A 72,089-nucleotide genomic window follows, 5' to 3' on the forward strand; every position below is an offset into this window, starting at 1 on the left:
TTAAGAAGTGGGCAGTAGGAGTTTCATCATGGGTCAATTGCAGGCAAGCATCAATATCTCAATAGCAAATGATAGGTAGGGTGGGAATAGGCCATGAAGGGCCTTGAAAGCACACACAAGCAGCTTATGTTTGATGCTGTAAAGAAGGAGGAGCTGGCAGAGGGATGCAAAGAAAGGGGTGGCACAGTCAAAGCAACAGGGCTAGGAAAATGATCTTCTTACCCACATTCTGAATGGTTATGAGTGGGGCAAGATTGTATTTGACAAGGCCAGATAACATCTGTCTATGATATTTCTAAGATGCCTGTTATCCTGGGATTCTGCTCCCGCACCAGTAGATGAATTTAATTGAGAGTTGTCAGCTGGGAGAATGGGGCTCCTAGTATTTACAGTGTCAACATAGTCACTTGGTATAGGTTCTTGATCCTTGATCGGCTGTGCCTACACTAAATGGTCAGGAAGTGTAGAAGAAGCCATTTTGATTAATTTTCTCACAGGGAATGGCTGTGGTTTTTGCTTTCATTGTGAGACAGGCATTAAAAAATACATTGGAAACATAAGCAGAAAGCAGCTCCATGCCGCTTCCTGTGATGCAATGTGTGTGGAAGAGCAGCTGGCTGGCCCCATATAAAGACCATCTGGGATTTGAGGTTGACAGTAGATATGCTTATTGAAGTCCCCATGTCTGCTGACTCAGATTCACGGGGCTTGGGCCATGGGACTGTAAAGCAGAAGTGTAGAAGTTGGGCTCAGGCTGGAGCCTGGGCTCTGAGACACTGCGGGGGGGGAGGATTCAAGAGCTTGGATCCAGCCTGAGCCTGAAAGTCTCAATTTTATAGCCCCTCGAGCCCAAATCAGCTGACCCAGGCCAGCCACGGGTGTTTTATTGCAGAGTAGATATATCCTGATAGGTCTTGTCTATACTGGGGGTTATAGCCAACTGTGTTGCTGCACCAATGCAAATGCCTAGTGTAGCCAGGCCAAGTTGCTAATTGCCCCAGTGGAGCTCACCCATCTGTGTGGTGGATTATATTGGATTGCCCTGTCCATTCTATGGGTTCTACCAGTGCAGCCATTTGTGGACAAGATTATAGTTGTTATCATATAATGGCTACTTGATGGCTAATTTTTAAATGGGCTAAGGGATCTCATTCTAATGTTTCTAATGGCCAAGTGTGCATGCCACAAAAATTGGCCCCCTTTTTAACAGTCTCACCAGAGAGGTCAAGGACTCACGTGGCATGGATCCTCGGTTACCTCAACCAATGCAAACCCCAGCTTGCTCTTGTCTGCACTTAGGGGCCAACACTGGTGCCACTACAGCAGTTGCTAGCCTCTGATTGTGGCTCAGGGATATTCCAGAGTATAGACAATTACCCTCTTATCCTGAGGGTACGTCTACATTGCAAGTGAAAGTGTGATTGCAATATGGATAGGCATTGCCCTTGTTAGCTTTAGTCTAGCTAGCATGGGTAACAAGAGCAGTGTAGATGTGGTTGCACGGGTTTTAGCATGGACTAGCAATCAAAGTACAAGCCCTCTAGGGAGGCTGGGAACGTATTGTGGTTGCTAGTCTCTGCTGAAGCCCATGCCACCATGTTTACACTAGTGTTGTTACCCAGGCTAGCTAGGGTAAAGCTAGCACAGGTATGCCTACCCATAGTACAGTCACACCTTCACGTTGTGGAGCGGTGGTCCCTGAACCAAAGGATTGTGGCTTATTAGTACGTTAGTGGGGGGCATGCCTGTGCTGTTCCTGTTGAGGATAAACAAAGGGCTTCATTCGGTGGTATGATCAATCCAGCATGTTTCATAAGCACTACCTTTTCTCTTTAAATAACTATGTAGATGAAAAGGTTCTGGGAACTGAGCACTTCAAGCTGGTTATTTATTTGTTTGGGGGAAATAAGGTACATTGCTGTTCCTACTTATATAACTGTTTCGACTGCAACTAAGATATGGAAAATGCTCCTCTGTTAGTAGTGTGTAAAGATGGGACGAGGGAAAAGGAGCTGAGAGTGGGTGGGGAGTCCTAAGTGGGAAAGTGGGTGACCTGACATTTCACAATGCCACATTGCTGAGCTTCACTTGAGCCTTTAGAAATGAGGGACAACAGAACGTGAACACGGAGATTAATCTATGAAATGATCTGGAATGGACGAACTAGGCTAGAAAAGAGCAGAACCCACTTTCTGAATCTCCCTCCCCAAATGCCATTGCACTGAAGAGAATCAAACCTTGGTGCTTTCTTAAACAGAGACATTTTTAACACCTTTATCTAAGAAATGTGTGACCCTTGCTGAATTTCAGAGAGGGCAAAGGAGTGGCTGGGGGTAGGAAGAAGGCAATAATCTGCTTATGCCTGTTAAATAAGGTTTGTTGTTCTGAGGTTAGTTTGCCCCCTCCTCAAATGCCAGGATTTGAGAGTCCCGCTTGTAAACCACAAACATGTTGATGCTAAGTTTCATCTGACACTATTCAATCCTGCTTGTTCCAGTACTAGCTGCATGAAAGAGACATTTTCCAGCACCTGTGTTCTCATTGGTGCCTCCAGCAAAGCCCTGCAGATGAACCATTAGAAATACATGCTGACCTTAACGAAGAAGGAGCCGACATACTTCACTCATAGCACTCAGCGAGCAATCAGACCGCATCCGAGTGACATTCATCACAGCTGCCGGCAACGGCCTTTAATTCATCTGGTATTTAACCAGGGTGAAATGCCCCCTAGCTGTATCATGTTTGTTGGTATTAGATGAACCCAGTTCATCTCCTGCTTACTAAAGTTCAGGATTTAACACCAATCCGTGGTTTGAAGGCAGTTCAGCCTCTGCACAAAACACTTGTCATCTTTTTGTCCTTTATTATATTTTTGTTCTTTGCTGTTTGCTTTTCAAACTGTTCCTCTCTCTCCATGAACATCTAGTTAAATACTTCTGGTATCAGAGCAGAAAAGGTTAAGATTTGGCACGCTAGAGATGCAGCATACTAGTGAAATAATTGGGACTGGTGATTATAGGAAATTACCTGGCTTCTTTCAGTAAAAGTTCAAAAATACCCAGGGTGTGCAAGATGCAATCATATTACTGAGTGTGAATATGCCTGATTCTTCTTTTAAAAAATTATGTGGCTGAGGCACTCTTTAAAAATGATGGGTAGTGGTACTTTACTTGAAAACATAATAGTCTCAGACTTTTTTACACTGTATATTTATTTGTGCAGAATCTTTAAAGAAACACTATTGAATTTACTTGTTTGGGCTTGATCCTGCATCAGGGAAGCCAATGAAAGCTATGCCATTGACTTCAATAGGAGCCTAAGCAAGCCCACAGGGCATGATCCAAAGCTGTTTTAGGACATTGGGAACATCCCCGTTAACATCAATAAGCTTTGGATCAAGCCCAATCTGAAAAACTCGAGAGTTATTATTTTCTGCTAATAAATATAAGTTAGAGAAGTAAAACCTTATGTATGAAATCCTGACTCCAGTGAAGTAAATAGCAAAGCTCCGATTGATTTCATTGGGGTCAGGATTTTACCTGGAACTCTAAATACATGCCACACATCTGGGGTAGTGATAACTTTCAGGAAGATGACGTTTATTGACCACCTTTGACTGCCTCACCTGCACTCTGCCACTAATTCATCTCCTCTGGGCCTTCTTATAACATTCCAAATCTCTAAACAGTTTCAAAGAGCCACCTTAATATTTGAAATTAATCTACCACAAAAATATTTCCTTCTAAAGAATTTACTGTATAAATAATTTTTTCCTTCTTTCTCCAAATGTGCAGTTTCTTCCTGCGGTTATGCTGGTTAAACGCCCAGAAGATAAATACTTCAGTCATGGAAAATGAGATGTCAAACGAAAATTGGGACTTAATATTTTTGATATTTCTGAGGCAAAAACAAGGAGAAAGAAATTGCAGGCCTTCCCTGTATGGTAACTTATTTCACTCTCTCAAAGGTGGATTGGCTCACTTGGGCTTTCTGAAAAGTGAAAAGTAGTAACTCCATTTTTGTTACTAAAATAACAACCCCAAATATTTAAAAATCATGAGTGAAGCCCCCAAATCATCAGATTTTAATACAGTTGGGTAATTTCAATGTCTTCTAATTTCTAAGGGTGTGAGTGGCTCATGTATTTAGGCTTTTTCTCAGCATGCTGAGGGTTAGGGGTTTTTTTATTATTATTTTTAATGAAAGCTGCAGTCTTCACATTATCAGTTTACTCCAGGAAGCTGGACTTTAATATTGTGAGACTTGCAATAAAATCACATGATTTGGCAATGCAAATGTAAAACAAAATTGATACGTAATACAAAATTGAAGCGGATTTGCACAGTATCAAGATACCAGTTTTAAACAGTCTCTCTTTAGAGCCAAACCTCTTGTTATATAATGACTCTTACACTGCTGTCTTGATTGTGAAGGAAAAGACTTCGTTGATTTATGTATTAGTCTGATTTAGATACTAACTGCGCAGGCATGGAGGTCTGCCTGTATAATTCTCTTTTCAGGATCAAGGCCTTAGATTGTAAATTACTTGGCACAGGAAACTTGTCTTTTTATATCTCTGTAAAATGCCATGCAATAACAATAATTATTATAATAATAAATAATATTGGATAATTGCGGCTCTTGGCAATAAAGCATGGCATCCTGAGTCAATGGAGCTGTAGACATGCTGGTCCCATTTCCTATGAAATATTATTCAGATCAAATAACAGAAGGGATATTTTTGAGGATATTGGGAACACTTTTTATGGATTGCATTTACAAATAAGGTGCTGGTCCTTATTAGTGATCATATCTTGAGCTTATTTTTGATGTATAGATATGTACTGTACTCACTGAGCTGACATTCTGTGGTGAGGGTGTGACAGTCTCTTGCGTACATTTTAGTTCTATTTTTTCTTTCCTTTTAAATTACATTAATTTTATTTTATTTTATTTTTTTGTTAGGAGAATGGGTTAGGTTCTTTAAATGAATGGAATTAGGGGTTGGATTGTAATGTTGCCAGCTCTTGTGAAGTTATTGTGAGTCTCAAGATATTAGAGTTCCTGCTCCCAGAGTCAGATGATTACACGAGATTCTCAGCTTTTATTTTTAAACAAGTTAGTTTCTAGCCCTGATGGTTGTGGAAAAGAGCTTGAAAATGTGAAAATCTCATGATATTTAAGACAATCTCATGATTTGAGGGGCCTGACTCTGATTTTTGAAGACTTATAGTTCACAATACTGTATTTATCAAGGAGAAGTATCAAATTATTCCTTGCACACAAATAATGTGACAGATATAGCCCTCTTTCTATTTGTGAATTGTTCATGAACAGATCTTGATTTTTCAAATCTCCTATTTATTTATACGCATATAAACATTTATGGCCAGATCCATGAGGTGGATTAGGTGCCTAAAGTAGCCCAGACTTTGGTGCCTAACCCAAGATTTAGGCACCACTGCAATCCACAAAACCCCTGCTTGGTTGCCGCCTAATCCTGTAGGTGCCTAGACCTTCTCAATGCCAAATTTTCACTGTAAAAATTCCTCTAGCTCCCTACATTTCAGCCCAGGACATGTGCACAACTCTGGGCATCTGATGCCTGTCCTGTCTCACCCTTAAGCCCCAGTGTGATTCTTCGCCAGGGGGATAATAATCATTTAGGTCAACAACGTGTGCTGTGGAAAATCCCACCCTGAATCTTTGTGTTTTTACCTGCTTTCTCTTTCTGTTCTTCGCCCTGTTTCTCTTCTTGACTGGTCTTGGGATGGGAAGGATGTGAGATAATGGGGGTGGATGGGTGGGCAGCGAGTGCACAGAGAATGCTCAATCTCTTTGCCCCCACCCGCCCCGTCACTTTTCCAATCAGTGTTGCAACAGCTTGCTGCTGATTTTTATTTTTTTAGAGTACCAATAAGTTTGCCTTAAGCACCACCTGTATCCCTCTCTGTTACTTTGCTCTTTTGCTTGTGTCTGTGACATTACTTACTGTAGAGGTGATTGGCTCAGGTGGGTTCCTGACTCAGATCAAATAAATCTTCTAAAAAAAGAACAGGAGTACTTGTGGCACCTTAGAGACTAACAAATGTATTAGAGCATAAGCTTTAATTTGTTAGTCTCTAAGGTGCCACAAGTACTCCTGTTCTTTTTGTGGATACAGACTAACACGTCTGCTACTCTGAAACCTGAAATAAATGTTCCAGTCGCTTCCAAAGTATGAGGTGAGGCATAGGTGGGAGAATTAAATGCTAATTTCCTTTTTCAGGAATACTTGGTACATTTTATCTTTACCTTTTACCATGGTACCTATTGTCTAGTCTGTGTACCTTGAGATCTGTGGATATTTTCATGATAAAGAATTTGACGAATGATATATGGTATTTTCTCCTCCTCCCTCAATAATTCCTTTCCAACAGTCCTCACCCATCTTTTCTCCACAACAAAAACAAAGATAAAAAGGATATTGGGTGAAATCCTGGCTCCACTGAAATGAATGGAGTATTGCCATTGCCTTCAACTGAGTCAGGATTTCACCCATTTTACACACGCATGCACACGCACATGCACACGCATGCACACACACACACACACACACACACCTGTCTGTCTGTCTGTCTAATTTTATCAATCTAATCTAGTTTATCTATCTAATCTATCAACTATTCATTAAGTACCTTAGTTACAAGAAATCTGAATCATACAATTTATCCTAATCCACAACACTTCCAAACATGTTACATTTGAAATGTAAAATAGTACGTAAGGCTCTCATTTTAACAACATTTTTTATTTTTGTTTTTAACTGGAGAGAATTTTAAGAAGAACCCCCTTGTTTGACAGTCTCTTAGATAGTATCAAAGATGGTAACTGTCCTTTTGGGGAAAAGCGGATAAGTTAGTTGAGATGGGCTGGAGCTGTTGATATTAAAGTCTGATCCGGTTTCATCCCAGGTGGTGGTTGGAATTCAGCTGGAGGCAGGAGAAGTGGTAATGTTGTCTGGGTCTCTGTCTCTGGTCTAAACTGGTCAGGACATCTCTCAGAATTAGGATGAAAAAAGTGCAGTGTCCCAGCAGATGGCTGGGTGGCTGCTATGATAGTGACGCTCGCTTCAGTAGCCAGTTGTTTTCCCCAAAGTCTTTTTCTTTAAAGACGTGCAAAGGAAATGATGGGTGGAATAACCCATCCCCTCTTTACATTGTCTACTCATTAGGCCTAATTTTTGACACATTAATTTTGGTTTACTGATTTTTGGATTACTCTTTTTGTTTACTAAGCATGATTTTAACACAGTCTTTCAGCTATATCAGTAGACCTTTTCGTTTGGACTAATTCAGTTTTTTGGTCTCCCTTTTGAACCTTTTCCTATCAATATTTGTTGTTACAGGTTACTATGACACCTTATGAACTCTTACAACTTTTTGCAGTTGAACTCACAATTAGGGTAAATTTGTAGGCTCAGTTATCACAACTGCCCAAAGCTGTACCCTAACTAGCAATGACAGTTACTACACGTGCCAAATCCTTCTCGCTTTACTCAGACAAGTAAGTCCCATTGGCTCCATACTGCATATCTATCTTTACATCCACGTGTAGTTCCTTTGACTTCAGTGGGACTTCACACAGGGGGAAGGGTACATGGGGTGAATGTTTGCAGGAACTGGTCTCTCAGTTACGCAGAAATGATTCACAAATGCTTCCTGCACAAATCAAAAACGGAAGAAAAAAAAAAAGACAGACAACCTATGTAGAAGATAGGCTTAGGAACAGCACGGTGTGCAAAAAGCTTGTGCTAGGCAGGTGCTGTCTGCTGCTTATACTATCACTTTTACTGTGTCCATGTGCAAAAACAATTCTTCATAAACAGAACAATGTATAAAAAAATCATTAAAAAAGTGCCAACTGACAGATTGAAAGGTGAATCAAAATCAGACAGCATTCAAGAGGCCAACACAGCCACAAAGCCCGTCAAATGACTAACCCATCCACATGTCAAAGCCAGAGGCAACTCCACAGACACCAACACAACCAACCGCCTCAGGACTCTCAAAAGGAGCCAGATGCTCTGTCTGGAAATCCATCTTCCACAGGTTGGCATCTGGATCCCAGGACTGTCATCTTGCGAGGCAGAAGAGTGAGTGATAAAACAATGGCTGTGCTGAGCTATATTTGTTATTTTTTTTAAACCCCTAAGTTATAAATAAAACAAATATTTTCCACGTGTTTTTGCCTTGCTAGTATTGTTTACAAAATTTTTTCCTCAAATAAAAGGTACTTGTGGTTCTGTGTTCTCAAAGACTCCTGAGTTCTTGCAGCTAGTGTGAAACGATGCCACACAAGTGCTCTAAAGTTTGCACTTGGGGTGCCACTCACACTGCAGCAAATGAACATCAAGTTTTCACTATGAAACCTGAAATTATGTTGGGTCAATCTAAGAGATCATTTACGCCCAGTGCAGTGCTTGAGATTGACAAAGCCAAGCTTCGTAACTATCCCATAGTATAATTTCACAAGGTTGAAAGACAGAGCTGAGTAGATCCCATGCATTGGATTTGCTCTCGCCTTCAGTAACTTTCTTCCTGGAAGAGCCTGACATCTTTATTGTTTAAGACCCTGATTCTTCAGTAGGGTTCCATGCAGGCTCAGGCTTCTGCCCACGTGAGCCCACTGCACAATTGCAGCCTAAATGTTTTGTTCTCCAGAGCAGCCCTTGAAAGATTATGCCTGCTTCCCCAAATGCATAAATGCTACAATCTAGCTATAAAGTTTAGGATTGCTACTACTAAAAGCAAGACCACAGCAAGGTATGTGAGGTGAATGTACCTTTTAAAAAACATACAAATCAAAATTCAGAAATGAAAAACTGATCTCAGTCCTTTTGATACCAAGTGAGAAAATATGCCTTCCGCCTATTTGGGGAGCCTTTTTCCTTTAAGGGCCTGATACCACAGGCTGCTGAGTTCATCGTGCTAAGAGCTGAGCAACCTGGATTTCCATTGACTACATTGTCAGTTAGGAGTGCTCAGCACTTTGCAGGATTAAATCCTAAATACTCAGGGATGGATCCTGCAAATAGAACCACCCAGGCAGGGATTCAGTTGCAGGATCTAGCCCTCAGTGATTTGTTAATGACCATACTCTGTATGCATTTGGCTTGTAGTAATTCGTACTGTGTGATTCACCCTTTCTTTTCGTATCTTAGGCCATATCTGCTATACTCCAGGGACTATTGTGGCATAGCTACTAGTGTGCTAGTGACGGCATAAGCCCATGGTGTAGATACAGCGACAGAAGGGGTTTTGCTGTCACAGTAGGAACACCACCTCCCTGAGTGATAGTAGCTAGGTCAGCAGAAGCATTCTTCTGTCGACATAACTGCCTCTACACTGGGGTTTGCTACAGCATATCTACAGCACTAAGGGGTTTGGATGTTTCACACCTCTGAGCACTGTAGCTATGGCGACATAAATTTTAAGTGTAGACCAGGCCTTATAATCTGTTACTGCAAGACTCATTGATTGCACAGTGAGAACTAAAGGAGAATTAATGACCTTTTTGTATGATAGTTGTTAGTGATTGGCTTGGATCTTATGCTCACAAACACTTTATTAAGCAGCTAATTTTGATTAGAAACTAAAAATGCATTTTGCAAAGGCAAACAGATTCTTAGTTAAATGCTAAGTTTCTTAACATTGATGACTGAGCATAAAAAAAAAACCATCTTTGAGGGCTTGACTTGCCCATCTGGGGTCAGTGCAAAAGAATGGAACAGATTTTTTTAATAATTATTTATAAGATGTCTGCTTTCATAACACTTGAGTATCTGATTACCTTAGGGGCCCTCTCCCGCACAAGTGTAGCATGTGACCTTCTGTTGGTCATCAGTAATGATTCTTTTACTGGAAGAGAGGGAGAGACTGGTAAATCCGTGTAGGCCCCCTTCTGCACTGGCTGCATTTAGAATGCTTTGAGCAAACTGCAAAATGATACAAAATGATGTGGACTCTGGGCCATAACCATAGTTGCCAACTTTAACGTGGTAAATAAGCACCCCGACCTTCAAAATAAGCCAAAAATCAAGCTAATCCCATTTCAAAACAAGGCCAAAGCAAGCCAGTCTCTAAGAACCCCAACACTTTATGTAACTAGATTCCCATGGCATGCAGTTGGGACTGTGGTGGGCCCACTGTGCACCCCTGACTCTCTCTCCCCTCCTTGCCCCTGCTTGCCGGGAGCCGATCAAAAAAGAAGCAACAAGCTACAAGCCAAACAAGCTACAAGACAAAAACTAGCCAACAAGCAACTCACAAGTCAATTAAGCCAAAAACAAGCCGAATTTCTGCATTTTTTTCACAGGTTTGGCATGTCTGGCCATAACCTGGTGTAAGTATAGTAGGAGCATAGACATTTATTCAGCTTTAATCTCAAAGTGTACGCTGATTGCTTATGTGGGGGAATATTTTTGCAATTTATTTTTGTATTACCAATTTGGAGCCTATAATGGTACTATCGCAAACAGAAATGCACTGTGACATCAATATCATGAGCTAATTCCCATACTGCTCATCTAACTCTTCCCTTCTGTTAGACTTATTTATACTGTGTTAACACTTAGGCCACATCTACACTACTGGCTAAATCGGCATTGCTGCAATCAATGCAGCAGTGTCAGTTTAGCAGGTCTGGTGAAGACATGCTAAGTCAATGTGAGAGCGTCTCTTGTCAACACAGTGCAGTGTAGACACTGCTGTAAGTCAACCTAAGTTATGTCGACTTAAGTTACATAACTGAACTAGTGTAACTTAGATTGATTTACAGCTTTAGTGTAGACCAGCCCTTAGAGGCCCCAACTGTTGTGCTAGAAGTTGCACAAACACATAGGGTTTGTCTATAGTAGAATGTATAGTCCTCTTTTAACTTGCGTTCAGCTCATAACAAGGAGGGAAGAGTGCAAGGGACATTCGCACTGACCCTTGCATCCTGCATAGAGGCTGGGCGCCACCAGGGCAGGAGAAACTGCTCTTTGGTAATGTCCCTGTGAGGGGTATCTACCCCTATGGGATTACAACTGGGGCTGGTCAAAAAATTCCCAAAAACATTTTGGGTTTTCAGTTTTCTGACATAAAATCAAAATTTTCCATAGGAAAACAAAGACCCATTTTGTGACTGGTGCTAGTTACAACGCTAAGGCTTTGCCTACATGAGAAAATTGTACCAATTCAACTAAATCATCTTGGAAACTGAGTTAGTTCAGTTGGAGCAATCCCTTTGTGTAGACACTCTTTTCAGTTTAAAAGTCTTATATTTATTTAGCTTGTATTGACTGTTGTATCTGTGTTCAGCTTTGCAGTTAATTTTATAGGGGTGTAGTGGGGCGGATTGGCCGCCCAGACCCGGAGGGAGAGGAGTCCCTCATTGAACCCTGGTGGGCAGAGCCATGCCATGCTCAACCCTCCCTCTGGAAGTTAGTGGGTGGGATTGGAAATACAAAGGTGGGCCGGAGAACTCAGTTGGGAAGCAGCCGCCAGAGGAGCCAGACGCCTCCTGTGAGCTCCCGAGCTGGGCGGCTGCTGCAGACCCCAAGGGAGCGCTGACAGAGGCCTTCTTCCCCGATGACCAGGACGACCCTCTACAGAGCCAGGTACACCCAGAGGGGAGCTGGGAAGTGGTCCAGGGGTAGCCAACCCCTGTCTGGCTGCAGTGCTGACAGTGACTGAGTCAGCATGTTGCGGTCAGGATCCCCACTGACCCAGCGGCAGACCGCTCTGCCACTGCTAGGGCCTTGGGCCGGGACGCAGTGGAGTGGGTGGGCCTGCGTCCCCCCTGCCACCCTAATCCGTGGGTGGCAGTCTCCCCCTCTCTTGGGCAAGAAGCCTGCGATAGTCGGCCCTCCACCAGAGCTAGGAAGCCCGACTGCTCCTCAGTCTGAGTGCAGGCCTGAGCCCTCAGACTTTCTACTGCCCTGCCCTGATCAAGGGCCTAGGCTAACTGATTGTTTGCTGCCAAGCCTGGGTGCAGGCCTGACCGAGAGACTCTTTGCTGCCCCACCCCAGCCAGGGGCTGGGGCCCTGTAACTGTGTTTGTTGTTCAGTCCTGATTACAGGCCCGAGCACACGTTTCCCATCGCCTCACTGATTCCCCACGTCAGGCGACCCCCCTCAGACATGTAGTGGGGCGGATTTTTCCAGATCGGAATATTTGTAACCAGTCTGTTACATATGTGGACTCCATTTAGCATATATTTTACCAAATTTTGCCATTTTTAATCCTCTTTGACTGTGATTGAGTACTGAAGTTACAGAGACTGATAGAAAAACCTTCAAAGGTTTTCATTTCAGGTTTGATGTGGATATTTATTTAGTTTAGGTCCAAAAGTGTGCTAGGTAATTTGCAGACGAGTGAGTAGAAAAGGAGATGATTATTGGCTCCAACTAAGGCCTTGTCTACATTACACAGACAAAAATAATGGAGGTGTATACCCTGAAATATTCCTCCCGCCGATGTATCTCCCCTGCTTGCATTTTTAATTTTTATTTTTCAATTTCTCTTTAACATTAAATAGCTGGAAGGAGCAAAGTAGATTCCCCTTGGGAATCCATGCCAAGTTTCATACCATAATAAAACCAACTCCATGAGAGGCATAGGGCTTGTGTTGGTGTAGTTAGGGTGACGTAGTGTCTTTGTAGACACTGCGCCCCTTACACCGGCTGTTGGCTCCGCCATGAAATTGACAAGAAAGCCGGGCAGGTAGAGCCCAGCTGCCCCTGTTCCCTGGAGAGCTGGACCTTGCTCCTGGCGGGGAATGGGGAGGCAAGAAGGCCCTGAGCGGCTTCGTCCTCTCCTCTCCAACCCCGCACACCGGGAACAGGGAGATGTGGGGGAGGACGGCAGTCCTGCTGGGAGTCTGTGGGGCAGCTGGGATCCCGTTAGGGAGCTGCCCACACTGCCCCTCTTAGGTCGGTGGAAGAGCTCCGGGTGAGGATGCACCCCACTGACCCAAGGAGGGTAGTGTGGCAATCAGCCACCGCAGTAATTAATGTGGTGGCTGTAAATCAACCTAACATAGGTCAACTTATCTTTGTAGTGTAAACATAGCATAAAATATGCTCAATGCAGGAATTAAGGTGTATGAGTCAAAGATGGCTTTAAGTCTTTACATCTTTCCATATTCTGAACCCTTTAATTATAACTAAAATGTATGAATCTTTGTTGCACTAAAACGAAAACACAAGGTAAGCAGGATAGTGTCTGACTCTGATCTTGCTTACACCAGTTTTATAGCACTGTAACTGTATTGCGTGAGGGCTCTATAAAAACCTAGATAGAATTCAGGTAAGTTACTTCTGATATATTAAAGGAAGATCAGAATTAGGCCCATAGGCTTCTGTATCAAACCCAGCCTTATTCATTAGGATACTACCTTTCCCGCATATGCCCCAAGGCTGGCCCCCAGAGCTGCACAGCCTTTGTTAGACTTATGCACAGATGCTTTAAGAGATGAGGCCAATGGCGGAATGGAATTGAAAATAAGTGGGGCCACCAGTTCTCCGGGAAAGTTGAGAGTTGCAGGGAAAAGAATCCTGCTCTGTTATCTCTAAAAGTCCTGAAGGGGGAGTTACATCTGCTCCAGGCAAAAATAACTTAGGATACTTTTTCTATCATGTGTTCCGCTGCCTTGAAAAGAGGAACATGCCCCACAGAGTGGCTGCTTGCCCAGGCTCTATTCCTCACCCTAGTCCTCTGCTTCCATTGAGATGCAGCTCCAGAATGGAGGTTACAGAATGAGAATGCTGCTCTGTATCTGCCTTTCCTTTCCATTTGGCCCCCTAATTTCCCATGATTTGGCTCCTCTGCACACCACACTATAAAGGAGTTCATAGCCTCTGGTGTGTTCTGTAGAGTAAAGCAGCACCAAGAAACTTCAGTGTAAATAAGCCACTAGAGGGCATTCAAATGTTCTCACAATTGTAATGTAAACCAGGTGGCAAAAAAGTTAATGAAGCGTTTACAACCCGAGTTGTAGAGTCTTGTGCAGAATTCAAAGTACATCACAAACATGCAAAATTTCATTAAAAACAGATTTAATCTGTTTTGGTTCTTTCAACAGAATAATATGTTGAAATGTTTTAATCAGATGTGGCAAATCTTGAGAGGAAGATACAGATAAAAGCTGTGAGACAATGGATATCATACAGAAAGAAAAACAATGGACTTATGCTGATTTTCTTCAGCTGAGGATCTGGCCTATTATATTTGATAACATAATACTCCAAATTTACTACCTTTTATACTTCAGTTTAAGGCCTGAATTACAAAAGTGAACCTATGTAATTGTATGACTAATTTCATTTGTGTGCAGTTACTTGGGTTGTATGGTCAAAATAGCTACTCGCATGCATAAAGTTGCTAGTTATGTGTAGATACTCTTTGTGTATGTAATCATGGTAACTGCACCCACAAATTAAAAATTGCAACTGCATCTTGAGGGGTAACTGAGCATGAGCACAGTTTAAAATCAGGGCCTGGAATAATGGGCTGCACTAAATACATGGAAGACGCAAGGAAATTAAAACTGTTCAGCCAATAAATCATTTTGTGAATCTAAATGAAATTTCAAACCAACTTCAGTGAAGATTCTCATATACACTGCAATTATAGACTGTTGGTGTAAGACATTTTTATTCTAAAAAAGTGTGTCCACACACAGACTTGCACCAAAATAACTAAAGATGTGAATTAAAGCCAATTTAAATACTTTGGTGCAAGTCTGTGTAGACTAGCCCTCAAATGCCAGTCATGGGGCAAAGGGGAATAATTATCTTCAGGCCCCATTTTTAATTACAACATGTGAAAATTCAGAAGTGAAACTGCCAGAGTATCTTGAGAGTATCTGTTCTTGTGTAATTGCAGCAACCCTCATATATAGACTGGGAGCAGCAGACTAGCATGCTACTGTCTGAGGAAGCTGAGAGAGAGAGTAGAGGGCCTCTTGGAGGAGAGACTAGCCCACCACTGACGATGCTTAGTTTGGTGCATGGAGTTTTAAGAGCTATGATAACTTGTGTGTGGTTACTGCATCTCTATACATCAGAGTTCAGAGACTGGTCACGTAGGAGCAATTGGAGCTGGAGTTAGTTGGAGATAGAACTTACAGAAATGACCAGTGGATCTGCATAGCAACAGACTGACCCACCTAACTTCTGTCTGTTCCTCTCGTCTGTTGGGACCCTGTGGAGCAGAGCTCCATAGCCCTCAATGGATGCAGGTCCCTCTGTAGGGTCTCTAAAACCAGCTCCCCACACCTTTCTTTAGTGGAATCATATCAGTTGTGGAGGAGGGGGCAAGATTTGGCTTTAAATATGTAAAAGAAACCTGGAATTGCCTATTTTGACATGAAACTGATGTAATTTGAAGCAAAGGATGCCAGCCTTCTACCATTTCCTTCCCTTACTCCCTTGACCTCGAGAGCCTCTCTTTCTGCAGTTGAGCGATGATACTGTCCCAGGCTAGCCCCCTCCCACTCTCCTGTCTGAGCAGGGATCATCCATCATGCCATAGTGTGCCAAATCCTTTACAGTGGTTTTGTGATGTGAGCTATTATCCACTAGAGACACTGAACTGAGACATGAACTCGTTTCATGGAGGGCTCGACCTGAATTCCCTGAAGTGAAAGACTAGTTCTTTTACCCACCAAGCTCCCTCTTTTTGTATTTAATCAACTACTAAATCCTCTGAAGTGAAAAAATGCACATTTTGTTTTCAATGACTTGCTGAAGCTGAATGCTTCTCACAACCAGCAAGGTCTATGAAACTAGTATTTATTAAGGATGAGTGATTTCTCACACTTATTCTGTTTCTATCCAAGACTGCCAGCTTGGTCCACCTGGGCCTCAAAACTGAGATATCACATTTCCCACGTCTCATGCCTTCTCTGTATTTGTCCTGCATTATTTATTATGGCACTGAGTGCTGCTGGGGTTCATTGTCAGACAGGGTCAGGCTACTTTGGCCTCACCTCTGCAGTAGCAGAGGGTTGAAAGCAACTGCACCAACAAGTTTATTGAACAGGCTGGTGCTGCATTTGGCATTTTTATTTAATGATCAAATGGGAACCTGAAAAGCTGCAATGCTCGGTGGAAAGAATGTGTGTCTCAGATTGGGATCCAAAGCAGACATTACCACCCAAAGGTCGTGACTGAATTTCTCTAAATCCTGCTTATCCAGATAACAGACAGTTTAATTGGCATCTCCCTTAGGCACCTAAAACTTAGGTTGACCTAGCTACTTACTCAGGGCTATAAAAAAATTAACACCCTGTGTGATGTAGTTAGGTTGACTTAACCCCCACTGTAGACACAGCTAGCTCAACAGAAAGATTCTTCCCTCAATCTAGCTGCCTCCTCATGGGTAGTTGGATTAGTTACAGTGACACATAAACCCCTTCCGTCGCTGTAGTGTAGTGTACACTACAGCACTGCAGCTGTGCCTCTGTAGCGTTTGCAGTGTAGACATAGCCTAAGGGTATGACAACACTTAGGGCTTGTCTACACTTGCAATTTACAGCGCTGCGACTTTCTCACTCAGGGATGTGAAAAAACACCCCCCTGAGCGCAGGAAGTTTCAGCGCTGTAAAGTGTCAGTGTAGACAGTGCACCAGCGCTGGTAGTTACGCCCCTTGTGGAAGTGGGTTTTTTAGAGTGTTGGCAGAGCTCTCTCCCAGCGCTCTGCCGCAACCACACAAGCCACGTTAGAGCGCCGCTGTGGCAGCACTTTAGCGTTGCCAGTGTAGACTAGCCCTTAAAAAGCTACAGTGGCACAGTGCAGCTGCATGTGCTGCTGTCCGACTTCCTTCCATGTAGACACTGTGTAACCTGGGAGGGGTTTTCCCAGGTAGTCCAGCGCCCTGAAAGGCTATAGCTAGCTTGACAGAAGAATTCTTCCATCCAGTTAGCACCGTCTACACTGGGGGTTAGGTCAGCTTAACTACATCTCTCGGGATGGATTTTTCACACCCCTGTGTAACTATGCTGATGTAACTTTTCAGTTTAGACCAGCCCTTACACGTGTTTTGGCTATCGTTTCTTTCAGAGCAGCATTCCCACTGGACTGACAATAACGCTCTTAATGACAGAGTTGATCAAATCAGTGCAATTCATGTTTGTCTTTCTTGCCATACTTGTAGCTCCACTTGTGACACTGTTTCAAAAACTTTCCACTTGTGGGGTTTTCAAAACCAGTTTAGGCAGAAAAATTTATTAACGCCTTTCCTTTCTGTAGTGCTTATCGCCAGAGTGTCTGGGCACTCTCTCCTAATCATTTGTTTCACATCAAGCCTTTCTTCAATGTATGTTGCTAGCTAAGGCCCCAATTCTGTGGTTGTGCAGCAATCTGTCTGTGTGCAATGAATTGCAGTGTCAGGGCCTTAGTAGAGGGGTTTTTTTCCTCCATACTGTAGTTCTTCAGTCTGAGAGCCACATAAAGGAATAGTGACTAATTCTGATACACAAAATCGGTAAATAGTTACTACATTAGAATATACACTAGAGAAAAGGTTTGAAATTTAATTTATTCCTATATATGTATTTCAGAATAATGTTGAGAAGTATGAATTGCTCTTACATTGTCTCCATACCTACAGAGAGTGTTAGCTTCTGAAAGAGTGCTGCTCTTTGGACAATACCTTATCAAATGGAACCCCTGCTGGCAAATGGGAGAAGACATGTCACATGCAGCTCACCAGTGGAATACACAAGAGGCAGGTTCTTTCCAGATTTTGTGAGTCAAGTTTTATTTTTTAAGATTTTGTTAGTTCTCTTATTTTTTTAATTTGGTATAAAAAAAATACAGTTTCCTGTTCCATGCATTGTAGCGTTGATTAACTGTATATTTCTTATCAGGGGGTAGCCGTGTTAGTCTGTATCCACAAAAACAACAAGGAGTCCGGTGGCACCTTTGCACTCCATGCATCCTATGAAGTGGGTTCTAGCCCACAAAAGCTTGTGCCCAAATAAATCTGTTAGTCTTTAAGGTGCCACCGGATTCCTTGTATATTTCTTGTTTAAACTACATAAGTTGTCAGTCAAATCTCTTGTTTGGTTATTCATTTTTGTCCTAGGGGAGGACAATTGGTTTTAGTGTTTTACTCTTTCAAGTTAGACTGAATAAATGGAATATCCTTTCCATAATACGTGTGATTTCTTTTAAATCTGATTGCAACAGTGAATAATCTAGGATATCCTATGAATTCAGGCTTGTGGACTAGTCAGCTGCAAATTAGGAAGGAAAAGAAATGATATGATGGTGAAAGAAAGAAAAGTACTAGGGTACTATAACACAGGGGTTCTCAACCTTTTACTTTCTGAGGCTCCCGCAACATTCTGTAAAAATTCCACAGCCCATCTGTACCACAACAGCTGTTTTTCTGCATATCCAATAGATTAAAAGCCAGGGCTGGTGGTAGGGGGTAGCAAGCACGGCAATTCCCCTGGGACCCATAAAGCTACGTTTCTCAGACTTTGGCTTCAGCCCTGGGCGCAGGGCTCAGGCTTTGGCTTTCTGCCCTGGGCCCAACCGAGTCTAATGCCGGCTCTGCTCTCTGGTTTATTTTGGCGGACTCCCTAAAACCTGCTTGCGGCCTCTAGGGGGCCCTGGACCTCTGGTTGAGAACTGCTGCTGTAATAGACCCAGGCCACAATGAGTTTGACAGGCAGCCGTAAGGTGATCATGCATCCTGTTTTGGCTGGGACAGTCCCTTTTTTTTTTTTTTAAAGCTCTGTCCCGGCTGTCCTGAGTTTTTTGACAAAACTGTACATTTGTCCCATTTGCTCTTGCCAACTGATTACTGATCTTCAGTTGGCAGTGTGAGCCCCATGCAGGAAGGAGGGCTCAGAAGAGCAGCTCCGGTCAGGCCAGCCTAGCACATGGGTGAGTGGCAGGGGGACTTGGGCTGTCCTGCACACAGGGGGGGCAGAGGGTGGCAGAGGGCTAACTTGTGGGGTTTTCGGTTTTCCCTTTGGGAAACCGTCACCGTAAGCAGTACCCACTCCCATGGAGGTGTGCTGAAGTTTGTAAATATTGGTTCCCCATTATATAAGTGTATAAATCAAAATTTATCCTCTCCTCTAACAGATCATGTGATATCATTCTGCTTGTCACTGGCAATTTACTAAGATCAGAAATTATGAACTGTGAAACAAAAGTTGCAGGAAAGGCATTGTATATTTTCAAAAACAATTTACCTGCATGGCCCTATCCTACAGTCTTTACTCCAGCAAAACTCCCATTGGTCTTTCTGTGCATGCATGTGTGTTCCTGATTTCTTAAAATTTCTTCTGTCCTTTATTTCAGGATCCATCAGAGTGCAATATTTGCTCTGTGCTTCATTAATAGCTTGAGAAGTTTTAAAAAACTCTGTTAAAAAACACCACATGAGACATGAGAAAAGAGAGAAATAATGCAGCATACAATAACATTTGGAAGCTTTCTCTCTTTTTACCAATGTCAGATAGTCTAAGTCACAATGGGACCCTTGTTTAAATCCACAGAGTCTCCATAAAAGACACAGCAACAGCTGAAGAGTGAGCAGGAGCTGAGACTTCAGGGAAAACCTCCATGAAAAATAAAAGGAGGAGAAAGAGAGGTGGGGGGAGCAGGATTTTTTTAAAGCTCTATACAGATGGGATGACAATTTGAGTTCTTCAGCTTTTGTCCTTTCTCTTTCCTTCTCTTTCTTGATTGATAGTCAGCTCCTGGGAAGGGTCTGCTGTGCTTGTGAACATCTTATTGTTTGGTTTAAAGTACAGGCTGACTTGAAGAGCTAATAGAAGTTACATTCATGGACAAAGGGAAAGTGCAGGTTTTAGCTACATTTTGTGTGTGGTGATTTCAGGGGTTGTGTGTTACTGGTGGTATGTGGCACTTAGGAGCCAGGTTTAATAAGGTCCCTATGCAGTCTAACACTGGTTAAATAAGGCTATGGCTGAACCACAATAATGCTAACCCCAAGTGTTTGAAAATCATGAGTCAGACCCCCCCAAAATCATGTGTTTATAAAATCTCATGATTTGTAAGCCAAACAACAAATGTCAGATTCTTGTTATTTGCCTTCTGGTTTTTTAACCTTTTTAGGTTCATTCAGGTCACACTATCAAGATTGTCTCTGAAACCACAGGGGCTAGGAGGTTACTTTTTTTTTTTTTTTAATGAAAACTGAAATTCTCTCATATTCACATGGCTCTAGGTTCTGGGCATTTAAAAAAAACACCAAATATCATAAAACTTCTGAGAGATAGTTGGCAACAGCCATACCAGCTACCCTGGACTGAAAGCACTGCTGAACTTGGGTCAGAGGGTTTTGTGTGTGTGCGGGAGCCAAGTTAGGGGCAACACCTGAGTTAATGCTGCAGTGAAAACATACCATGTGATCCCATTGGAAACATGCCAGTGGCCACTGGTACCTTATTTATGCTAGTTCTTTCGCTGTTGTTACCGAATGTGTGTGTTTTGGGGAGAAAAGATCTAGTGTAGACAAGCCTATTTGGGCTCAAGCATGTTTTGAACATGGTTATGTCATGGTGTAGTCCCATCTACTTGTGTTGGCCCAACCTGACTTGGACCTGATCCTCCACTTCTTTGTAATTTGTGTAGTCATTTACACCTATGGAAAAAGTGCAAAGTGGGTGTGAAATGTGACTGTTCTTGTGGCAACATTTCACACCCACTTGGCACAGGTGTAAGTGACTACATAAGGTGCAAGGCAGGGGAGAATCAGGGCTGTTATAACAGGTTTCAGCCACAACTAAATTGAAGACCAGGGTTGTTGAACTCTGTTGCATTTGGCTGTGTAGACAGGGCATCAGAGCAGGCTGCGGTGTTTGATCAGCAGCACAGCAATCTGAAAGGTCACAAGGTGAGCCGCACTTCTCACCAAGAATATGAACTGCAGACTGCATTTGGAAGTAACATTTTTAATTAAAAGTAGCATTTCTGATCCTGTTGGCAGTGGCTATGGGGCATAACTGAGCATATCATTTGTGACAGGAGACGTTTTGGACCTTGATGTAAGAGACTGCAAACCAGTTTCAAGCCTGCTTGAATAATCAAATTAAGAAACTTTCATTTTTAGGGATGGGGAGAGGGATAGCTCAGTGGTTTGAGCATTGGCCTGCTAAACCCAGGGTTGTGAGTTCAATCCTTGAGGGGGCCATTTGGGATCTGGGACAAAAATTGGGGATTGGTCCTGCTTTGAGCAGGGGGTTGGACTAGATGACCTCCCGAGGTCCCTTCCAGCCCTGGTATTCTATGATTCTATGATTTCAAAGTGGCACATAAAGATTTGGTACAGAGCTCTCATTATCACCGATAAAATAACTGACTAAGGGCTTGGCTAGATTAGGAAAATTTGTAGTTATGCTAGTGCGACCCCCTGATGTAAACACGCCGCACAGGTGCAAAATGAGGCTTGCATTTGTGTATGGTAAATTACCAGGGTAAAATGCACCAGTGCAAACCAATGACATCTACACTGGGGGATTGCATCTGTGCTTAAAAACCCAACATAGACAGTGCATCACTATGCTAACCTCAGTTGAAATCCAGTCCTGCAGAGAACATCCTGCATGAATACCCTTTGGTGCCAAATGGAGGCAGTAACCTGACACTACTCAAAGCTGGGGATCCTAAATGACATCTATATAATCTCATTAGCATACTGAAAGGCACAATATGGAAGGCAGTCAGTGTTTGCTTTTCACTTGAATCAGGAATACAGGTGTAAGTGACAGACACTTCTGTAATTAAGCAGTTTGTATTCTTTTCTCTCCCCCTGACACACTCTGTTGTAATTCAACCAGCTAATCATCCCTGTTTGATTAGGTGAGAGCTTTGTTTACATATATTCCCCCCACACTTGACCAGTCAGCTTCCCAAACATTTTGAAAGTTAAGTACTTGATAACGAGCCCTACTGTTCTGGGCTTTCCCAGAGCTCTACAAAGCAGGGGACGGCCAAACCTCCCCATGCATTCGGAAGGCGAACCTGGATGAAAGGGTTGTGTGGCAATATATATTCAAATAATAATACATCATATTTTATGCTGCTGGTGTGTCTCAGTACTCTTAGTGCCTAATAGCAAAGTAAAAGTCACTGAAACATAAAGCAAATCAAACATAGGAGATAAAGCTGCATAGATCGCCAAAAAAGAGTGTGTGTGGGGTGGGGGGGAAGAGTGCAAGAATTCCCATTACTTTCAGTTTGGAGAAGGACCCCAAAATCATCTTGCTCTGCAAAAAGCTGAATCAAATTGATGCCTACAAGTCTCTTTTAAACAGCTGTTGGTGTTTTGTTTGCACATCAGTTTTAGATACACTGCTGTCAGTCATGACATAAATCAAGTGGGAGGAGGCACGGAAGCCGTAATGGAAAGACACCCCCTCCACCCTCTCCCTTTTTTAAAAAAGAAAGGCATTTTTCTGTTGTATTTTTCATCTCCTGCTACATCATGACCACCATTGGAACAACGGAATCTGTTTCTCGCATTTTATGTCACCTTCTTTACTGGGAATTCATCTCACCAATGTGCTTATTAAAGAATATTTCAGAAATGTTTATTCTCTTCAACTATCTATGTCCAATTCAGAAAAGCTACAGTAAGCACACAGAAACCTGAAATTCTGTTTTGCTCCTTTGTAGTGTGTCACCGTCAATCATCCCAGCTATAAAGATCTTATGCCACTTTGCACTACAATGTTCCAATTAATAAAATTCTTTAGATTTGAAACTCTACATGTCAGGGATCTTAGTTTTGTTGATCTACTAAATCTACTGCAAAGCACCATGTAAATGTATAGCACTGCATAAATAATTGGTATACAATGAAACCTATGGAAAGGGACCACTTAAGGAATGGGAAACAAATAATTTGTTTCATTATTCAGTAGCGTCAACTCCAAGAATTCAAAAATCATGAGTCAGGCCCCGCAAATTTATGAGCTTGGCTTAAAAATCGTGAGCTTTAAAAATAATATATTTTGGGTTCTTTTGGTTTGCCTTCTGTTTTTTGAGCCTTTAGAGTTCCCGTTTTCAACCTCCACAACCATGAAGACTGGAAACTTACCTTGAAAAAACAATCATATGACTCCAGGAGATAGGAATTTAAGAAAAACAGTCAGTATTGTGAGACTCGTGATAAAACTGCAAAATTTGGCAACACTAATTATTATCATCATTTATATTGTAATAGCACCTAGAGGCCAACCAGTCAGGGCCCTGTTGTGCTGGGTGCTGTACAAACATTTAGAAAATGACAGTCCCTGCCCCCAAAAGAGTCTCCTAATTAAAGGCGAAGCAAAATTGTATTCAGTATCTTTTATAGCTACTTTGGGGTTGTCTCAGGATAGATGCTGGCCTAAAAAAGGTGGTCCTTTGTACAGGTTTCACTGTATATCCCAACTAAGGGTTGACCAAGGGTACAATTTTGTTCTCCACTTTATATACTGGAAGGTGGCCGGGTTACTGAATCTGATCCCATATTAATTCAGGCCTTCCTGAAAGGATTAACTAAATGTCTTTCTTAAAGCAAAAACAATGAGGCGTCCTTGTGCCACCTGAGAGACTTGTGCCACAAGGACTCCTCGTTGTTTTTACTGATACAGACTAACCCGGCTATCCCTCTGAAATCTTTCTTAAAGCAGTAAGCTCATTTCTACAGTACTAACCAAAAAATGTGATAGAGAGTGATTAAGCCATTCGTATTTAATTAGGATTCTAATGCACACCATGGCATACAGTATCTTGTAAAGTTCATCAGCATTCATTTTAAAATAGTTTAATGCTGCCTCTGATTGCCAAGTGCTAAAATACGAATCTTCACACTTCTGAGTCACCGATGTAACCAAGCTGTGGCTTCAGCATCAGAGAGTTTCCTAGGAGTAAAGCTAACTGTGCCTTGTGCCCACAATAACATCTGAGTCATGAGTTCCAGGGTGATTCTAGCCCACCTTTGTCAAAACTGAAAAAACTCCTACATTTTTCCCTCCCCACCTAACCCAGCAGATCTCTGCAGCCCCCTTCAACGATAACTGTGTGGTTTGAGCCTTCTGATTTTAGACGGGTTGTCAACCTGAAAGTTACTAACTGCTCCTGCCTCTTCTGACACAATCAGCACCAGCTTCAACACAGGCACTGCACAGAAATGCTTTGCATGTTATCTAAAGATAATATAGCCAGTCTTGTTAATCCTTCTCTCCTTACAGAGGTATGGGAGAGAAAGGATAGATGGGGAGTTGCAGTGAGGCAGGAAGACAGCAATTTACTGGCCTAGCCCTGCCAGCTGAAAGCATAAAGTATACCAAACCTACTCTACAACTGGACATGTGATGTGAAAAGGCTGTAGATGAATGCTTAACAATTCCACTGCGAAGAGATGTGTTGCCAGGGAGAAACTACGGTACCCATAAACCAAGGGGCCCCAGATCTGTCCATTGTCAGCATAGCTAGTTAATTACCATTACTGGTGATCAAAAATTAGGGAAGAAATTGTTCTGTAATTAAAATAAAATTGCAATTTTTATTCAGGTTTGAAAAATGTCAGTTAGCTGGAGATGGTCTAAAAGGGGGCAACTGTGAAAATTTCACTGAAATGTTTCCCTTTTAAAAAAAAAAAACTACTGGCTCTGCTTAATAGAATAGGAGTACTTGTGGCACCTTAAAGACTAACCAATTTATTTGAGCATAAGCTTTCGTGAGCTACAGCTCATGAAAGCTTATGCTCAAATAAATTGGGCTCATGAAGTGAGCTGTAGCTCACGAAAGCTTATGCTCAAATAAATTGGTTAGTCTCTAAGGTGCCACAAGTACTCCTTTTCTTTTTGCGAATACAGACTAACACGGCTGTTACTCTGAAGCTTAATAGAATGTCACACGCAGTTACTTCTAGAGCCTTTTAGGGTCACTCTGGGCCTGGACTAGACTAATTCAACGGCATCCACGCATATCTGGTCCAGGGGCCTCAGCTGCCTCTGTGATAGTGTTTTGTTCCTTTTTTTCTGGACCTCATGGAGGGCACTTAGAGGGCCTGCAGATCCACAGGGAGAGAGAGGAGACAGCCTCCTTTTCTGTGGGCACCCCACTTGAGGAGGGGACTCTCAGGGCAGCTGCTATTTGCAGAAGCTGTGAGAGCATTCCAGTGGAGCAGCACTGTCAGGCAGCAGAGCAGGCTTGTGGGTGCACAGAGACACAAAAATCTCTGCAGAGATGACCCCTCTTTCCAGGATGCACAGATTTGTGTGCAGGTCTCCAGCCTGTTCCACAGGAGACAAACCCAGCCCCCCCCTTACTGAATGATCAAAGACAAATCCCTCATGTTTCAGAGTGGTAGCCGTGTGAGTCTATATCAGCAAAAAGAACGAGGAGTCAAGGAGAACCTTGCTGAGATTTCCTCCTCCTTTAGCTGCATCCTGCAGGTTTTCCCATAAGTAGTGAATCAGGACCTTTCTTACCAGAATCCTCTTCTGTCAGCCTTGAGTTAACGAGCAGAGATGAGGCTATGTCGTGGTGAAGTGGGGCATGAAGGAAATCTTGGAAAACATCACTTCTGATATATATTTCTCAGCAGCCAGTGTAAAGCAATATGAACTGTACATCTTACTTCAGCTTGCCTTCTTATTCTTCTTTCTCTTAATTTGTCGTGTTAAATATAGCGGCTCATAAAAAATAATGGGCCTAATTCGTCTCTCGCTTCAGTTACACCAGTTATGCACCTGTATAAGTGGAGCCCTGCACGGATACAAAGTTTGTATCCACATCCGATCAGCAATCCGCAAACATGGCCTGCTAAGGTCTGAGGATATAAATTGGATATCTGCAGATTTGCAGGGCTCTATGTATAAGTGCAAGAAGAAATAGGCCTAATTATTTTTATGTGTACCAGAACTTGGAATCAGTGTATCAAGTTATTTTCAACAAGTAATCAGTAATCCCTCTATTGTATGTATCTATTAGGAAGCAACTCAAATATATTGGTTTTCCTTTGGGGCTTGCAAAAAGGATGATAGCAGAAAGCAATTTAAAATGATGGAGGGAGAGAGAGGCTCTTTGCATCTGAAGAAGTGGTTTTTTACCCATGAAAGCTTATGCCCAAATAAATCTGTTAGTCTTTAACGTGCCACAGGACTCCTTGTTGCTCTTTTTCTCTGTTCACTTCATCTTGAAACTGGTATTTTTATGCCTGCGCCCAAACCTGTTAACGTCAGTGTGGCTGTGCATTGGGCTAGAGCAAAATGAACAGGGTAGCTTTCGTTAGGAGCAACTTGTAAAGGAAAATGTCATCCAGCAAATGAGCTATTCACTTTCTTAAACAAAACAAGCAGAGTCTTCAACAGGAGATCCTTTAGCCCTCCAAATAAAGCAGCACATTCAGTTTTTCTCTCTCCAGGGTTTGAGGACAGCGCTTGAGCACTATCTGGCAATCAGAAGTTTTCCTTGGCTATATCAGCTATTAATTTAAGCCAGTGTTTTTTGTTTTATAAACAGTAGTATAAATAAAATGCTTAATTGTACTAGGGCGTGTTCTATTATTATGTGCAATTTCAGGCATTCTGACACTTATCCACTGCCCAGGGACATAACTTGAAATATTTCTGACTTTAAAATTGCAAAACCAATTTTTGTCAAATTTAGCACAGCAACTATTGCTCATTAAGGACTAGACATACACCCAAAGAAATCAATGTTTTATATTTGAGTTATTGTAGTACAAATTATATGTAAATAATACAAAAAAGAAAAGTGTTGTCTTCTTCACACAACTCAAAAATGACCAAACATGGGTCCCAAGTCTCCCATTGAATTCAGTGGGCATTGGAGTGGGCCCCACGTTTGCTCAAATGTTTAAAAAGGATCACCTTTGAGCTGAGACCTTGATTTTGACCACAAGAGAGAAAGTAGGATCTGTAATCCAATGCTGTTGCAATTCCATAAAGGGTAGCAGTGACCGAAGCTGTAGTGTAAATGGCTAGGCATTTATAATGCAGTTGTCTAATCCTGTTCAGAGTCGAATTAGATGATACAGTGATGAAAAGAGTGAGCCGTCATTACACTGCAGCTTTCACTGTGTGGGAAATGCATAGGTAGAGACTTATGGGTTCCAAGTTTTCCAGATGTAGCACATACATAATGTAATGTATTGACTGATCTGTATATATGCCACTGCCCCCTGGTGTGTGAATACACCACTGCCTCCTGCCAATTGTCTTATTTCATGGAGTACCTTACTTGCATTTAAATGGTCCTAACCTGGCTTTGAAGGTAATATTTCTTTGACTGAAGTTAAGTGATCTACTTCATGTCTTCAGTTGTTTGTTTGGGGACAGGTCTTTAGAAGACTGGCTTAACAAGGAAGCAGAATTTTGGGAATGTTAAATTCACAATAATAATGCATAGCTCTTCCATAGCCTCTCCATCTTCAAAGTGCTGTACAGCAGTTAACTAATTAATCACAGTGATAAGGGCTAGAAATGGTCATTGTTCTGAAAAGAAAGCTTTTGTTTCTGTAGAAAACAAACAATTGTGAGAGCCATTAAGCTGGGCTGTCATCATTCTATATCTAAATAGATTCAGGCTTCAAGTAATTTAGAAACAGAATAAATACTAATTTGTGTATGTTAATAGTTTAGGTAGGGTCTTTTCCTCCTTCTACCCCCCAACCCCAGATTATTCTTCCAGATTTTAGTACATTTTCCAAAATTTAAACTTTAATTTAACACCCCCACCACCCCCAAGAGTTCTGTCTCTAGCCCATCTGGCTTTGAAGATAACCTTCCTCATGCAAATCCATGAACTGTTGTTTTTGAGTCTGGAGCCAGACAGGCTAAAACAATAGCATTACAAGATGTATACACTTTCCCCATTCACCTCAAAGGAGTTAAGTTCTGACACTTAATTAAGATGGTTTAAATGGTAAAGCTGCCATTTCATTGTTGATTGCCATAGCAGAAGCATCCACCTCACTTGTTTAACTAGTGCAGCTGCAGGTCCTGACATGTCTCCAGTCATTTGAACAGGACATCACAGAGGAATGAGGCATCATGTTTTCAACTAGTCAAATACTGAAATTACCAATCAAATGGTCCTTAATGTTGGTCCTCAACTGATCCAATATTTGAGATGTCCCTTCCCTTTTCACATTTCTTTTCTCTCTCTCTGGTTCACTAGATCTGTTTGTTTTCTTCTGGTTTTGTTTTCCAATGGTATCATATATTTTAATTAGAATCACAGCTATAACCCTGCGAGATGTATTATTTTACATTTTCACACGGATTGTGGGAGATGTTCTTTTCAGTGGGAAGCACCTCTCATTTTTCCTTTTCTTCCTCTCCCTTCAAAGACTCATTGTTACAGACAAGATTAACTTCTTCCTCCACATCTGATTAGTGCAATTTCAGTTCAGTTCAGTGAGACTTTATTGTCATGACAAGGTATGCAAGTGTTCCCAAAGTGTTTAAAAAAAGAGACAGACTGACAGATTCCTTTGCTCTGCTTGCAGCTTTAGCCTGAACCAGTAAGTATTCCAAAGTCCTTTTCCCCTTCAGGGGCCGAGCATGCTGCCTTTGCAGCAATGCCAGTGTAATACAGGTATGAGGAGCTCTGGGCCTTCATTCAGGTCCCTGCGTGGCAGCACATTGTGCCTCCTTGAGAGCTTGGCCAACCTCAGTATGCTTATTTTTAAGATGTGGATTTCCTTTCTTGAGTAAAGAAAATGCCATATTTAGCTTATGTTCATGCAGCTTTTGACCTCCTTGAATGGCACTCAGATACCACAGTGCTGAGTGTGTTATAAATACCTGGATAGATAGATAAAGTGTACTGATTTGATTAGTTGGCTTTAAATAAGGTAGAAAGACAGACCTAATCTGCCTGGCCTGCTTTCCCTGTCTTATATGCCCTGTTCGTCTTGCTTGTCTATCTGGTTGTACATTTCTAATGTGTCCATCACTGTAGTATCTAGGCACCTTTTAAAAGCAGAATTATATGAGAAAATTTAGTCAGCGTTTACCATGGTTGTTTGTCCTTGTCCACACTTGCAACTGAATAGTGTTCAGCACCAGTTCAAATGCACTCGGTTGGCTTGTCTGCACCAGGAAATTACGTCCTATTAGCTCACCTCCCTGAAGAGTCACATGACGTATAGAAAGGGACAATGGTGTGTACCGTCATGTCACCGTAGAGTTAGACACAACCAGCTGACAACGTTACACTCAATGTTGTTATCACAATTCTTCAGGGTTGTGTTCCAACACAAAGTAAATTCCCCATGTATACAACTTCTTTGCTGACACCTGTTGGCAGCACATGGGTAGTTTCTTTAATGTAAGCAGTGCCTTAGAGGTGAGAGAGTAGATCTGTTCAGTCCCATCATTGGTCTTTTTGCTGATTGTGTTTATAAAGGAGCCAATGAACTCAAGTTTCCATGGATTTTTGGGAGGTGAAGTGGACTCCCATCCACTAACTGATTTGACAGCCGGGGGACACCAATTGCTGGTGACTTTAATCTATCAGTCTAGAAGTGAAAAGTTTCCCTTTGTCAGTTTGCTGAGTTTTCCAGTCTTCTTTGTATCATAGGGACACAGTCAACTTGAAATCTAGTTACTTTGAAAACAAGATGAGTTATCGGTAGTTTCAGGTACAACTGCCCCTGAGTGTGCTTGCCGACTTGTGTGGTCTTACAATCACATTTTCCTATTTTCCACCTGGTACTAACAAGGCAAATTGACTAACTATGGCCCTGATTCTGCAAGCACCTGGGCACATATGTAATTTTACATGTGTAAGAGTTTGCAGGATCTGGCCCTAACTGATTGTATACAAAGAAAGATTATAGAAAATAACTTTTTTCTCTCTTGAATCTTTATCAGTTGTAATAGTGTTAACTGGTAAAAAAAAAAAAAAAAAAAAAAAAACACCTAGAGGCTGATTTTAGTTGTTGATGACCTTTTAATTATCCCTTCAGAATGCACATCTTGTAATAAACAAGCTCCACCATCTACTCTTTGTAAATACAGCCAGACAGGTATTAGAAGAATCAACACCAGCATTAGGGCTTTGATCCTGCAAAGACTGATGCATGTGAGTAATATACACCCATGGGCATAGCCATATCAAAGTCAAGTACATATGTCTTTGTAGAATCAGTGCCTAAGAGATTAGTCATTCACCAAAATGACATTATTGTAGCGAACCAGACAATAAAGAGAGGGATCATTTTGTATAAAAAGAAATTAATGTAACTACAGAAAAATATTCCAGAATCAGAGAGATTGTCCATTTTCAGCTTTCTCTCTAAATATATTATTTTCTAGCGCGAGATGATTTATAGTTCGAAAGACTTTAAAAACATATTTGAATCTTACACTCTTTGGGGTGGGGCCGTCTTATTGTACTGTGTTTGTACAGCACCTACCACAATGAGGTCCTCCTCTATGACGGGGCTGCTCGGTACTATCACAGTACAAAACATCATAATCTATGGTTGAAATGACTGCTCTCTGAATTTAATAATAATGTGGTGTTTACCTGCCTGAAATGGGCTCTCCCTCTGCTGCTTTAAATGCTGCTTCAAGTCATTTTTGTCAGATAGCTAGCCACTGCTAATCTCCACTCAGGTATTCCCTGCTCCCACTGTCACAGCTGAACATTATAAGTATATGATGCATGTAACATTTATGAAATTCAGCAGTTCAATGATATCAGCTCACTGAAACCATAAAGAAAATGTTAAAAAAAAAACTGCACTCCTTAGTCCTTCCTCTACTTCTGGCATGAGTCTTAGGGCTTTGAAAACTGTTTAAGCTAAACAGGATCGAGGTACTCTTACTCTGAAATAGAAGTGTCCACACATGGACTATGAAGAATTGTCTGTTCCTGAATAACTCCATGTGTAAACAAACCCATATTGAGGAATATATCTTATTCAGGGTATGTTTTCCAGGCCTTACTCAGCTTGCCAAGCACTTAGGTTAATAGCAGCCTTGTGGGCTGCAATGGGATGACTTGTGTGAGTCAGTACTTAGCAACATGATGGCGGGTTGCATGATCAGGTCTTTAGACTGTACACTCTGTGGGGAAGGGAGTTTGTCTTCTTCTGTTTAAGTCCTGTGCATACCCATGGCACTATATACATAAATCATCATCTAATTCAATAGATAAAACAACAGGAATCTAGCAATTGAAAATACATGTAGGATCATTTGGGGTCCACCAGTGCATAAGAGCCTATTTGGAATGGTCATGCAAGGTCCAAGGCATTTTTCCCCCATATCATCCCCAAGCATGATTGGTAGACATCTTAGATACATATACATATATGAGTTAGAGAAGAGAAGAATCCAATGCACCGCTACAGACTAGGGACCGAATGGCTAGGCAGCAGTTCTGCGGAAAAGGACCTAGGGGTGACAGTGGACGACAAGCTGGATATGAGTCAGCAGTGTGCCCTTGTTGCCAAAAAGGCCAATGGCATTTTGGGATGTATAAGTAGGGGCATAGCGAGCAGATCGAGGGACGTGATCGTTCCCCTCTATTCGACATTGGTGAGGCCTCATCTGGAGTACTGTGTCCAGTTTTGGGCCCCACACTACAAGAAGGATGTGGATAAATTGGAGAGAGTCCAGCGAAGGGCAACAAAAATGATTAGGGGTCTAGAACACATGACTTATGAGGAGAGGCTGAGGGAGCTGGGATTGTTTAGTCTACAGAAGAGAAGAATGAGGGGGGATTTGATAGCTGCTTTCAACTACCTGAAAGGGGGTTCCAAAGAGGATGGCTCTAGACTGTTCTCAATGGTAGCAGATGACAGAACGAGGAGTAATGGTCTCAAGTTGCAGTGGGGGAGGTTTAGATTGGATATTAGGAAAAACTTTTTCACTAAGAGGGTGGTGAAACACTGGAATGCGTTACCTAGGGAGGTGGTAGAATCTCCTTCCTTAGAGGTTTTTAAGGTCAGGCTTGACAAAGCCCTGGCTGGGATGATTTAACTGGGACTTGGTCCTGCTTCGAGCAGGGGGTTGGACTAGATGACCTTCTGAGGTCCCTTCCAACCCTGATATTCTATGATTCTATGATTCTATCATTCTATGTTGCTCTCATTTACTGTGGTTTCCAAGACTGCTAGAGATTGCCACTTTTTTGTGTCACATGAAAATATAGGCTATATAGAGGGAAAGTAGAGGTAGGAGAGAGACGGGAAGTTTTGAACTGGGGCACATGTCTTTCATGGTATATTAGATAATTAGGAGGTCAACAGTGATGTGAGGTCGGATTTGCTAACGGGATCACAAACCACCATAGCAGAGTTTTCAAAATTGACCTTAACACTGTTACTCATGGCTCTTTCATGATGACTTCTTGTAAAAGGTAAATGAAAGGGCTGAATTTGTAAAGAGAGAAAAATGAAACTAAATTAGTCACATAATAGAAAGAGGGTCTTACAGCTAAGACCCTGAACTCAGGAGATTTGGGTTGAATTCCCTGGTCTGCCACAGACTTCCTGTGTGATCTTGGGCAAGTCACTGAGCCCCTCTGTGCCTCAGTTATCAGGGGATAACACTTCTTTTCTCCCACACTTTGTCTATCACTTTAGACTGAAAACACTTCAGGGCTGGCACTGCCTCTGACTATGTATTTGTACAGCACCTAGTGCTTGAAGGGCCTCAGTTCAAGTGGGGGCCTCTAGGAGTTACTGTAATACAAATAATAGATCATAGTAATCTATATAGAGACTTAACAATTGTGAGTGCTTTTATAGTAATAGAAAACTATTCAAACATTTGATTCTCTTTAGTTCACCCTGTAATGGGCAAATTGTCCCTCACTTATGCCCAGGCTAGGGGATAGGATGATATAAAGATCCTTTTTCTGGGGCCCTCCATACAAGGGCAAGGGCAAAATACATCTCTCCACTACAGGTGGAAGGGTAGGAGCTGCTCCTGGTGTATCCAATAAGGATGCAATCCATCTGAAAAAGAGATGGAGAAGGGCAGGGGGCTGGCTGGCTGCAGATAGATGAGAACATGGCTCATCTCTTTGCAAGGCATAGTACAGCATGTGTACTTTACCTGTGCTCCCTGGGGCTATTCTGCCTAGGTACTTTATCTGGCCCTCATCACTTCAGTAGCTACGCACCTCAAAATCATCAATGGATGTTAGCCTCACAACACCTCTGTGAGGTGTGTGCATGTGAGGAAAATGTGATCCCCATTTTGTAGATTGGAAATTGAGAGATAGGATAGATTAAAACTGAGGTCACACAGGAAATCTGTAACAGGGGTGGGAGTTGAATCTTCTGATTCTGTCTATCCCCTATTCACTAAGACCTTGTCTAGCCTACAGAATTTTGTCGACAAAAGTTATGTCAACACTCAAAAAGCACTATAATAAAAATTGGTCTTGCATGTGCACACTCACTGCCTGTCAGCAGAGTGTGTCCACACTTGGGGCACTAGCATCGACAGTGTGAACAGTGCACTGTGGGTACCTATCCCACAATCCAGCGTGACACCTTCTACCGCTAGGTCTTGTGGGAAGGCAGAGCGGATCGCGGTGCATCTTGGGACCGGGCTCAATGTCTCATGATGCATTACTTTCTGTCCCAGCATTCCATGGGCTTCTGGCTTTCTTTTGCGGCATTTTTCAATGGCCCTTGTTTGCTGTGTACCCCAGCATCTTTGTGAGAAGGGATGGATCCTACACTGCTCTCCTATGCTCTGATAACTGTCATGAAGACATCGCAGATGGCAGTGTAGTTAATTGTGAAGTTCCTAACTGAAGAAGATTCCTAGTTGCCTGACATGTTGTGTGATATGGATAGGAGCAATTTTAGATTGCTTTTGGCATTCACAGAACAGCTGCAGAGGGTAGACCATCACTTTTGGACTCAGGGAAACAAGCACTGAATAGTGGGATCGTATCGTCATTCAGGTGTGGGATGACAAGCAGTGGCTACAGAACTTTCAGATGCAGAAAGCCACCTTCCTGGAACTGTGCGCGGAGCTCACGCCACCACTGCAGCGTAAGGACACCAGCATGAGAGCTGCCCTATCAGTAGAGAAGCACGTGGCAGTCACTGTGTGGAGGCTGGTGACTCCCGACTGCTACTGGTTGGCCGCAAATCAATTTCGAGTCGGGAAGTCAACCGTTGGGCCTGCGTTAATGCAAACGTGCAGGGTAATTAATCGCATCCTGCTATGAAGGACCGTGACTCTGGGAAATGTGCATGAAATAGTGGGCAGCTTTGCAGAAATGGGTTTCCCTAACTGTGGAGGGGCGATAGATGGCACACACATTCCAATTTCGGCTCCAGATCACCTTGCGGTGGAGTACATCAATGGGAAGGGGTACTTCTCCATGGTGTTGCAAGCGAATCAGGGAGGCTTTGAGACAGCTCTTTGAAAATGAGAACCAGTAATGTATATCTCTGCGCTTGGTGCTGCAATGTTACTTTACATGTAGTTTTCCTAGAAAGCAATGGTGACATTTGGGGCCTTACATTCCAGTAAGCAAATGATTAAACTGCCTCTGGATGAATTGGTAGTGCCGGCTATCTCAATTTGTAGGAAACAAATCAAGATGAGTTACCCTTCAAAAACGTTGCTTTTATTGCACAAGAAACACCGCCCCCCCTAACCTCTCCCACCCACCCCCACACAAAGATGCTTGGTGGGAAAGGAGGTACTAGGGAAGGGCAGACTTTCAGAGCTGTGTGCAGGTCCAGCTAGCATTGTACAAGTTGTCCAAGGGGGTGGAGTGAAGGGAAAACCGAGAAGTCTCAAAAAGCAGTAAGGACTGTGTGGGCAGGGGGGGCGGGGGACGGGAGGAGCATGGAAAAGAGTTCTGAATGTGCTGCAGAGGACGGTGGGCACACATCTGATCAGTCTGCAGCATTGTTAAGGATTTCAGCATTTGTGTGTGCACCTCCATCACTTTAATCATCCGCTCAGCAGCGTCCTTAACAAACTCCTGATTTTCTTTTCTGTCCTGTCTTTCGGCTTCCCTCCACTCCTTTTGTTCCCTTTTCGCTGCATTGGAGAAGTGCAGTACCTCCTGGAACATGTCTTCTTTGCTCCATCTTGGGCGCTTTCTTATCTGGCGCAGCACAGATGCTTGGTCGGCATGTGGGGGGTGTTCCTGAAGGCCACATCTGCCAAAGCAAAAGGAACAATGAACAGAAGCATGATTGTTAAGTTCACGCACAGCACTGAAATATTTCAGTAAAATATACCTTTTGTAACACCGCTCCAGAGGTGTCTAGTCAGTCTAAGCAGTCGCTGTCCAGTGAGCAAGAAGCAGGAGAGGAGATGCCTGGTAAGTGGCTGTGGTTTGTGTAGTGCGGAGGTGGTTTCAGGGTATAGAAATGTAAGGCTGCCTTATGTCTCTCATCGGGGTGGTTTTATTTTGCTGCCAAAACAGGGCATTTTTGTCTCCAAAAGTCGCATCGCAGTGTGTACGCATCCACTGTTTTGTCGACAAAAGCTGCCTTTTGTCAGCAAAACTTAGTAGTGTAGACAAGGCCTAAGTAGAATATCTTTCTCCTTCCCCCCCCCTAGATTTCCTCAACAATCCCTTTCTCCAGAAAAAATACCTTGACTCAGAGCTGTGGCTAAATACCACAATCTAGCCCAAGGGCTTAAGTATATTGTTTCCCCTGTAAAAGTTTAAATCACTCTGAGGAACACCTAAAGTAGTTTTTTTGACCCTCCTCCCCCATGCATAAGACATTGTTAATCGTTAGCAAATTTCGAGTGGTGGGGAAAGCATAAAAGTGAAAGACAGAGGTAGAAAAAAGCTGTATGCTGTGCACTGTCTCACACCTTCTGCTGTTTTCTGCAGATGTATACCACTTACTCCTCTTGGTTGCACAGTGGCACAGAGGACATAGTACTTTTATCTTTTTTTGGTTTTCTTAGTAGTTGTTATATTGGCAAAATATAGTTCATCTGCTGTCACAAGTGTTTAAATTGGGTTTCACTTTTATATAATATTAAGTTAAGTGTTACAAAAATGGCTGAAAGTCAGTGTACACACTTGGATTTCCTTTAGCAAATGCAGAAAAGAACACTATCGATTTTAAATCAAGTCAAGTTTTGAAAATGAATTGAAAGTTTCCAGCACTGTACGTTTGTGTCATATTTGTGAATTAAAAACAGCTTTTCCTATATATTTATTCCCCTCCATTGCTGTGGAATAGATCCATAAACAAAAGGGGAAACTAACTTACTATAGAGGAGGAAAAGGTGAAATTGACTGGTAGAGCCGGTTGGAAATTTTCCTGTAAAAAGAAGAGAAATGAACAGATGAAGGGAGATCTAAAATACGTTCACAGTTTTGTCCTCCCCCTTTTCTGACCCAGCTGTATTGACTATACACAAAGTGGTTTCAAATGCAAAAAATAAAGCAACTGAAAAAGAAGAGGAAAATATTTACTGTACTTACTATAATTATATATGTAATATATATTGTTACAGTAAACCTAGGTGTTACTTGTGACAATAGTTGGTAAAATAAAACAATGCAGATAGATATTTGTTGTTTAATTCATAGAGTTTAAGTTGACCTTTTAACTTTTAGTAAACAGAGAGACTTTCCAAGGAATGTTAAAGCTCAAACCATAAACTACATTTTTGCTCATGTGCATGTTAAGTGAAATTAAACCTTTAATTCTTGGATTAACACACTCAGACCATTAACACACAAAGCACATCTCTAACAGAAATGGCTTATTACCAATATTAATTAAAAGCACCTCTTCTGACCCTACATAATCTTTTTAAAGTAGGCTATTTTTAATGAAAAAAACTCTCCATTATCTGAGGTCACTTGAGGTATGCCTTCACTGCAAAGTTAGCCTGGGTGACTGGCATCTGGATCTGAGCATCCAGATTAGCCTGGCCCTGGTGTGAGCAGCAGATTGCAAAACCACACTCAAGTTAACATATCCTCACTGGTGTTGCACTCACCCAAGTGTGTGGCTAAGGCTTCTGGGGCAGTGCAGTAAGCTGAACTGTCTATGATTCTTTCCCAGTGACTTGTGGGAGAACTTATCTGTTCTACTTGACACACTGGGCACTGGAAGACGATCAGCACTCAAGAGCTTTAGCCTGTGTCCTCATTGCAAAGTGAGCAAGTTACCAGGCTGAGTGAAAGCAGCACCTGGGCTTTAGCTTGTACCCCTGAATGGGATAGCTAGGGCAGGTTGAAAGCACCTCTAAACTTGGATCAAGGGGGTTTGGGTGTGGATGGGAGCTGAGTTATGGGCAACAGCACTCTGTAAACTCTGCAGTGCATACATACATACCCTTAGAAACAGCACCCCGCCCACTGAAGTCAATGGGAGTCCTTCCGTTGAATTCATTGGCCACTGAATTGTGCCTTTAATTATTAGAGAGATCATCCTCTGTCCCTTGGGGATACCCAAAGAAGAACAAATTCCAATAGTTACACTAAACATGAAGCTCTTGTTATGGGAAACATGAAAGGAAAACCTGAATTGCTCTGTGAATTGCTCATCCTTATACGACTCAAAACAGAATGTAATGTCAGTACTTTGCATAATTTAAGAGACAAAAAGTCCCAAAAGAAAACCTTAAGAATTTTCAAGGATTTGACATAGTTTAATCTAATTACTGATGAGTCTCACTATAATATGTTGGTTGTTGCTCAAATAAACCAACTCTGACTGTTTCTCATTGTCTCCCTGACCAGCATTATCTGGAATTTTTCTGAGAGCTATGTTACGTAAAGCATATTGATGGGCTTGTTTATATATTAGAAAACTTGCACCACTGTAACTAGAGCTTTTCTCCAAGAAGAGTTGCATGGTTTTAATTAAAGGTGTGAATTTAAACTCCTATAGTTAAACTGGTGCAGAAGACTGGTGGATGCGCTGATTTGGTTGATGAATAGCTTATTGTGGTGTACCTTAAGTCTATTAGGAACAGGAGATTTTGCCTCTATATGGCATTGGTGAGACCAATTCTGGAATACTACATGCATTTCTGATGTCTACATTTTTAAAAAGATGTTGAAAAATTTGAGAGGACCCAGAAGAGCCCCAAAAATGCCTGGAAAAAATGCTTTATTGTGAGAGACTTAAAGAGCTCCATTTCTTTAGATTATCAAAAAGAAAATCAAGAGGTGACTTTGATTGTTGTGTATATGAAGGAGTCTTTATTCTAGCAGAGAAAATCGTAACAAGAACTAATGGCTGGAAGTTAAAACTAGACAACTTCAAATTAGAAATAAGACACAGTATTTTAACAGTGAGGGTGATTAGCCATTGGAACCAACTACTTAGGGAGTGCTGGATTCTCCATCTCTTGATGTCTGCATGTCAAGACTGGATGCCTTTCTGAAAGATATGATGTAGCCAAACTTGGGAAATTGGGCTCAATTTAGGGGTAACTGGATGAAATTCTATGGTCTGTGTTATATTGTCTTAAAATCTGTGAAAAAGAATAAGCCTTTTGCAGTGGTTTAATTAAACTGGGGCAAGTTTGTATGTAGGCCTTAATCAATTTAGTTACACTCATGAGAAAAAAACAACAACATGTATATGGTATCCATAGACTTGACCTGGATCTGCTCTGTATCACCTCTCAGTAGGGCAGGGGATTTGGTATGAATGAGTCTAAGGTCCTATCTACATTATGAAAACTACCAAACTGTGGGACAAAGCCTCTGTGGTAAAACCCAGATAAGACTAAACATGATCTTGCCTATTAAGGTGGCCAGGTGCCTGGTTTTCGACTGGAAAGTCCGGTTGAAATGGGGACCTGACAGTGTCCAGTCAGATCTACTGACTGGACACTCAAAGTCTGGTTACAGTGGGAGGAGGAGGCAGGGAGGCTCCAGGCCATCACCCACGCCAGGCCCTACTCAACTGGGGCCGCCTCCTACCTGTGTTGGACGGCTGCAGCTCCCAGCCCCGGCTCTGCAGACGAGTTCTTCCTGACCCGGGCCGGGGGGAAGCAGTAAGCGACAATGGGGAGGGGGAAAGAGGAGTGGACAGGCGCAGTGCCTCAGGGGAAGAGGCAAGGCAGGAAAGGTTCCAGTACTCCTGATGGAGTGTCCTTTTTTGAATAGGTTGGTAACCCTCTTGCATATATAGCTATGACCTTTTAAAGATCCTTTAAATCTTGCGAGGGAATTGGATTTCACATCTTAACTAAAATATTTTGATGACTGTTGACCGACAGGCATATTAATAATTTGCAAGGATAGTGTGAAAGACCTATTTATAGCAATTTTGGCTCAAAGGGACCTGCGCAAGTACCATCTGTGGTTGAACAAATACAAAATTATACCCAGGACAATAATAATTAATGCAGCTTCATCCAATTCTCTCTCCCTCCCTTTTGTGCAGTCATATTCTCCCTGGCTGCTGCCTCCACCCTAGGGAAATTCGGAACTATCATCCTCCACCAATGCAGCAACCTTGATGGTCAAAATGTCTACACTACGGTCTCCACCATTACTACCACTGGGGGAGCTTCACTGACTGAGAATTACAGGTCACAATTTTCCTAGCCTTCAGTTTGCTTCATTTCAGTGATGGATAAAGTGATATCTGTATGTGTAATCTCTGTCATTTTGAGATCCCCTGTGATGAAAAGTACTATATCAAATGTGAGTTCTTATTATTATATGATCATGTCTGTGCCTTTTAAAGAAAGCAAACTCCTAGGAAGGCCTTGAAGATGAAAAATTACAATAATCAAGCCTGGAGAAGACAAAAGTGTGAATAAGACTTTCAGCAGAAGTGTGACTGAGACAGTGTTGAATATAGGGCAATATAGCGAAAGTGTTAATAAGCAGATTTACAAAGACAGGAAATGTGAGAAACAAAGGTAAGCTCAGGATCAAAGAGAGTGCACAGAATTCTTTCTTCAGACATAAAATGGCAACAAAGACTTAAAACCACCAGCACAAATGTTAATAACTCTTTGGCAATGACCACCTTCAGAATGAAATATTTTATGAAAAGATAAACAGAAATACTAAGAATCCTTACCAACAAGACAAGTGCAATCTGGCTCATCTCAATGCATTTGTAACCCTTCTTTTTTATTTGTATTAAAAAAGGCTTGGCCAAATTCTGATCCACGTATACTGTGGTAACTAATGAAGACAACGGCGTAACTGTGGATTTTGCACTGTTGTCACTGAGAGAAAAACCAGGCTCACTGTATCACCTTAATAATTATCAAACTTTGGCATTTCCATTGTTGCGTCTGTGCAAAGGTATTGAATCACATTAGTGAGTTAAGATTCAAAACACGATTGAGAAAGGTGATGTCCCCATTTTAACAAAGGGGTTAACTGAGACACACAGAGGTTTAAAGGGCACCACCAACTTGAAAGCAGATCATTTTTAAAAAATGAATTAAAAGTTGTCTCAGATGTTGCACCTGCCTCTGAGTCTCCCCTGCCAATGTTGGTGGTTTCAAATCACATTTTCCTATTTTTAACATTGTTCTCTCCCCTGTTGCTGTGACACCCACGCAAACACTAGGGGAAGCTGCCTGACTGTGTGGGGGAAATAGTGAATGTGACTGCACCCAAAGTGCTGGCACATACACTAGGTAAACAAATGGAAATCTTCTTGCTCTCAAACCCCTTCAGGTATAGTAATGTTAGCTGTTACTTGTGATAATAATTAACAAAATATTGTCAGACAGGAGTGTGTTCTTCAAGTTCACAGTGCCCCTTTGGGTGTCTTTGGCACAAGTCACACAGGAAGTCTGTGGCAGAGCTGGCAGTGGGACTCAGGCTTCCGACACTCAGCCCTGTGTGCAGATATATAGATACTGACCTAGATAAAATCACAGAAGGGCTGTAAAGAACCTTCCTGGTCTCTTGCATAGAGCAGGTTTATGCTTTGCACTAAACCCAAAGAGCTAGATTATCTCCTGTGTTGGGAGATCCTCAGCCCACTGCATAAAGGAGCCAAGGAAAGGCACGTCAAGGAGCTGCTTACAGGTCCCTGATTCTGTGGGCTATCAGATCTCACTGTGGGGTCCAGTGACTGCTCCAGTTTGTAGGAGTTGAGAATAGGTAGAGCAGAGCTCCACTTCAGCCCTGACAAGCCCTTTGCTGCCTCTGACATCCCACCTATACCTATGCTAAGGTGAGGCAGTTGTCACAGGAGTTGTCTGGCAGTTACAGCCAGAATCTAGTTGCTTTGTGCTGCTTGAGCGGTGTAAAGGGGTCAGATCAGAAACTTGAACCTGGCCCCAAATGATATGTCTAGACTAGGTTGGCAGTGCCTCAGTCTAGTCCATTGCCTTGTCACTAGACTCTCTATTACAGCTTACTTATTTAATATTGAATCTAAATGTTCTGTTGTCCAGCTTGAGGCTGTTACTCCATGCTGTACCATCTTCAGTCCAATGTTCTTATCTTTTTTCAAAAAAAGAAAAGGAGTACTTGTGGCACCTTAGAGACTAACAAATTTATTTGAGCATGAGCTTTCGTGAGCTACAGCTCACTTCATCTGTAGCTCACGAAAGCTCATGCTCAAATAAATTGGTTAGTCTCTAAGGTGCCACAAGTACTCCTTTTCTTTTTGCGAATACAGACTAACACGGCTATTACTCTGAAACCTATCTTTTTTCAGTGATTCCCTCTCAAGTGTTTGTACACGCCTAGTCCTCTCTTCATTGTTTCCTTTCAAAGATGAAAATGGAGTCAATGGAGCTCTGTCAGGTAAGAATTTGGCCTATGCAGTCACATTTTCAGAACACAGATGTTGCAGTTGCATCCCTAAGATACACTTGTGTACAAACTCTCTCTCTCTCTCTCTCACACACACACACACACACACACACACACGACTGTGCCCAGCTTGCGTGGGTGCAAAAGGGAGGAGGTACAAGGAACCCTTTCCCCTAATGCTTTAAGGCCTTTTTCGTGGGCTGATACGATCCTGCTGGCAAGTGGAGACACTGCTCCTGGCTACTGCTGTTGACAACACCAGCCTCCCACAAATGAGTGGGGCGGGGTGACTGTAAGAGTCAGCAGAGCTGGCTTGCTGCAGAAAGTGAGCACGCTCTACCCTTTCAATTCTGAGTGAGCCTGAATTCCTGCAAAAAGAAAAGGAGTACTTGTGGCACCTGAGAGACTAACATGGCTGCTACTCTGAAACCTGGATTCCTACAGTGGCTCCAACTATGGCACAACCTTACCTCATCCCTTTACCTCACCACCACCAAGTGGCCAGCTGTTTACAGCAAGCTTCAGTCTCTCTGCGGTCAAAGGCTAATGGTGTGTGCAAAGTACTTGCATGCAGAAATAACCCAGCTGTACATGCAGTTATTTAAAGGAGAATCTGAAGCCCAGTCCTGCCCAAAGAGTTAGATATAGTGCAAGTACTCTTTGAGGCTGCTGGAGAGGATAGCAGGAGCTCCATAGCAGTGTGTGCTGCAGTCCCTTCTATCTCACAGGCCACCCACATAGCACTTGTTCCCAACTCCTACATGTTACTGCTATGGGATCTCCCACAGAGAAGGGTGCATCTTCTGCGTGGCACCCGCTTTGTATCTAGCTCCCTCACTGTGCTTCAGAATAGCACCAGTTTTGTTACCATTTTGGTCCTTAGTTCATACCATTTCCTGTGTGTACTTGCACTTTCATATCTTATTGGTGTATCTTAAGCCCCTATATTTAGAATGATGCCCACAAATTCCTTTAATTTGTCTTCATAGGTTATGCTACCAAACCCATTTTTTCCTCTTTATTGGCCTTCATTGGTTTCCCTATAGTTTATCAGTCATTTTATAGTGAGGATCTTGGATCTGTACATTGTACTCTATGTGCAATTTCCTGTTGAGTTTGGCTAAGCTATGATAAATACAACCACAAAAATATTCTACATTTATTAAAATAGAAACATTGAGTTTCTTATCTATAGCCACAGAAGCCAGGAAATTCAGAATTAGTTAAAAATTCTAGACTGACAGGGCTGTTAAATGACAGAGGGGTGGGGAGGACATACCACAACAGTTAAAGACAGAATGCAAAGCCAGAGTTTTAGGTTTAACTTTGAATTTTAACTTTGTGCCCTTGACTTCGTGGCTTGTAGGTATAGTGTGGTGATATTTGCTTTTGTTTTACTGCTGCTTTTGCAGTACTTAAAAGAAAAACTAACAGCCTGGTAGTAATGCTAAAATATTACTCTACAAACCATCCAAAGCCCAATGCTATGGCCTTTACACATGCAAAACACTGACTGAGATCAACGGGAATTTTGCAGGAGTAGGGACTACAGAATCAGGCCCCGGGATGATAAAAGATGGAAGATAAAGCATCAGGACTATGCTGGAGATATACAAGTATTAAGATACTGACTTTGGGTGCCCAAATTTGAAAGGGACATAATCAATTTAAAAGTCTCACTTTTGTCTGATTTTTTTTTAATATACCTATTATAGTTACAAGTAACAAGATTGCTACAATTGAAAGAGATTAGAGAAAGGTACTTTCTTCAGTCTTTTCCACTTGTTTACTTTATGAACATGACAGTACATTGTGCATAGTCATTTTCATTGTTTCCCCTGTATAGGCACATATAGACAGATTCACTTTGCGTGCGTGTGCGTCCATTTTTCTAAAACAGGAAAATGTAATGTAAAACTCTCACCAAAAAAAATAGTGGTGGGGATTCAGAAATAGGTGTAGTACCCGAAACTGACTTTTAACTTGTTTTTTAAATTGATTAGATTTCAGGATACCCGGTCCTTTTTAAGCATTGGTTTAGGGTGTAAGCTATTTGGAAGGGAGTCAAGTGCTATGTATATTGTTGTTATAAATGAGGAATGGAATAAAGTAGTTATGGACTGAGTATAGCACTCAAAAGTTATAATGTATATGATAGGGTAAATGTAGTCTTTTTTGGTGTAAGAACTGGATGGAATGCCAGGGCTATATTTTCCAGCACCCTGTCTCTGTAAGGTTTGGAGCTCTGCTGAAGAGGTCACATTTCTGGTGATCAGGCTGTGCTGCTCTGGGAGAAACTCCATCATCGGGGCTTGTGCAAAGTCTGTGTTTGTTGGATTCTGCCAAAAATGTTTATACAGTGTTCCAGTTTAAAACAGCACCCTGATACCAGAATGTGACATGAGCTCTGCTTATAGAGCCCCTCTCCTCACTGATGCTTTGTTTTATTGCATGCTTTCTGAATACAGCAAGTTGCTTTCTTGTTTCTATTGAGAGAGCGGAGAATAGGGAAAGGGTGGGGAAGAGGGGGAGGGGAAGAAAACAGGATCCTGGAGGCAGTGCTCTCTCCCGCCAAGCAGGAAAGGGGAGATCCACATATTGAAGGCCCCTTTAGTGCAGGACTGCTTTAGTTTGTAGACTACATACTCCACCAATGCAAACCAATAAAAACAAGAAACAAGGGAATGAACAGCTAAGTCATTCAACACCTCATCTACACACCCATCACTGATTCCTCTTCTGAACCTCAGCAACCACCCTTCTGCCACACATAACCCACATATCTCCACCCTGATCCTGAACAACTAACAGGCAGCCTTCACTCTAACCATGTTTATTTATGGTTATATGTTCATGTCCTTTGAGTAATAGAGGGTTGGTTTGATAGATGATATTGTACTTAGTTCGCTATATAGTTTTGTACTGGTGTATGTAAACGAGGTACATGAAATACTAGTTTGCGGATAATGACTCTGAGATTATTTTCACCCTATAATGGTTAGGTAAAGTTATGTGAATGAGTGATCCAAGTTGTGATTGTTCTAAATGTGGTGGTCATTATAAGAATTGAAATCTGCATTTGTGTGCACACTGATGTATTACACTTGTGATCTCAGTCGAGGATGCTGGCTGGTGGAGATACATGGGGAAATGGGGAAATTTTGTTCCCTATCAAAAATTTCACAAAAAAAGTTACATGGAAACTTCAGTTGGCCCTTAAATTTTATTGTGCCAATTTTGGAGAATAAATTAAATCCTTAAATTATGAAACAGATTTTATTCCTGCTTTAAGTAGAAATTGTAAAGCAACTTCAACTGTGGTGTTGACAGAGCTGGTAGAAATTTTTTAAACTATTTTTTTTAAATGGTCTTTTTTTATTTCAAATAAAAAATTTCCCCCATAACTGTCAACGTTGTCAGAATTTTTTTTGTTTTTGTGAAACAATTAATACTTTTTTCCCCTATATATTTTGGGTTTTTTTTTTTTATCAGAAATGTAGCCCAAATGGTTGCACTGTCAACAACTATTTTGATAAAAATATTGATATTGATGTAAATAAAAAAATTAAAATATCCCATTATGGGGGGATTATGAAAAGGTTTCTAAAACAAAAAATGGGGCCATTCCAAATCCTTAAAAAGAAAAACAACTTCAAAATTTTGAATTTTTTGCAAAAATAGACTTTCATATTTCAACCAGCTCTAGTTGTTAAAGTTTTGTAGAAAAAAAGATGCAGAAAATGGGGTCCAGGCTCTGAACATCTTATAGCCTAAAAGATGTAGGCTGTACAATTACCAGAGGTAATTTGAGTTCTGTGTGGACACTAGCATACTTGGCAAAGATTAATTTGAAGTCAGCTCCAAATGCAGGGGGCAGTGTGGAACAAGGCATTGGGCTGGGAGAAAGAAGCAAATAGAGCAGATGGGAGAAGAGTTTGTGAAGAGCTCAAAATGCAATATTACCAACTCCAAGCATCCAAAAATCATGAGTCAGGCACCCCAATATTATGAGATTGACTTAAATAATCAGGAGAGTTTTTTTAATAATAAGTTTGGGATTCTTTTTATTTGCCTCCTAGGTTTTGAGCCATTAGAGTACACTTGGATGATGATTTCAAGCATTTTCTGCAAATCTGTGAGGGCTAGAAACGTCTATTTAAAAAGAAAAAAGAAAGCTGACATTCTTGTGAAATAACATGACTCCAGGAGCTAAGGCATTAAGTGAGACACCAAATATCAAAAGTCACAGGATAAAATTCAGACAGTTGGCAACTCTGGGATTTGAACAGGGAGTAGGCAAGAATTATATTGGAGATATAGGCCTTGATTCAGCAAAGCACTTATGCAAATGATTAATTAAGTCCCTCTCTCTTCAGCAAAGCACTTAAGTATCTGCTTAAAATCCATGGAAGTCACACCAAGTTAAGTGTATGCTTAAATGCTTTGATGAATCTGGTTGCTACAAACAGTCATAATATATCACATTACAGCTATACAGGAACGTGTTTAAATCTGGGATGGGTAAATTATCTGAGATAAAACAAAAACAAGCTCACCCCCTCAAGTCCTATTATTATAATTTATATAATTATTGTTCAAAGTGCTTAATAGTCAAGTAAAAACATAAGATCCCTGCCTGAGCAGTTTACAGTGTAAGTTAACCTCACTTTAGCTGACCCTATTTAAAATTCTAAAAAGTTTTGATTAACTTATTTATTATTTAGTGGTTGTTTTTCATTTTCAAACTTCTGCTGTTGTGGGTTAACACTAGGTCTGGAAGTGGAAGTTCTGATGCACCACAGGAAAGGCTGTTCTCATAGTATTTCCTGCCTGGCTGGAAGCAGAAAAGTACCAGAAATCACATGAGAGCTAGACTTCCTGCCCAATTTTGGAGATTAAGAAGTCAGCTAAACCCTCAGATAACTACCCGATCACAAGGGTGCGTATCCAAACTAACCCTAAGCTCTGAAACTTATTAGGTCTGGCCATCACTACTTCATAGTTATTTGGGAGAAGAGTTTTGATACTTATCCTCTCGATGTAAACATTTTTTTAATGAAGTCAGAATGTATTGTCCTTTCCTTAAAAAAAAAAAAAGAGGGGGGAGGGGGAATGCAATCATCAGAAAATATGCCTTTGGGTAACAGTTTTTTGTTTATTTATGGCATCAAACTACAATGAAACTATTCATTAATATTCCTATTATTATTATTATTACTTTGCACTTATGAAACATCTTCCATCCAAAGATCAGTATTGCATAGAAAATTACTGTAGCTTCATAATAGCCCTCTGAGGTAGGTATTTTCATCCCTGTTTTAAAACTAGGCACTGAGAAGTTAATGGTCACATTTTCAAAAGGGGCTTCTAATTTTCCATGCCTCCATTTTTTGATGCCCAACTTTAGATACCTTGGATTTAATTTTCAGAAGTGCTGAGCACTCACTGCTCTAACAGGCCTCCATGGGAGCTGGAGGTGCTCAGCACTTCTGAAAATTGAGCCTGAGGCATTGTCATGAACTGGCTGACTCATTACCTGAAGCTGTGTTTATCTGCAGTGCAACATCCAGCCAGCAGAAGAGCTTAATAATCTTCAACACAGGAGAGACGTACTGCCAGAGGTGAGAGACCTCTGAGAGATGTAGTTAAACCACCCTAAGCCCCAGTGTTGACAGTGCTAGATCAACAGAAGAATTCTTCCCTCGACCTAGTTGCCACCTCTCGTAGAGGTGGATTTAGGGCATGGCTACAATTGCAGATGTAGAGCACTTGGAGTTAAAGCAGCCCTCAGAGAGCGCAGTAGGGAAAGCGCTGCAGTCTGTCCACACTGACAGCAACAAGCATACTGGTGTGGCCACATTTGTGGCACTTGCAGCAGCATTGGGAGTGGTGCATTATGGGCAGCTACCCCACAGAGCACATCTTCCGGCTCTGTGGCTTGTAGGAAGGGTGCAGAGGGTGCGGGGCATTCTGGGTCCTGTCCCAACGCCCCGTGATGCATCGGTTCGCATCCCAGCAAGCCCTGTTCTTCCGTCCACACTTGGTGCCATCTTTCAACGTTTTTTGTACTGCGCGCTCTGTCTTCCCTTTCGGTCTGCAGGAATGGAGCCTGAACTGCTGAGGAATATGCTGACAAGTCTCACCAGCACGTCACATTTGGCAGTCGAGTTACTCCTTAAGATCCAAACTGACAGTGAGGACTCCAACGATGATACAGACTCGAGTAACGAATACAACACGAGATTGCTTGTGGCATTCACGGACCTGCTCACCACCGTAGAACCCCACTTTCATGGGACTGTGTGATGAGCTTGTCCCCACCCTGTGGCACAAGGACACGAGATTGAGAGCTGCCCTGCCGGTGGAGAAGCAAGTGGCTATTGCAGTCTGGAAGCTGGCAACTCCAGACAGCTACCGATCGGTTGCTAACCAGTCTGGTGGGAAAATTGACCATTGGAATCGTATTGATGCAAGTTTGCAGGACTATTAATTGCATTGCCCAACTTCTGGATGAGACGTTTGAAGAGATCACTGAGGCCGATTACTGCGATCTGAGAGAGCACATCAACGCCCTATTCCACATCTAAGCATGCATGCAGCCCGAACCCTCCTCTCCCCAAGAGCCCACACCGAACAACTTCATTCCCAAAATAAAAGCCACTTACTGGGAACCTCCTCTGGTGTTTGTCCTTCCCCAAGCACCGGCTGCTGCGACTGGCTACCTTCCTCCTGGCTTGAGAACAGCTCCTGGCTGCATGCATCTAAGGATTCCGTGATGTCTTCCTCCACCTCAGCATACTCGCTCCCGCTTTGCTGCTCCTCCTCCTCCTCCTCCTGCCTTGTTGCACTGGGGTCCGAAGTGTCCATGGTGGTACTTGGAGTGGAGGTGGGGTCACCCCCATGTATCGCGTCCAGCTCTTTGTAGAAATGGCAGGTCGCAGGGGCAGCACCGGAGTGGTGATTTGCCTCGTGGGCTTTGTGGTAAGCATTCTGCAGCTCCTTCACTTCAATCCTGCACTGCAGTGCGTCCCGGTCATGGCCTCTTTCCATCATGTCCCTTGATATCTGCCCGAAGGGATCGTAATTCCTACAGCTGGAGCGCAGCTGGGACTGGACAGCTTCCTCCCTGCAAACACTGATGAGATCCAGCACCTCGCCATTGCTCCATACTGGGGATCGCCTGGCGTGTGGAGACATGGTCACCTGGAAAGATGCGCTGAGAGCACTCCACGCCTGGTTGAGCAAACAGGAAGGGAATTTTCAAAATTCCCAGAGAATTTAAAGGGCGGGTCTGATGGTTGGTCACCTGAGGGCAGGACAGTAGAGTTCAAAATGATGACCAGAGTGGCTAGAACAGACATTGTGGGACACTTCTGGAAGCCGATCAGAGTGCATTAACAGGCCAGGGAGTCCACACTGGCACTGGGGCACTCCAGCAGGGGCGCATCAAACATTATTCCGCTTGCCGAGGTGGAGTACCAGCAGCACTCTACGTGCCTTGCCAGCGCGGACGGGTCATGAGGTCCAGGGCTGCTTTAATGCACTGTAACTCGCAAGTGTAGCCAAGTCCTTAGTCACAGAGGAACCCCTTCCTTGTATCTACGCTACAGTTCCAGAGCGGCAGCACTGCAGCTGTAGTGTTCCTAGTGTAGACATACCCTTAGTGTGTGGTACACCCACTACACTACCAAAAATCCAGGAGACTGGCACGCATACACAACACTTCCACCAATTCCCTGCAGTGGGGAGGGACAGTCACAGCATATCAACGTGTGCTCCCAAAATCAGTGGCCACTTTTGAAAATGTTGGCTTTAATGATTTGTCCATGTTGGTCACTCAGGAAATCTGTCAGAGGTGAGAATAGAAACCAGATCACTTGACTCGTGCTAATAACAACAGCTCCATGCTTTCTGTCTCAATACCTGCTCTGAAAAGAAAAGAACTCTTATTGTAACGCTGTCAGAGGAATAATGTTTAAGGAAGAAAAAGGGCACTGAGGAAAAGCAATTTCATTTTGAAAAACCTTAAACAATGAGCTCTTGAGCACAGGTTCTGCTGTTTAATTATCTCATCCTCTGCCTGTAGGCACCCTGCAAATGCCTTCTGTAATGTTAGAGGTGGTAAGGTTTCAATATACAGCCCAATAGGAGATGCCTCAGAACCTGAGCCTGCAGCATCTTCTCACCTCTAACAGAGAGGAAATTGTATAGACAGCTGGCATGGCACATCTGCTGCGCAAACCTTCAGTGACATCTCTTTGGCTGTGCTATCATGTAGATTAGAACTACATAATTAGAGAGCGTAAAACAAATAGATGTATGCATCTTTGCAGAGTACCATGTGAAGAGGCTACCATAATAGATAGCCCCTGTTTATCAGTCACTAGTGGCTAGTAGCCTGGACTTGTACAAAAATTGTGCTGACACATGTCAAAGGTCAAAATATGTCACATACCAAAGAACATGAGACACTTTCCAGTTTGCAAGCAGCACAATTCCTTCAGCGGTTTGCACCTCTTCAATTATTTTTAAAAATGTTTTTGATAAGCTGCCAATTTAAAAGGTGTGACTTTTCTCAGCCCTCTGCTCTTTTTAATGTAGGGATTTTTTTTAAAAAAATTGGTTTTGGGGTTAGGATTTTTGTTTGCTCATTTGTTTTTTTACCATTTTACATAAAATCAACATTATGATGGTCTCTCCCAGCTAGTGTCATTGTTTTTTTTTATAATATGCTCGCTTAAAAAATAAAGCCATTAAATGTATTCTATACTTACTGTTCCAAATAGAAGGGGTTCTCAGATTTTATCTTAGTGTCAACCACTTCTTAATAGAGAGACTAATTTTCAAACCAACTCATCTCCAAACATAGGTCAACTGCCTTTGGGTTAAAAAATGGTGTTGAACTTGGTCAACTCTAGTTCAAGGCAAACAGGAAGCAACAGGTTTGACACCCATTGGATATCTTAGTTGTTCTTTATCTTACTTTCCAGCCTTAACATTTAAATGTTTTCTTTGGTTGGTTAAACTTAGTCCTTGGGTTACCCGCAAAGATTTTTTTAAGCATTTGGCTTTGTGCCCTTTTTTGTTGTTTTAGGAGATGCAAAGAAGATCTGACAGGTTTTTAGTTTTTTTAAAATTCTTTCTTTGTTGTCTTTTTCATGTTAGAAATATTCAGAGTATCAAATCTGGTCTTCCCCAGATGTTTCAGAGCATGGATATTGTGAACTCTTTCTTGTTAATTGAAGTGTTGAGAGTGCTGTAGCTTTAAGAAAGATGTCCTTTCTCCAAAATGCTAATTAACCACTGAAGTTAAATAGGTATTAAAATTCCTTCCCTCTGAATTACTCAGTCCTGCAGAATGCAGAAAACATTCAGAACCCTTCCCTTCTCCTTTTTTGGAAAAAAAAAATTCTTCCAGGCCCTCTTTATCAATAAATAGATGTAAAAATGGTGGCATGCTACTTTTGTTCATTGGCTGATCACCCTTTAAACTTAGCTTTGTGAATTTGAGTTGATTTTTTTTCTTAGAATCCAAAGAAAGGTTAAAAAAGAGACCCTATGAAAATATATAAATCACTGTACACGTAATTAAGGGCTTCTTGAAACAGATGATTTGTATATATGTGAGCTATTAGTCTACGGTATTGATGCATAATTTGAGGCTCTTTAAATTCGGGTATTGTTTTGACACAATAGTCTACATTGATTATTTTAAAGCTGTTGACTTCCACTACAGTGTCAAGGGCTATTTTGTTACTTCTAAATGAGGAGAACATTATGTAAATACAGTGCATGTATGTATCAGCGACTCATTACACAATAAGTGTAATTATACAATCAGTAACGCAGAGTTTATTTTGTACATGTTTTAGGGATTGTTAGTAGCTTCTCCACTAGCCTTATTCCAAATCATGTGGTTGGGAAATTTTCCCCTTACAGATTCCCAGAATTTTTTTTTAAAAGTACAAAAGGAATGTAGAGTTCAGTACAGACTTATTATTTGTATCTTATTTACAAATCCTATATAAAAACAATGTGATTTTAATGGCATTACAGCAGTATAAAACTGGAATAATGCAAAGGTGAATCCTGTACTTTTTTTAAAAATTCACATTTGATCAACTTTACAGATTTATTTTGCCTTCTAGATGTGTGGAAAAGAAAGAAATTACTTTAAAATTGCTTTAAAATTTTGTGGCTTTTTTTTTTAGGAAGTTGCTAAATTCATTATCAAAAAGAGTAGCCACTGGCTTTTTTCATTATTATTATTATTAACAAAACAGAACAAAACTGGAATCCTAAGTTTGAACATCTTTGAACTTCAGGTATTGTTTCTATGAGAAAGTTGTACTAGTTTAACTAAATTGGTTTAGAAACCTTAGAATTATTTAGAAACATTTAGAATCTAAATGAGTTCCCAGTGCGATGCTGTGGCCAAAAGGGTATATGCGATCTTTATGCATATGTAGTAGCCCTGGCCCTGGCCCTGGCACTACCACCACCAACGTAGGATGCTGTCCCGGGGAAAGCCAATGAGAGGGCAGCTTGAGCTGGGGAGGGGGCTCAGAATCCTCATGAAGGGGGCAGCTGGAAAAAGCTATTAGAGAAGAAGGAAGGAAGGAGAGGGATCTAGATGCTGAGCTTGCAGATGAACAGGAGCTGGCATAGGAGGTGAGGGATAAAATAAAAGAACAGAAGAATAAAAGTAGGGGACTGGGAAGTGAGAAGGAGGAAAGAAGGAAAATACAAAAGGTTCCAGATCAGGAAAAACAGGGGGAAAATAGACCTGTGTATGTAAACAGACACTATTAGAGAAGCGAAGTAGAAGGAAATGAAATCTGCAAATGTTCCAGAGAGAGAGAGAGAGAATCAAGGGAAGAAATGGAAAGGAAATACAACTGGTGAAAAAAGTAATTGATCAAAAAGCTGTGTTACATGAAAACAGATCCTGAAAACAGTAAACAAGAAGCCCACTGACAAAGGATCTAAAGTATATGAACAGAGAGAATGACTGTGTGAACATTTTTTGGAGGAGTACAGTTCAAAGGTGCCTAATGGACAAGTGAGGGCCCATCAGGTGAAGAAACCCCGCTTGTGGGTAAACTTGGTGAAAAGAGGTACAAGCTACAGGAACATCAAATCTAAGGAGCACTTCAAGCTGAAGAGAAGCAAAGAACAGGACAGCACAAGTGGACCTGGACTTACAGCCAAGGAGTGGAAAAGTTGATTCTCCTCTGAAGTGACACAGTATATTGTTGAGTAATCTCTTTTGTTCTTGTTAATAACAGTGTGTTTGGTATTAACTACCCAGAGTGAGGAAGGTACAAACTCGTAAACGTTAATGTGTTGTTAACCTATAGTTTATTATTGTAAGTAGTAAGTACTTGGTAATATTCTATTTATGCTCCAGGTACAATTTTTGGGTTTTTCCTTTTAAAGTTTTAAAAGTTTAAAGTTATCCCTTTTATCTTGGTTTGCCTCTGCCTCTCCTCACGGTTAGCCTAGCCTAGCCTAGCCAGGTTACAGCACATAAACAGGGGAATTTCAAGTAGGAGTAGAGAGGTTATATTATATCTGTGTTTGGCACTGGTGGAACTGGTGCTGGAATACTTTGTCCAATTCTGGCGTCCACATTCCAAGAAGAATGTTAAAAAAAAAAACAACTAGAGAGAGTTCAGAGACGAGCCATGAGAATGAGTAAAAGATTGGAAAACATGTCTTATAATGATAGACTGAAGAAATTCAATCTATTTAGCTTAACAAAGAGAAGATCATCACGCTTGAATGTTTGGTTTTAAAAAGGGGGAAATATACTATACTGTGTTTCTTCCAAATTTTCCTTAAAAAATAAACCAACAACCTGTCTTTTCCAAACATATTTTGGGGACTTCCCTGAATTTTCACCTTATATAAGAGAAAATGAATACTCAGGTTTACCAGAATTTCCCCTAATCCCAAGATCAGTGCTCTCTTTACATAGAAAGCAGAGGGGGGGAAAGTCAAATCTTATTACATTGCATATATTGTGACAAAGTTCCTCCTCTACCTTGGTGGGTCTTGCGCTTATTGGCAGATTTGCTCGCCTCAGAGATTCACAGCAGCCCTCAGTTTGGCTATTTTCATGAACTCACAGTCCAGGTCAACTCCTCCTTTGTCTGACCAGGAGTTGGGAGGTTTGGGGGGGAACCCGGGCCTGCCCTCTACTCCGGGTTCCAGCCCAGTGCCCTGTGGAATGCAGGTGTCTACAGTGCCTCCTGGAACAGCTGTGTGACAGCTACAACTCCCTGGGCTACTTCCCCATGGCCTCCTCCCAACACCTTCTTTATCCTAACCATAGGACCTTCCTCCTGGTGTTTGATAATGCTTGTACTCCTCAGTTCTCCAGCAGTACGTCTTCTCACTCTCAGCTCCTAGTGCCTCTTGCTCCCAGCTCCTCATACGTATGCCACAAACTGAAGTGAGGCCCTTTTTAGACTCAGGTGCCCTGATTAGCCTGCCTTAATTGATTCTAGCAGCTTTTTGATTGGCTGCAGGTGTTCTAATCAGCCTGTCTGTCTTAATTGTTTCCAGAAAGTTCCTGATTGTTCTGGAACCTTCCCTGTTGCCTTACCCAAGGAAAAGGGACCTACTCAACCTGGAGCTAATATATCTGCCTTCTATCACTCTCCTGTAGTCTTTACAGAGTGGGGTCCTCCCTCTTTCATGCAGGCGAGCTGTGCTCGCCTTATTGCTGAAGAAGGGAGACCTCCACGATTTAAGAAATTGGCGTCCCATCTCGCTCTTCAGCACAGACTACAAAGTAGTAGCAAAAGCCATCTCGCTAGGGTCCATGCTGGCGGATGTGGTCCACCCAGACCAGACCTACGCCATCCCAGGCTGCAGCATCCTTGACAACCTGTATCTGGTCTAGGACCTCTTGGAACTCGGGTGTAGGGATGGTCTGTCGTTCGCCCTCCTGTCCTTGGATCAGGAGAAGGCGTTCGACAGTGTGGACCACGGGTATCTCCTGAGCACTCTGCGAGCGTTTGGCTTCAGACCCCAGTTTGTGGGTTTTTTCCGGGTGCTGTACACCTCCGCAGAGTGTCTGGTCAGGCTCAACTGGACCCTGACCGAACCAGTCAGCTTCAGGCGAGGAGTATGGCAGGGGTGCCCCCTCTCGGGCCAGCTGTACGCTCTGGCGATCAAGCCCTTCCTCTGTCTCCTCTGTAGGAGGTTGACGGAGTTGGTGCTGCAAGAGCCGGAGCTGCAGCTGGTCCTGTTGGCATACGCCGATGACGTGCTCCTTGTGGTCCAGGACCCGGGTGACTTGGCGTGGGTGGAGGCTTGCCAGGCCATCTATTCAGCAGCCTCCTCCGCCTGGGTCAACTGCGTCAAGAGCTCTGGCCTCATGGTCGGGGACGGCTGGCAGGCGAGCTCCCTCCCACCCGCGCTTCAGGCCATCCGGTGGAGCGTGGGTCTGCTGCTCTATCTCGGCATTTACCTTTCCGCAACTCATCCCTCTCTGCCAGAGACCTGGCACGATTTGGAGGGCAGGGTGATAGAGTGGCTCGGGAAATGGACAGGACTACTCCGGTGTCTCTCCCTTCGAGGGAGAGTGCTGGTGCTTAATCAACTAGTTCTGTCCATGCTCTGGTACCGGCTCAACACCCTGATCCCGGCCCCGGGTTTCCTGGCCAATCTCCGGACATCGATTCTGGAGTTCTTTTGGTCAGGACTGCACTGGGTCCCTGCAGGGGTTCACCATCTACCCCTGAAGGAGGGAGGGCAGGGCCTGAAGTGTCTGCACACTAAGGTCCATGTCTTCTGCCTCCAGGCCCTGCAGAGGTTCCTGTATGGTGCAGGTAGTCCAGCGTGGAGCATACTGGCAAACACCTTCCTGTGCCGCTTCCGAGTGCTCCGATACGACCGGCAGCTCCTTTATCTCCATCCGAGAGGTCTTCCGCGAGACCTCTCCAGGCTGCCGGTCTTCTACCAGGACCTCCTCCGGACCTGGAAACTGCTTTCAATGACCAGGTCTGTGGCGGCCACCGAGGGGGGCAGATCTCCTCGCGGAGCCCCTGCTACACAACCCCCAGCTCCGTGTGCAGGTGGCGGAGTCCCCGTCAGTGCGCCAGAGGTTGGTCCTGGCAGAAGTCACAAGAGTTGGAGACCTCCTGGACTACGACCGGGGAGACTGGCTAGATCCCCTGACGCTTGCTAAGCGCATGGGGCTCTCCAGACCTTGTACTCCCCGAGGCGTACTTCAGGAGGTGAGGGCCACTTTGCCACCCGCTGCTCGGGTTTACGTCGACCAGGTCCTGCACGAGGGTGCGCCCCGCCCACCCTCCATCACAGGCCCGCCGGACCTTAACATCGGGCCCCTGCCCTGTGGACCCAACCGACCCCCCCGCCCCTTCACCATGAGCCAGCTGCACGAGCTGCAGCCGGTCTGCTTCCAGACCGCGCCAAGGAAACATCTATACACGCTTGTGCTCCACACCCTTCACGTCCTCACTCTCACGTCCCACCCCGATACAAAATGGTGGGACCTCCTGCCACCTCTGGAGGGTGAGGAACCCCGGTGGGCCAGCCTATACTCCACCTTGGTCGCGAGGCCCGCTGGGGATATCAGTTGGTGGCTCCTTCATGGAGTCATGAGCACGGGCGTGTATTTGGCGCGGTTCACCCCTATCCCAGACACCTGCCCCTTCTGCGGCGTGAGGGAAACCCTGGCACACATATACTTGGAGTGTGCCAGGATGCAGCCCCAATTCCAGCTTCGCACAAATATCTTGTTACGCTTTTGGTTACACTTTTCCCCTCACCTTCTTATTTATGCACTCCCTATCCATGGCCCCACAAAGTCGCGGGACCTCCTGGTCAACCTCCTCCTGGCCCTAGCTAAAATGGCCATCTATAAAACCAGAGTGAGAAGGTTGGCCGATGGAGTCTCCTGTGACTGTGGAGCCTATTTCCGATCCTCTGTCCATTCACGCATCCGAGCAGAGTTCCTCTGGGGATCGTCCACCAACTCCCTTGATGCCTTTGAGGAGCAGTGGGCGCTGTCCGGGGTTCTCTGCTCGGTGTCCCTGTCCAGTTCCCTTCATTTGACCTTTGACCACACTCCTGTCCCTGTTTAAAAAAAAAAAATCACTCTCCTGTAGCCATCTGGCCCGACCCTGTCACAATATGTACAAATTTAGTATCTATAAAATCTCTTTACAAAAACCACACACTCCTACATACATTCACACACATATTAAACGCTGATCTAAATATAAAAAATCCTAGTGGTGGACTGTGCACCTCTTCTGGTTTTCTTGAAATCTACACAAACTATAATATTACCAGGCTGCTTATTTGGAGAAATATGTATGGTTAGAAGGGAGAAGTAATAAAGTGTACCAAAAAACTTAGGTCTCAATCCTGCAGCCATTAACACGTTTTACTCCTGGGGGTATGTCTACACAGGAGCTGGAAGCGTAATTTCCAGCTCAAGGAAGGACACACTGGCTCTGATTGAGCTAGTGTGCTAAAATAAATGTATAACCACATGAGGAACAAATATTTGATGATGGGCTCTTCAATCTAGCATTCAAAGATATAACACGCTCCAATAGCTGGAAGTTGAATCTAGACAAATTTACACAAGAAATAAGGCATACATTTTAAACTGTGAGGGAAATAAACCATTGACTGGAACAAATTATCAAGGATAGTGGTGGATTCCTCCATCACTGGCAATTTTAAAATCAAGGTCGGATGTTTTTCTCAGAGATATGCTCCAGTTCAAACAGGAATTATTTTGGGGAAGTTCTACGGCCTGTGTTCTACAGAAGGTCAGATTAAAGGATCACAGTGTAGTTTAGAATCCTTTAGGTAAGGAATCATTTAAATTTAATTAATTCAAATCGTGCAATTCCATTCAATTTGTTAAATCAGTTTTTAAACCAATTTACTTCAGTCAGTGTAATTGTTATGTGTACACAAGACTTTATATTTAAACTTACCGCTGTTGTTTTGATTCAGAGTCTGAGCAGAAAAGTCCAAAATCTTTCAAGCTGTTCTTGTGAAGTCTCTTCCATCTTGAGTTAATATCTCATGAGATAGAATAATTGTGAGATCAGTTTATCATTCAAGATGGCAGAAATCTCAGTTAATCTCATGAGATTTCTTCTGTTTGGGCTTCAGACCTCTTGGGAACAACTAAACCCTAACCTGATTCTTCACCATTGAACCTAAATCCTAGTCTAACCCTACTCTGGATCCAGAGCCAACCACTGCTTTAGCCCTCTTCCATGTTTAATCTTGCTTCAATCTGCTTTTTAAGCATCCATTTGTTTTGTTACATGTATCTGTGCTGGAGGGAGTGGTGTGGGAAGATAAGATGTCCAAAGATCCTTTACAGTTAGCAAACTTCCACTAAAACTTTTAGTTTTACCAAAAACTTCCAGTTTTACCAAACACTGCATTAACCCCAAAACAACCCATTCTTTGGCCATTACCCACGAACAGTGTTTCTCAAACTATTGTACTTGTGACCCCTTTCACGTAGCAAGCCTCTTAGTGCAACCCCCCTTTATCAATTAAAAACACTTGTTTATATATTTAACACCATTATAAATGCTGGAGGCAAAGCTGGGTTTGGGGTGGAGGCTGACAGCTCACGACCCCCCATGTAAGAACCTCATGACCCCCTGAGGAGTCTCGACTACCAGTTTGAGAACCCCTGCCCAAGAAGCTTATGCTCTTTTGGTCAGTGAAGAGAAGCCAGCAGATAACAATGGGCCCCTTTGCTAAGAAGAGAAGTGAGAGAGGCTGGGGAACAGCCACACTAACTGAAATGTAATTAAATGAAAAGTAAATCAAAGCAGTGTCCAAAGCAACCTGTCCCAAATGGAAAGATGGTCTAAAATCTACACGTTTATTTCCATATTTCTTTGCTCCATCTTACCTTTGCTACCATCTTGTGCCTTTCTCCATTGTTTTTTTCCAGACAATAATGTGATTTTTTTTTCATTTTATATAAAATACAGAAATATATTTCCTCAGGTTATTGTCAGCCTGGTTAATTTTCATAATATTTGATCTCAGTATTTCACCTACTTGTAACCTTTTGACAGCACCAGCAAGATAATCTGTTAAAAATCCAGTTGTTTGAAACTCCCACTAAACCAACCCACACAAGCTTCCTCACTAGCATTATTTCTCAACTTCATACAGAGTATTTCATCTGGTTTCCCATCACATTTTGGCTTTGTGTCAAGTTCTGAATCAAAAGTCAAATTCAAAAGAGAGTCTAGGTGAATTTAAGAGAATTGTAAGTGGTGAAATTTACACCTTCTTTCAGCTACCTCAAAGAGTGTGAGTTAAACCACCTTAGACTTGTTAGACTTCACACCCACATATTGATTTGTAACCTAGACCTCCTTACACATTATCTGTGAATTTGAGCAGTATGGAGGTACCTGATCTAGACTTCTTTGTAGGGCTGTCAAGCAATTTAAAAAATTAATTGTGATTAATTGCATGATTAAAAAAATTAATCGCAATTAATTGCACTGTTAAACAATAATAGAATACCATTTATTTAAATATTTTTGAATGTTTTCTACATTTTCAAATATATTGATTTCAATTACAACACAGAATACAAAGTGTACAGTGCTCACTTTATATTTAGTTTTATTACAAATATTTGCACTGTAAAAAACAAAAGAAATAGTATTTTTCAGTTCACCTAATACAAGTACTGTAGTGCAATCTCTTTGTCATAAAAGCTGAACTTACAAATGTAGGGGGGAAAACCTGCATTCAAAAATAAAACAATGTAAAACTTTAGAGCCTACAAGTCCATTCAGTCCTACTTCTTGTTCAGCCAATCGCTCAGACAAACAAGTTTATTTTTATTTGCAAGAGATCATGTTGCCCACTTCATGGGCTAAAGATTCATATGTCCCTTCATGTTTCAACCACCGTTCCAGGAGACATGCGTCCATTCCGATGACGGGTTCTGCTCGATAACAATCCAAAGCAGTGCAGACCGACACATTCATTTTCATCGTCTGAGTCAGATGCCATCAGCAGAAGGTTGATTTTCTTTTTTGGTGGTTTGGGATCTGTAATTTCTGCATTGGAGTATTGCTTTTTTAGGACTTCTGAAAGCAAGCTCCACACCTCATCCCTCTCTGATTTTAGAAGGCCCTTCAGATTCTTCAACCTTGGGTCGAGTGCTGTAGCTATCTTTAGAAATCTCACATTGGTACATTCTTTGCGTTTTGTCAGATCTGCAGTGAAAGTGTCCTTAAAATGAACAACATGTGCTGAGTCATGATTCGAGACTACTATAACATGAAATATATGGCAGAATGCAGGTAAAATAGAGCCGGAGACATACAATTCTCCCTGAAAGAGTTCAGTCACAAATTTAATTAACACATTATTTTTTTAATGAGCATGGAAGCATGTCCTCTGGAATGGTGGCCAAAGCATGAAGGGGCATACAAATGTTTAGCATATATGGCACGTAAATACCTTGCAACGCCAGCTACAAAAGTCCCATGCGAACGCCCGTTCTCACTTTCTGGTGACATTGTAAATAAGAAGTGGGCAGCATTATCTCCCGTAAATGTAAACAAACTTGTTTGTCTTAGCAATTGACTGAACGAGAAGTAGGACTGAGTGGACTTGTAGGCTCTAAAGCAGGGGTGGGCAAACATTTTGGCCTGAGAGCCACATCACGGTGTGGAAATTGTGTGGTGGGCCATGAATGCTCAGGAAATTGGGGGTGAGGGCTCTGGGGTGGGGCTCAGGATGAGGTGTTTGGGATGCAAGAGGGGCTCCAGGCTGGGATCGAGGGGTTTGGAGGGCGGGAGGGGGATCAGGGCTGGGGTAGGGGATTGGGGTACTGGGGAGGGGTGTGAGGGCTCTGGCTAGCAGTGTGGGCTCTGGAGTGGTGCCGAGGATGAGGGGCTTGGGGTACAAGAGGGGGCTCTGGGCTGGGATCAAGGGGTTTGGAGGGTGGGAGGGGATCAGGGCTGTAGCAGGGGATTGGGGCGCAGGAGGGGCTCAGGGGTGCAGGCTCCGGGCAGCACTTACTTCAAGCAGCTCCTGGAAGCATGTCCCCGCTCCGGCTCCGAGGCGTAGCCAGGCGGCTCTGCGCGCTGCCCCGTCCGCAGCCACCACCCCTGCAGCTCCCATTGGCTTGGAAGCGTGGCCAATGGGAGCTGTGGGGGCAGTGCCTGTGGACGGAGCAGCGCGCAGAGCTGCCTGGCCACACGTCCGCATACTACGTAGGAGCCAGAGGGGTGTCATGCCAGCTGCTTCCTGGGAGCTGTGCAGAGCTGGGCAAACCCCTGACCCTCCTCCCTGGCTGGAGTGGGGAAAACCCCAGACCCCGCTCCCCAGCGGGAGTTTAGGGCGGATTAAATGGTCCGATGGGCCGGATATGGCCCACGGGCCGTAGTTTGCCCACCCCGCTCTAAAGTTTTGCATTGTTTTGAATGCAGTTAGCTAACAAAAAAACCTACATTTGTAGGTTGTACTTTCACTTTGCACTATAGTACTTGTATTAGGTGACTTGAAAAATACTGTTTCTTTTGTTTACAAATATTTGTATTGTGAAAATGATAATCAAAAATAATAACAAAGTGAGCAGTGTACACTTTGTATTCTGTGTTGTAATTGAAATCAATAAATTTTAAAATGTAGAAAATATCCAAAAATATTTAATATTTTTCTATTGGTATTCTATTGTTTAACAGTGCAATTAAAAATGTGATTTAATCGTGATTAATTTTTTTAATCGCGATTAATAATTTTGAGTTAATTGCATGAGTTAACTGTGATTAATCAACAGCCATACTTCTTTGCAAAAAAAATTTCACCTTTCCTATGACTACCCCAGCTCCAGAGAATAAGGATTCCAGGCAGCTGCTAACTGAAAGTAGATCAACAGATTTTAATGCCAGAAGGGACCATTTTGATCATCTAATCTGCCCTCCTGCATAACACAGGCCACAGAATTTCACCCTGTAATTCCAGCATCAAGCCGATAACTTCTGTTTGAGCTATACAGAGCATATCTTTTGGAAACACATCCAAAAGACTTAAAGGATGGGGAATCCACCACATCCCTAGCAAAATTGTGCCAATTTTTAATTACCATCCGTGTTAAAAATCTGTGCAATACTTCTAATCTGAACATAGCTATCTTCTACTTCCAGCCACTACATCCTGTTACGACTTTCTCTGCTAAATTACAGAGCCTCTACTATTGGAAATCCTCTTCCCCAGCCAAGGAAAATCTTCTATGTGACAAAGTGCTTAAAATGCCAGAGTTTATCAGGTATAATAAATTATACCAGTATAGTTAAAGCAGTAAACCCCTCCCCCATTGTTTGAATGCAGTTATACCAGTATAATGTTAATGTATACGGTATAGCTATTCCCATACAGGAAGGGGAATAACTATACTGGTATATGGCACCCACTACACTGGCATAAGGTACCTTTATACTGGTATAACTGTATGCACACACAGACTTTTAGGGATGTAGGTATCTCAGTAAAAACAAAAACAAAAAAATCACACCATTAATCAAAATAGTTATACCAGTACCACTTTCAAAAGTAGACCAGGCCTCAGAGGAAGTGGTGGCAGATGTGGCCAACTAGTAGATTGCCCTAAATACTGCACTAGATTTACCTGCTGATCTAGATATTAACATGACACTCTTGACTGTCCTTTTTTTTATTTTCTGGCTATCCCCTCCCCGCCCCCGATTATGGAAACGTGGCTTTAGAAAGCAGTGAAACAGCACCTGTCAATAAATGTATGAGAACATGATAGCACAGAATCAGTTTCAGCCGTGTATTTTATCTGTGGTTTGGTGGAAACCACTTGAAATAGCACCATTTATCCACAGATCAACTCTGCTATGTTCTTATTCCAACCTGCCAGTGCAGATCAGTGATTAGCTCGCCTTCCATGGTAATGGCCCTTGCCTTGGGCTAGCCATTCATGCTTCAGAGACTCTTGTATTACAAATTTAAGGCCTTACCTATGCATGCTACAGCTCTAACAGAGTCAGAAAACATGGTTAAAACACAGTTGTACAAGTTGTCCCCATAATCTATCTATGGTACTCAAAGGACTCCCATTACTGAAGAATCTGTATGCCTCATAGTCTTCTCTACTTCATCACACCCAACAAAATTCTCAAACCAAACTTTGAGGAACTTACAATGAATCTGTACATTTGTACTACCCTTATCAGTATCATATCTGAGCACATCTAGGTCTGTATGTAAAAGTCCTGGAGTGGAGAGCCTGACAGCTTCAGAGTTTACAAGGCCAGAATTTAGAAAGCCAGCTAAATACTTTTAAAGAAGCAAAGAAGAAAATCCATTTATTGGAAACAATAAGATTCTATAGATGAACATAATCCATAGGGATGGGAAGTCACCACTTAGCTGTAAAACTTAACAACACATGTCAGTAATTAAGCAAGACAAATGCCAGTGCTTTATGCCTACTGCATCTGATGCATGTGAACTAAACTGGAATCGTGCAGAACTGGAATTCCTCAGATAAACACGAGGAAGCTTCTTCATGCCACCAATAAGACCAATACAGTTGATATTCTGATTACTAGTAGCCTTCACATAAATGTTCCATCCTTTATTCATGTGGAAACAAAAAACAAATGGCAAGAAAACATACTTGTGGTTCTGATGCCACAGCCTGCAAAGGGATGTCTGCAAGTGCACTGGTACCATCTCTTCTCAAATACAGTTGAACGGTGATATGCAGCAACCCAGTCTGGTCTAGGCTATAAGAGGACAGGGTTACATTGCAATATAGGGATAAAACCAACAAACAATGAAATAGTCCTATGAGTAATAAAAAAAATAAAGAAAACTGTTTAGCAAGGAATATAGGAATTGCCATAACAGATAAGACCCAAGGTCTAGTATCCTCTGTCTGATAGTGGCCAGTATCAGATGCTTAGAGGAAGAACCCCTCAGAAGGCAGATGTGCTCCCCACATAAGTCTCATCCTGGTCTCTTAACAGTGATTGAGATTGGCTTTAACTCTGAGACACAAAGTGCGGCACAGCTGGAACAGGTGCACAGAAGGGCTGCTAGGTTGATCAAGGGAATGGAGAGCTTATCTTTCAAGAGGGGACTAAAAGACCGTGGCTTGGTTAGCCTAGCACTGAAGAATGATATGATTGGTCTATAAATATATCTTGAGAGAAAACACCAGGGAAGGAGAAGAGCTATTTACTCTAAAGGACAGTGTTGGCAAAAGAACAAATTGATATAAACTAAGCATGAGTATCTTTAAGGTGGAACTTAGAAGAACGTTTCTAACTAGGGGAGTGAGGCTTTGGAACAGCCTTCCAATAGGAGTAATGGGGACAAACAACTTAACTAGTCTTAAGATAGAGCTATGTCATATATTTAATATCCCGTCCAAAAATTTTGCTGTCATTAATTATAACTGGATATTTCCCATGTCCACATAAATGTACAATCCCACTTTGAATTTTATTAAGTTCTTGGCCACAGTGACTTCCTGTGGCAGTGAGTTCCACAGTTTAATAACATATTGTATGAAGGAGTTGGTTGGTGGGGAAAAAACACACTTCTTCTGTCAAGGGTGAGTTTTTCAACTGAGCCTTAGGACTAGTACCCCAGCCTCCAGGCAGATTAATGAGCTCAGCTGGGTTGTGGTAGGAGCACCTGAATGGTCGATCCGCCTGATTGGCTGAGCCTCACTCTGGCTCCGACCCTCAGCTTGACTCTTGGCTCCTGATTCCAGCTCTAACCTCTGGCTTGGGTCCTGACTCTGGCTGTGACCCTTGACTCTTGTGCCTGACTGCTGCTCCAACCACTAAGCATGACTCCTGCTCTAGCCATTAGGCTTAACCACCCATGCCTTGGTCATGTCACCTCCATTTTGGGATAGGCTCAGGTTTTATTTTTTTCTCCCTGATCTTGAACCAGCTGATAATGACATTCTGCATTTATTCTCTATTTAGACAAAGAATTTAAAGAAACATAGAAACATTACATAGTGAGATCAGGTAGTTGGCTTTTAATGTAGTAGAAGAGAATGGTAGCCAAAAAGTCAAGATGATATCTCAGCTCCAGCATGGCCTAATTCTGCTGATTCCTGTGAGAGGGATGTAAAGGAAATATTACTTTAAAAGCTGATCAGTCTAATCTGCCTACAGAATAAACCTGAGGCTGCAGTGTCTTCACTGAATGGATTACCTAGGGAGGTGGTGGAATCTCCTTCCTTAGAGGTTTTTAAGGTCAGGCTTGACAAAGCCCTGGCTGAGATGATTTAGTTGGGGATTGTCCCGCTTTGAGCAGGGTGTTGGTCTAGATTACCTCCTGAGTTCCCTTCCAACTCTGATAGTCTATGATTCTATGAATGGTTCTATTTTTGCACTTCCCTGATGTTTTAAGGAAATTTTGTTTTGATTTTGCCTTTCAAATTTTGGCCACTGTTCATTTTGCAGGCCCCTCTTGACTGGGTCGAGATAAGAGAACCTGAGAAGCTCTGAAAGTCCTTAAGACCCTTTATTCTAGCTTTCAATCTGCATGTATGTTTAGAATGGCACATTTTGAGCTGGAGGATCATGTTCATGTTGTAGTCAAGTGAAAACCATTGCCCTGTGCCTTGTGTACTCATTTCCAAAGCAGAATGGCAGTGTTACACTCACCTTGCACTCACTTTGCTCTGGTGGAGGTGAGTGCAAAAGATGTAGATCAGCAGATCAAGTCCAAGGTATCTGGACTAAAACCTCAGCAGTTTGTTTCATTAAGCAGAAAAATGAGAGAGGGAGGGAAGCCTGAGGACCCCCATAATCTAATATGTAACAACCCAACATTTAGTCAGCCTACATTTATCAGTGTGAGGAGTTGTTAACTATTATTCACTGATGCGCTCAGACTTTTAGGTTATGCAAAAATCACGTCTAACAACCTTCAGAACCGAAATGTAACAGCTTTTTGGATTGAGAACATTGTGCTGTGAGGGTCCTGCATGGTATAAACATATAACTGTGTATGGAAGAGGGATCATTGTGTTCAGGTATTTTGTCACAGTGAGAATCATAAAACATGCAATGTTTGTTTATCTTTTGAGCTGATAGTGCATCTATTGTCCCCTGCTAAAAATTGTCCATGTGACACAGTCATTTAGCATTTCCATCAGTGTTGGTTATATAGTACATCTGGCATGACCAGGGAGATGATTTGGATTCACACCTCAGTCACCTCTTAAATTTCTAACAATAGCAAAACTGCAAATTGTGAGCAGAATACAGATATATTTCTGTTTTACACCACTGCAAGATGTTTCAGGCTTCCTCAAATCTCATCATAAAGCAACACAGCCCTGGTGAGAGATAATAAATCAAACTCTTGAATTAATTCTGATCTAATCAGACTAGATCTGATCTAATCTAATTTTATGTTTGCCCACCAAGGAGGGACCTCATTGTGCTATCATCAGGGATGATGTTAACACAATGGCTTAGGTTGTTACTTCCTGCTTCAACCATAGATTCTTTGATAGGCTGGCTAGCTCCCACTTCCTGGCTTCAATTACAGAGTATGACTTTGAGTGAGATGATGTTTGTTCTCCTTTTGGTGTAAAGGATCTACTTTAGGTTTAAAAACAGCAGAGTTGGTTATTAGAGTTGATCAGTTCCTCTGCTACAGGGAACCTTTGTTGCATATTTCTTTTGTTCTGTATTTCCTTGCTTCTGTGGGACTGTTGAGCTAATTAGAGCCGGATTAATATTTTGTGGGCCCCATCCTCTGCTCTGCCCCGATGCCCTGCCCACACTCCACCCTGAGGCCCCAGCCTCATTCAGCCTCTTCCCTCCCCGCCAGGCCCCACCCGCCGCTTGCACGGGGGGTTGGGGGAGGAGAGGACAGAGAGGAGCGAGCAATGGGGCCTTGGAGAGAAGAGGCCGAGCGGGGGCAGAGCCTTGGGGCGGAGTGCAGGTGGAGTGGGGGCGGGGCCACGGTCCAGGCACCACAGCCCCTTCTGAGCATGGGCCCAGCACCACAGTGCCACTGATGCCATTGTAAACCTGGTACTGCAGCTAATCAGGGTAGCTGTACCTCCCTAAGGTCCCAATTTAGAAAAGCACTTCATCATGAGCTTAAATCTAAGCAAGTGAGTAATCATATCCATATTCAGCAAAGCATTTAAGCATGTGCTTAACTTTCACTGACTTCAATTGGTTTAAAGTTAAGCGTATGCTTAAGTGCTCTGGTGAATTGGGGCCTAAGACCGGGAGGCTCCTAGTGGTTGTGTAGAATCTCTTTTTGTGGATTCCTGTGCTATCTTGTAAGGATACTCTAAGGTTAAAATTTCATTATGTGATAGAGGGATGAGGAAGATTCTGTAGCACCAAATATTGATGATAACTCACAGGGCTGTACCTAGCCATTTTGGTGCCCTATGCAGCTCCCCCGTGGAGAATGTGTGTGTGGCCCCAGGCCTCTGCGGGGAGGGGCAGGAGCAGGCTTGTGGGACAGGGGGGAACCACACCCCAGCATGAGCCAGCGGCGCGGAGTGGGTTGGAACCTGGTCGCTCCACTTCCTGCCGCCCGGTGGGTGCAGGGTGGGCCCGACCCCGCACTCACGGGGCGGCGGGAAGTGGAGTGACCCAGCCCCAGCCCACTCCACTCTGCTCCCCTGGCTCCCAGTCTTGGGGCTTAGGGGGCAGGGGGGAACCGCCCCCCCAGCACTCTCTGGTGGCTCGGAGCGGGCTGGGGCCAGGTCACTGCACTTACCCCTGCCCGGTGAGTGCAGGGTACCCAAGCCCTGCTGCAGTCCTCAGGGGAAGGGGTGGAGTGGGGTGGAGCTGGTGTGGAGCAGGGGTGGGAAGAGGCAGGGCAGGGGTAGAGGCTTTGGGGAAGGGGTGGAGTGGGGGCTGGGCTGGGGCGGAGCAGGGGTGGAAAGAGGCGAGGCTGGGGCGGAGCAGGGGTGGGGTCCATGGGTAAGAGGCGGAGCAGGGGCTGGAGCAGCACATAGCTGCGTAGGGCACCAGTAAATTTGCGTATGGGTAAGGACGGCCCTGATAACTCAGCTCATGTTCATAATATGCACAGTGGCAATGGAAAACTACCTTCTAATGCTGTTTCACTGCTATCTATTCCAGCAAGGCCATAGTATGCCAACAGAAAATAGAAAAATCACAAGTGTAAAGTACTTTTGATCACACACTAGAAACTTTTGCTGGTATAATCATGTCAGTCAGGGGTGTAGTTTTGCTTTGTTTTCTAAACATATTTAAACCATCAAAAGCCCTACTGTAAATGCACATTTGTGATACTTGATATAGTGTCTCTGCATATTTAGAGGTTAAAATCTTCTCTTTTCCTGAGTAAAAATATCAGGAAACTTTTTGTTTTGACATTTTTGAAACAGAACACTTTGATTTTTCAATTCAAAATGGGCTTTACACTTTGAATTTTATTTTAAAAAGGTAAAAAAACCTAAAACCAAAAATGTAATATTTAGTTTCAGGTCAAACAGAATGTTTTGTTGAACCCGCAACAATTTTTATTTATTTTACTTTTTTGGTTCACAGAGAAAACAAAGGTTTTCATATCAGGTTGACCCCAAATGATTTTCCCCCCAATTTTTTGGTTTGGCCAATAAACTGAAAAATCAGTTATTTGCACAGCTCAGTGTGTGATCTTTACCAAGTCAATTCACTCATCTGTGTTTCAGTTACCCACCTTTGTAAAGTGAAGATACTAGTCCTTGCTCTCCTCTGTAAAGTAGTTTTAGACCTTCTGAAAAAAGAAGTTATGTAAATGCACAGAGAATATTATTCTCTCTTTCTACATATGTATTATATTTATAACTACATGAGAGTGTTGTACCTTTTCCATGAGAGATAAGGTGGGGTAGTTGATATCTTTTATTGGATCAACTTCTGTCAGTGAAAGAGAAGCTTTGGAGCTACACTGAGCACTTCCTCAGGTCTGGGAAAGGTACTCAATATCACAGCTAAATACAGCGCACAGTCTGACACTGAAAAACAGCAACTCTCTGACCTGGTGTACTAGGCAAAATTTAATAAGGCTGTCATTTTTTCTGGTAGTGTAGATACAGCTTCTGGAAGGGTGTGCCATACAAGCAAACCTTTTCTAGTGTAGATTACACCAGAGAGAGCTGGTGGAGCTTTCATAGCAAACCACTTATTACATGGATTCCAGCTTTCTTCCTCTTCATAAGTAGGCTTTGTTTTTTTTGAATGCTTTTTGATTCATAAACGTTTGATGGGCACCATGTGCAAACATTTCAGCCTATGGAGGACTTGCAAACTGTGTTCATTATGTTTGTTTGTAGCTCTTTAGTCATTATCACTGCATGGTTAATCACATGGCATTGCTTCTGTTCTCTTGCTGGATCAGTGTAACTGTAATAATAAATGGGAGAATGATCCAGTCTCATAGCATTCGATTATCTAATTGGGAGGTTAGGAGCAGTTTATGGAGTAATGATGAAGTAGACTGGTAGATTTAGGGAATTTTTTTTTGGATATTTTAAAACTTTTCCTTTCTGGGTCACTTGAATCAGGCTATCATTGCTAGAAAAATTAGGCTTTTATAATAGCATAGACTTGGATCACAATTAGAATTAAAATTACTTTTCTTTCAGCATATTCACACAAAGTAGTTTCATGTGGTATGTACATATGCTGTCCTAGCCATAAAGATCGCAACTGGAGTGGGTCAAAACTATCCGAATTTTGAGTTGTCAATGATTTGTTTTTTTGTCAAATTTGATTTTTTTTTCTTAGTGGGACATTTTTTAATGGAAATAATTGTAGAAACAGTTGTGTGTTTTGGCAAATTATAGAATTAGTAAAAAAAACTTCATTCAAAAATTTCTACAGTTTTCAAAATGGGGGGGCAAGTTTGAACATCTCACATGAAATGTTTCTTCAACCAATTTTAGATGCAGTCACGTTGCTATCTCAGTTATTTAAATTGCTCCTGCCAGAATTATGACCAGGGTTGTTTTTTCATTGTCCTAGATAAGTTATGCATTCCTTGTCTGTATCTTTTAACCGCATTGTTGTCAGGAGTTTTTGAAGTACAGTTTGAAGGATGCTGTGCTGTTAAAGACTGTCTCATCCCATACACAGCTACTTCATATATTTGTATACCTAATGCTTTTATTGAATGTTTATTGAATATTTATAAATGTTTATTAAATGTTAAATTTCAGCAAAAAGCCGGACCGCTGCCTACCGAATGGTCACTAAGCAATTCTTTGACTGTGTGTTACTGTAAGCGTCCATGACACTATCGCCGCAGGTCTTTATGGTTAAAAATAACACTTTAAATTCCTTGATCCACCATGCGTTCTCCAAAGTGGGCTCCCATGACTCTGTGTTTTCCTCATAGCTGGTCTCAGGCTTGTGTAACACATACAGTCACCTAGGGCATCCCTCTTGCAACTTCATGCCTGTAATAAACTGTTTACTGGTTGCTTCCCCGAAAAACTGGTGTCCCAAGGGTATTCTCGCTCGTAGTCAGAAAAGTTGTAAGACTGGATCTCTCTCTTGTGGTTCTCCTCTTTCCTTACTGACTGTGTCTTCACCATTGCTTTGGTCAACTCCTCCTCTTGCCCTCTCCCTCTCGGCTGGAGTCCTCCAGGATTTCTCTCTTCCCTCTCTGCTCTCTTGCTGAGTGACCTTTCAATTACTTGGGTTCAGCTCTCTCTACTGACAGCATGACTCCCACATCTGCCTTTTCACTTCTGACCTTTCACCTTCTCTTCAATCATAAATCTCTGCCTGTCTCTCTCCACTGTCTCTTCATGAAGGTTTTACCACCAGGTCAAACTAATCATATCTGAAATGGAGTTTATTTCTTCTTCCCTCTTCTCTGCCTGCTTCTCTGTCACTGACAGTTGTACCATCCTCCTTGTACCTTGGACTCACAACCTTGGTATCATCTTTGACTCCTTTCTCTCCTTCTCCAGATTCATACTGAGAATCTGGACCAAAGTCCACTGAAATCAATAGTAGTCTTTCTCTGACACTTTTCTCTCCAAGATCTAAAATGAAGTTTGTCCTTTCTTTTTATCTATACAGTGAAAACTCCAATCCATCCTCTGGTAATTTTTCACCTCAGCTATTATGATCTTCCTCTTTCCCATCTTCAGTTTGTTCAAAACATTGTTGCCAAGATCATCTTCCCCCACCATTCTGTGTACCCTCCTTCCTGAGTCTCCTCTTACATTGCCTACAGTTCAAACCTATTCTCATCACTTTCTTTAGTATATTTTATCTGTTGTAAAGTATTCTGTAGGTTTATAGTGCTAGATAAATAAAATGATACTACCTTGCCTTGTTAGAGCTCTTTTCATCTGAAGAGCCCAAAGCTGTTTATGAACATTGATTGGTTAAGCCTCCCAGCACCCCGGGACATAGATATTACTTATTTTACAAATGGGTGAAATGAGACACAAAAAGTTAAGGGTCTTGGTTATCAAAAACGGTGATGACCTACAGCTCCTATTGACTTTGGGTCAGGTTGCAATTGCCTTACTCTTGTTTTGAAAAGCTGTACTTCACAAGCGGTCCCAAGTACCAATGGGACTATACATGGAGTGAGGTAAGTAATGTAAGTAAAGGTATCAGAATCTAGCTCTTTAACTGGAGTTGTGCGTGATCAGCACTTGTGCAAATTAGGCACAAATAGTCACACACTGAGTCAGTAGCAGACCAGGAAGAGAATCGAGAGTCCTGAATAGCAACCAGAACGTTGCTCCCCTGCCTTTTTGTACAGGCCTATTTTTCCCATGCTGTCGGAGAGGAATGCCATAAAACAAGTCTGAGAAATTCCACTCTGCCGAAACAAGACTCCTCATGTAACATCTCAAGAACTTAGACATTTCCAAAAAGAAACAGCCAGACAAAAAGGGGTGTCAGGGGTGTCTGTCCTCCAGCAGTTTTAAGAGACGTGGTCTTACAATGGGGGTATGTGTCAATCCTGCCGTTATCACCTACTCTCATGTCTCATTATCTCACATCATTGTGAGTCAGCAAGGCTGCGAGCCATTATCTCCATAGAAATCTAGCTTGACCTGTCTGAGGAAACAACAACACTTACCATCATTACTTACTTTGTTCAACTGGAATTGTTGCCTCATGGGAAAGACGACTTGCACTAATGTGGGACTATAGAGATCTCAGAAGGAGTCTCCTCAGACCTTGTCCACACATAAATTTGCACTGGTTTAACTAAAAGGTGTGTTTTTAAACTGATTTAGTTAAAGCAAGTTTGTGTGT

Source organism: Chelonia mydas, chromosome 2 (genome assembly GCF_015237465.2).
Source record: "Chelonia mydas isolate rCheMyd1 chromosome 2, rCheMyd1.pri.v2, whole genome shotgun sequence".
Lineage (NCBI taxonomy): Eukaryota > Metazoa > Chordata > Testudines > Cheloniidae > Chelonia > Chelonia mydas.